The 53,158-nt window shown below is 42.4% G+C and overlaps 1 protein-coding gene and 1 non-coding gene across 3 annotated transcripts; both read right to left on the bottom strand.

Annotated features, from left to right (window-relative positions):
* Nucleotides 1-4,852: 4,852 nt before the first annotated feature.
* LOC120034674 (sodium channel protein type 4 subunit alpha B-like) lies at nucleotides 4,853-47,872 on the bottom strand. 2 transcript variants are annotated; one of them, XM_038981277.1, is made up of 26 exons: nucleotides 47,727-47,872; nucleotides 36,371-36,557; nucleotides 36,017-36,154; nucleotides 35,569-35,687; nucleotides 28,529-28,618; nucleotides 28,260-28,388; nucleotides 26,413-26,504; nucleotides 25,745-26,029; nucleotides 24,311-24,374; nucleotides 23,986-24,127; nucleotides 23,588-23,773; nucleotides 22,218-22,311; nucleotides 21,554-21,792; nucleotides 21,175-21,348; nucleotides 18,111-18,467; nucleotides 16,846-17,307; nucleotides 11,872-11,989; nucleotides 11,477-11,631; nucleotides 11,207-11,380; nucleotides 10,910-11,032; nucleotides 10,357-10,638; nucleotides 8,077-8,130; nucleotides 7,840-7,977; nucleotides 7,587-7,691; nucleotides 6,942-7,212; nucleotides 4,853-6,809 (listed from the first exon to the last, which is right to left on the bottom strand). In XM_038981277.1, the coding sequence occupies exons 1-26, from the start codon at nucleotides 47,822-47,824 to the stop codon at nucleotides 5,536-5,538; spliced, it is 5,550 nt and encodes a 1,849-aa protein (XP_038837205.1). In that variant the 5' UTR covers nucleotides 47,825-47,872; the 3' UTR covers nucleotides 4,853-5,535. The 2 variants fall into 2 exon arrangements, with proteins under 2 accessions (XP_038837205.1, XP_038837212.1); XM_038981284.1 differs by lacking the exon at nucleotides 10,910-11,032.
* Nucleotides 15,868-15,922, bottom strand: LOC120045220. The gene has a single exon (XR_005476652.1). It is a non-coding gene; the product is annotated as a U7 small nuclear RNA (small nuclear RNA).
* Nucleotides 47,873-53,158: the final 5,286 nt, after the last annotated feature.

The raw sequence follows: 53,158 nt of genomic DNA, 5'->3' as shown, positions 1-53,158 counted from the left end.
CATGAGATCTGATACCAACAGGCTCAGAGACAGTTTTATCTTCAAGCCATCAGACTGCTGAACACTTGAACTGGACTGACCACCTGTACTCACTCTCCACACCTTAGCCCACATGCAATCCCTCACACACTCACACACACATCACAATGGCTGCTACCACCCTCTTCTATTGCACAGATTCTGATTTAATACTGCCCAATTTAAACATTTGCCCCCAATCCCTTCTTTCTCTCATACATGTGTAAATATTGTACTTTAAATGGTGCATTCCTGTATTAAACTCATGCTAAAACATGTATTATATACTACTGAGCCATTTACTTTATGTTCGTATTCTTGTATTTTTGTAATTTCTTATTCATGTCACATGCCCTTTTTACTCTGTACACACCACTAATACATCTTGAAACTAAACCTTGTCCTAAGTGAGCTTAAGGAAAAGCCTCACAGCTCAGTGACTATGAAGGTAAAACATACAGGCTACACAAACAAAACAGTTACACTGAAATAGCTTTCTCTAACCCTTTATAGAGCAGTTATACATGACATATATTGTAATAGAGATGCCGTACATTAAATTATAACATGATAATGGCAACCTTTTTTTGTATTTTGGAACACATTTATGACACTATCAGATAGTAAGTTATATTAGCTGCCAATTGTCATGTGATACCATTTGAGTGAGCCTCTATTTAGCTTATTATGGTCACCACACCCAAGCCCCTTCCCTCTGTTCATCACAAGCATGTAGCTAACATCTGTAGCTAATCTCCTTGACTTCCTGGTTGGTCATAGAGGGCCAAGCTTGGCATGTGTAACAGGGATCGGTCAGTCAGTGTGAGAAGTGAATGGGTGTAACATTATAGTCGTGGTCCCACTCCTGGTCCTGCAAACTAAAGAGAGACATGTAGAACACACAGATCCTCGCTGTCTTAAGGTCGTTACACACCAATGACCCCTGACTTGTGCCGTATGCTTGGAACTTGGAGAGGAATAGTCCGGCAGACACTTCCAGCCAGAGGCCCTATTCTCCCCCCCCCCCCGCCCGCCCAAAAGGGACCAAAAGAGAGAGTGTGTGTTTGTGTGTGTGTGTGTGTGCACTCGTGCGTGTGTCTGGGGAAGAGTGGAGGGATTATGCTTGGTTATTGGAGGGCAACTGCTCCAAACCCAACGGGTTCTGATTACAGTACTGCTGCTGCGGCAGTCATATGTCTGCTGGGTGAGATGTCCTGAAGGCACGGCTTAATGTTTTTCGTGTGAAGTGAACACAAAAAAAGTTCAGCACCTGTAACACAGCACTCTGTTTTGTTTTGGAAATGTAATGCTGCATTGATAGCGTTGGCAGGAAACAAACAAAATGTTTTACCACTGTTTAATTACAAATCCTGTTTTCTCTTGAGTGTAATTATACATTCATCATTGAACAAAGACGTTGTTTAGCTATTTACCATACTGTATTCAGGTCTTACCGACAGTAGCATGAGGGAATTTTACAACATTTAGTGCATGATATCCTGTATACTGTAAGTATTTTACATCACAGATAAAGCTACGGTATGGCTGTGAGAACTATCTAATCGATATCTTTGAGGCACGATAATAAGGTGAGAGAGTATTTATGGACTGGGAATTATTAAGTCCTAACCAATATAGAAGGTTTAAATAGATATCTGACTGCTGGTTAAGCACCGCCCACAAGAAATAGAAAGATGAACAAAATCTAAATCTCAGAATTCAGAAATGCTCAAGATATTGCATATACTCTTGTACTCCAGGGGAAAAATGTCACATCTGGAAATTGTTATTGATCATAACTGGGAACAAAGGTGTCGTGACTGGTAAAAGTGAGATACTTTGAAAGCTACTCATGTTTGGCCGGAAAGTTGTGGCTTGTATAGTTGTCCAGCAGATGGCATATACAGCATGCTTGTGAACAAATACATCATAAAGATCAAATATTTTTTTGTGATACAATACAACTGGCAGAGCACCCAAACACATCTTTCTTTTTTTATTAGAAATGTATTAGAATTGTTAGAAAGTAAAATTGTACAGCATAATATGTACTGCGGTGTATTTGCATGTATAGTCTATCATTACATGAATGAAACGCTCTTCATATCCATAATACAAAGTAATACAATCTCCAAAATCCTCCACAGTTGAGCAGTGAACATACAATGTTTACAGGCCACGCTGACATCACGCATTCAGCCTCAGTAAAAAATGCAATATAACCGGCCTTCTCCATCACTTTCACACAGTATTCGTTTTTGTACACAATGGTGCATGACATCTATGTTATTGACATGTCACAATTCCAAGGTCCTCTGCTTGAATGTTCACACAGTGCGTAGAACAGGATTTACAGGCAAACCAGTCTCCCTTTGGATGGAACAGCTGTTGTAGGTACCACTTACAAATAGGCACACTTGGTTTAACAAACATGGAAGCTCTTGTACAAAAATATGCAGTTGCTAGCTTAGTATTTGTCCTTAATTCAAATGAAGTAAAAACTGGTTAGAATGATTGAATCCCTGAAATAAATAGAACATGTACTTATGTTATCTAAGTTGTCCTCCACGCATTGTTTCAAGGTGGTTCCATGCATGTGTAATTAATCCACGCGTTTCTCATACAAGTTTCCAAAGAAATCGCAGTGTGCTTGATTGTGCTTATCGGAGTGTATTAGTACCAATTGTAAAATGTGCCTCTCCAGACAGAGATTGTGTAAGATACTGTACACACATTTAGGTGAGATTGATATTTAAGTATAATTAAAAAGTCGTTAACATCACACTTCTTTTTATGAATAAACTGCGTTCCTGACAAGGCTTCATTCTCCAGTACAAACAACGTTTCAACGTGCTTTCCTACTGTATTCCCACGATGAAGACATTTCTGTGTTAAGACTTGTAAGGTCATTTTAGCTGAAGCTTTTATCCAAAGTGACTCAGTTAACACATATAGTGAGTGCCCCTTGTGAAAATCAAAAACAACTCTGGTGTTACAAGCCCCACGTTCCAATAAACGGACCAGTACATTTTCAGCATGCGCACCTATTGTGGAAATATGTCGTTATTAATTTCTATTTTATCATACTGCTTAATAGCACAAATAATTGCAGATTAAAAACCGAACACTGTTAGTAGTACTTGTGTTACTACAGTAGGTTACTTGTGTTACTACAATGAGAAAAACTAAAAAGGAAAGTTATTTTCCTTAAAAATAAAATCAAAGGAAACAGAAAATTAAGAAATTTTACAATAAAAGAGAACTGACCTTATAAAAATTGTACAAATTAATTGTTATTCAGCAGAATTAGTCAACTTCTACGGGATAGGTGTGTGTCGTCCCCCCCCCCCCCCCCCGTGGGACAGTTGATTGAGCTAATATAGGCTAATGTGATTAGCATGAGGTTGTAAGTAACAAAAACATTTCCAAAATCTAAATTGCGCCTGGGCTAGAAAAATACATCATGGCCTTTCTCTTGCATTTCAAAGATGATGGTACAAAAAAAAAATATATAATAATCTTTGTATTGTCTTTTCCCAGATCTAATGTGTAATATTCTCCTACACTACATTCACATTCCCACAAACTTCAAAGTGTTTCCTTTCAAATGGTATCAAGAATATGCATATCCTTGCTTCAGGTCCTACGCTACAGGCAGTTAGATTTGGGTATGTCATTTTAGGCGAAAATTGAGAAAAAGGGTCCGATCCTTATTGCAAATGCAAATCACTTCTCAATCTGTTTTCTAAACCTGTTTTTTCATTAAAGTGTTTTCTCATTTTCAGATGTTAAAGGCACAAGTCATATTTATTATTAAATATATTTCGGGTAAAAAAATGATAAAATACTTTGTATATACTCTAAATCCCAGTGTTAGTATTTGCTTTAATACCTTAAAATGAACACACAAAAGTGTTGGCCAAACACGTCAAACCAAACTCCAGACAAATAATAACTTCAAAATACAATTGTATTCAATAAAAAATATATTTTACATTTTTATTTGACGTTCTTGTACTGGTATTTGGAAAATTATAGGGAAGTCATAAAAGTTTATTCATAAAAGTTTTAGTAAGGACTAAGTCAGTGACAGATATAACGTTAGCTAGCTACAATCATTAGCTAGCTAATTTAACTATTAACTGTAGCTAGCTAGTTACTTCGTAAAATGACGTAACTTTGACAGAATCTACCTGAGAATGTGTATTTTCGTTAGCTTGGTTAAGTTATGCGTGCTAGCTATATTTGCTAGCTAAAAATAATTGTTATTCATGTCTTCGACAACTACTGTGATGATTATTATTTGACCATGCTGGTCATTTATGAACATTTGAACATCTTGGCCATGTTCTGTTATAATCTCCACCCGGCACAGCCAGAAGAGGACTGGCCACCCCTCATAGCCTGGTTCCTCTCTAGGTTTCTTCCTAAGTTTTGGCCTTTCTAGGGAGTTTTTCCTAGCCACCGTGCTTCTACACCTGCATTGCTTGCTGTTTGGGGTTTTAGGCTGGGTTTCTGTACAGCACTTTGAGATATCAGCTGATGTAAGAAGGGCTATATAAATACATTTGATTTGATTTGATTAAAATGGGACATGTACCAAAAGTCAGATTCCATATGAAAAAACTATAATACTTCTTGAGAATCCTGTTTTTGGAGTCATATTTAAACTTTGAAGATACAGATGAGAATATTGCTTGCCTTTTTTTCCCAAATTAATACTGCAAGTGCAGTAGAATATTTGTATTTATTTAACTAGGCAAGTCAGTTAAGAACAAATTCTTACTTACAATGACAGCCTACTGGGGAACAGTGGTTTAACTGTCTTGTTCAGGGGCAGAACGACATATTTGTACCTTGTCAGCTCGGGGATTCAATCTAGCAATCTTTCAGTTACTGGCTCAATGCTCTAACCACTAGGCTACCTGCCAACCCAACGAACAGCTGAATAAAAATGGTATAAAAAATACGAAAATGAACATATTTATTAAATTACTTTCAGGGTACTGAAAGGTATGTTTTTGTGTTAAGAGTAAAACCATAGGAGTCAGGTTCCTACTCACTTGTGAGATGGAGTTTAATTCGCTTATTATTATCTTATACATTGCTACCTATCTCTTAGGTTATTTAATTCTCAGTTGATCTCAACTATATATTACAAGGGGGTATGCTACCACAACTGGGCTTGCATCCATAAAAGGGCCCAAACTTTCAACTCAGGCTTTGGTGATTGTCTTGCCAACAATAGCTATGATTTCTCAGTCAATACATTCCAGGTTATCATCAACATCAATTAACATTGACTGCTATATTCGTTATATCATCATCTCTATGCAATCTCTTGGATTCAGTGGGGTGGGCTCGACGTGTCCCTCAAAGACTTAGTTAGCAAGAAACTCAGACTCTGACCCAAGCCAAACATACCAAAGTTGGACTTTGGAGATGAAGAAGCGGTCTCATCGTCAAAGGCAGGAGACCATGATGATGCAGTGTTTATCCATTGGCTGCACTAGCTATTCAAACATGGAACTCTTTCAGCTGTGAGTTATGGGTTGAGGCCGGGATGACAAAGGGGGCAGAGTGCGAGATGATCTCGTTCTGAAGCTCCACAGGCGGCGGCGTTTCAGTCGTCTCCACAGGCGGTTGTGTCGCTGTCAGTTCTTTTCTCTCCCGATTTACATAAGAATCCATATCTACAACGGTTTCATCCACTCCGAGTGATTGTTGGCTTCCGTACAGTTTGCTCATCCTGATGGCAATCTTTCCCTCCTGCTCTGGCGGCGCTTCGTCCTCCTTGGTTAACTCTTTCTTCTCGTGGTACTTGTAGGAAGCGAGTTTCATCGAACTTCTCAGCAGATGCTTACGACAGGCTCTCTGAATAACAACAGCTGCTACCTCCTGCTGCTTTCGCCTCAGGGTGGTGGTGATTGGCTTGTATGACACTTTAAAGGGGTTGTTGGCCATGAACTTCTCCTCCATGCTCTCCTTCATGGCATCCATCTCCCCTGATTCTCCCAGCACCTCTGTGGTCAGCGCCAGCAGGATGTCCAGACAGTGGATCTTATCCCCAGGGACAATGGGAAGGTCCATGGTGATCAGCTTGATTGCGTTGGGTTTGGGGATCCTGAGCGGGTCTTTAAGCGTGTCACAGAACTCCGACAAAATGTCGTAGGCGATGAATTGTGACGCGTCAGGGTCGAACTTCTCCCAGGTCTCATAGAACATCTCAAAGTCTTCCTCACACAGCGGGTTGCCGCTCTCCTCTATGGCAACATTGAAGTTCTCGAGGATAATGGCAATGTACATGTTGACCACAAGAAAGAAACACACGATGATGTAGCTGCAGATAAAACAAATTCCCCAAACAAGGCTGCTGCAGTTGCCTCTTACATCTGTGCCTGGATTTTCCATGTCTGGGTCACAGTCCGGGGGTGCACTATTCAGGATGCGTGAGAGGATACTATCCCAACCGGCTGAGGTTGTGAGCACGAACAGACAAACGATACTGTTGCCAAAAGTTTCAAAATTGATCATATCGTCTATTCCGGCCTCCTTCTTGACATACGCCAAGTTGGACATTCCAAAAATGGAGAAGATAAACATGACGAGGAAGAGCAGGAGCCCAATGTTGAAGATAGCTGGAAGTGACATCCTCAGGGCAAACAACAGTGTCCGGATGCCTTTAGCTCCTCGGATAAGTCTCAGAACTCGACCAATCCTGGCCAGTCTTACGACACGGAAAAGGTTAGGTGAGACAAAATACTTCTCTATGAGGTCTGCCAGCAGTAAACCTGGAATGGAAAAAAAATAACATTTTAGTTTTCATTCTTATTACTATGTTCTTCAATCATGTTACATTTCAGCAAAAATAAAGAATTCTGTAGCTGCATGACTAATGAATACAGTCATTTCTTCATATTCACCAAAGATGGAGAGAATGACGACGACAAAATCTAAAATATTCCATCCGACGGTAAAATAATATTGCCGCAGTCCGATCAACTTGAGGATACACTCTGCGATGAAGATGAAGATAAACACCAGGTTGATGAAGAAGAGGATTTTATCCTTCTCCTCGCTCTGGTCATCTGTGTCCACCATCATCGTTACCATGCTGAGGCAGATCAGCACAAAAATGAAGATCTCGAAGAATTGTTGGGTGATCAGGTCATAAATAATGCCTGCGAATTTGTTCTTCAGCCGCCAATCAATAGAGACCAAGAGAAGGATAGGACGAAACAGAGTGAATTAGAGGTATGTTAGATTAATGACATGCACATGAAAATAACAGTATGTCTCTATACTTTGGAGGGAAAGTTATCTTCATAAGGGAGGAACAGAAGCAGACAAGAGCAGATCGTGATAAAGCCTGGCCAATACCTTCTCATTGAGTGGTACCGTATTTAACTTAAAATGTTCTTCTTAAACATTGGTGATGATACACTTGTATTTGAACTAAGAACTGATGTGTAAGGGCTGGTATAGCATCTACAGTAGATGGTATGGAATACACACTCTTTTGTTCTACATCTTTAGGCAATTTGCCAGTAACTCAAGCAGGTGCTTACCTTGGGTCTCGGAATGGGTTTCTGTAGCTTCTCGGAACCAAGCTTTTTCATGGCATTGTAGTACTTATTCTGTTCCTCTGTCATGAAAATATTTCTCCCTCCAAAGTATAGAGACATACAGTTATTTTCATGTGCATGTCATCTGAAATACTTGTCATTTATATGTGTATAGTATTGTTGTGATAATGTTTTAGAAAGGCTTGCATGCTGTGTTTGCTATTTCGTGATATTATGCTGTAGGAAGGCTACTTATCTTCTTTTTTTGTTGGTTGAAGTTGTCGATAATGACACCAATGAAGAGATTCAGGGTGAAGAAGGACCCAAAGATGACGAACATGACAAAGTAGATGTACATGTAAACATTATCCTCATACATGGGTTGCTCTCCCACCTTGTTGACAGAGGATAAAATCGGAAGAAATTAGGTTGTTTTCATACTCATTTCAAAGTGTATAATTATTATTACAGTATTAAGAAGGAATTGTCTTACCACACGTGAATCCACAGCACTATACATTATATCCAGCCATCCTTTAAATGTTGCCTGAGAGAGATAAAAAGAGAAACAAATATATTCTGTAAGAAACAGTAGGCTACATGTAACACAGGCCAACACCTGTATTACCACTTTAAACAACTTCAACTATACAACAGTGCTTCTACACCTGCATTGCTTGCTGTTTTCGGTCTTGTTGTTCACAACTTCAGCAGAGAACTCTTGACCCTGATCTCTCTTTTGACGAACATATCAAGACTGTTTCAAGGACAGCTTTTTTCCATCTACGTAACATTGCAAAAATCAGAAATTTTCTGTCCAAAAATGATGCAGAAAAATTAATCCATGCATTTGTTACTTCTAGGTTAGACTACTGCAATGCTCTACTTTCCGGCTACCCGGATAAAGCACTAAATAAACTTCAGTTAGTGCTAAATACGGCTGCTAGAATCCTGACTAGAACCAAGAAATTTGATCATATTACTCCAGTGCTAGCTTCCCTACACTGGCTTCCTGTTAAGGCAAGGGCTGATTTCAAGGTTTTACTGTTAACCTATAAAGCATTACATGGGCTTGCTCCTACCTATCTTTCCGAGTTGGTCCTGCCGTACATACCAATACGTACGCTACGGTCACAAGACGCAGGCCTCCTAATTGTCCCTAGAATTTCTAAGCAAACAGCGGGAGGCAGGGCTTTCTCCTATAGATCTCCATTTTTATGGAACAGTCTGCCTACCCATGTGAGAGACGCAGACTCGGTCTCAACCTTTAAGTCTTTACTGAAGACTTATCTCTTCAGTAGGTCATATGATTGAGTGTAGTCTGGCCCAGGAGTGTGAAGGTGAACGGAAAGGCTCTGGAGCAACGAACCGCCCTTGCTGTCTCTGCCTGGCCGGTTCCCCTCTCTCCACTGGGATTCTCTGCCTCTAACCCTGTTACAGGGGCTGAGTCACTGGCTTACTGGTGCTCTTTCATGCCGTCCCTGGGAGGGGTGCGTCACTTGAGTGGGTTGAGTTACTGACGTGATCTTCCTGTCTGGGTTGGCGCCCCCCTTTGGTTTGTGCTGTGGTGGAGATCTTTGTTGGCTATACTCGGCCTTGTCTCAGGATTATAAGTTGGTGGTTGAAGATATCCCTCCAGTGGTGCGGGGGCTGTGCTTTGGCAAAGTGGGTGGGGTTATATCCTTCCTATTTGGCCCTGTCCGGGGGTATTTTCGGATGGGGCCACAGTGTCTCCTGACCGCTCCTGTCTCAGCCTCCAGTATTTATGCTGCAGTAGTTTGTGTCGGGGGGCTAGGGTCAGTTGGTTATACCTGGAGTACTTCTCCTGTCTTATCCAGTGTCCTGTGTGAATTTAAGTATGCTTTCTCTAATTCTCTCGTTCTCTCTTTCTTTCTCTCTCTGAGAACCTGAGCCCTAGGACCATACGTCAGGACTACCGGGCATGACGACTCCCTGCTGCCCCTAGTCCGCCTGGCCTTGCTGCTATTCCAGTTTCAACGGTACTGCCTGCGGTTACGGAACCCCTACCTGTCCCAGACCTGCTGTTTTCAACTCTTAATGATCGGCTATGAAAAGCCAACAGATTTATTCCTGATTATTATTTGACCATGCTTGTCATTTATGAACATTTTGAAAATCTTGGCTCTCTCTAATTTTCTCCTTCTCTCTTTCTTTCTCTCGGAGGACCTGAGCCCTGGGACCATACGTCGGGACTGCCGGGCGTGGTGGCTCCTTGCTGTCCCCAGTCCGCCTGGCCTTGCTGCTGTTCTGCCTGCGGTTATGGAACCGCCACCTGTCCCAGACCTGTTGTTTTTCAACTCTTAATGATCGGCTATGAAAAGCCAACTGAATATTATTCATGATTATTATTTGACCATGCTTGTCACTTATGAACATTTTTGAACATCTTGGCATAGTTCTGTTATAATCTCCACCCGGCACAGCCAGAAGAGGACTGGCCACCCCTCATAGCCTGGTTCCTCTCTAGGTTTCTTCCTAGGTTTTGGCCTTTCTAGGGAGTTTTTCCTAGCCACCGTGCTTCTACACCTGCATTCTAGCTGTTTGGGGTTTTAGGCTGGGTCTCTGTACAGCACTTCGAGACATTAGCTGATGTACGAAGGGCTATATAAAATAAAATAAACTTGATTTGGGGTTTTAGGCTAGATTTCTGTACAGCACTTTGTGACATCAGCTGATGTAAGAAGGGCTTTATAAATACATTCGATTGAGTAGTAGGCTATATGATTAGTAAGCAACCTGTTTTGAAACTCACTACTTGCAGGAGGGAAAGGTAGCCCACGGCCACGTTGTCAAAGTTGATCTTTGAGTTCATCCAGCGCACGTCGCTATTATCCTCTATTAGTTGGACGCATTCGGTCTTGTTGTTCACAACTTCAGCAGAGAACAGCTCCTCAGACGTGGTGTTGAAGCAGTAGTGGTACTTCCCAGCAAACAGGTTGACTCCAATGATGCTGAAGATGAGCCAGAAGATGAGGCACACTAGAAGCACGTTGCCGATGGAAGGAATGGCCCCCACCAGAGCGTTCACCACCACCTGTGGAAAGGAAATCATGTGCCCAAATTTGAGAGAACCTGCCAATCAAATCCCTAGTAAAAGCAGAGTTTGTACAGTATGTTAAAAGGCATTCATGTTGAACTGCTGAGACTCATTGGAGTGAAATACTCTTTGCGTTGTTGATCAATTCTCGAAAATGTATCAACAAATGCATTTAATTTCTAAGGCCACAGATTTACATGTTTGAGACTAATCAAATACACCACCTCTCTTATTTCAGTTCTCGACTTGTAAAATACTACTCCCTCACCCTCATTCCCTCAAATCTGGACAGGGCGCGGAGGGGCCGCAAAGCCCGTAACTTTCGAAGAGATTTGATTGGTCCAAGTTCAGCGTAGCCCAGAAAGTTAGCCGTTAAACTAATCATAGACACCTAGGAGATTTGGGATGTGATGACAACATGTGAAGATTAGCTTTCTCAAAGGAACTGAAATATTGATCATTTATATTGATTAAATATTACTTATAAATGTTGAAAATATAAAATATAGCTTATTATGACGACGATGCACTACCCAGATGGGCTTGAGTTATTACTTTGACTTACATCCACAATGAGGAAGTCCAGCCAGCACCATGCGTTTGTGAAGTAGGCCTGGAATCCGTAAGCCACCCACTTCAAGAGCATCTCAATAATGAACACGTAGGTGAAGAATTGATCAGCATATTCCAGGATGACTTTTATGGTCCTGCGCTGTTCAATGTGTATGTCTTCAAAAGCCTGTGAAGAATTGAGCAAAATATTATGGACAGTTGCTTCAAAACACCGTATGTTGGTATTCGCATTGCACTGGAAGAAGGCATCACTCTATCTCACCAAAGCTCCACTACTCATCAGGATCATGAAGATGATAAAGGACTGAAAGTAGTTGTGCTCCACAATGAGGAAGCATGTCTTCCTGAAGTTCCACCAAGTTTTTCCTTTGCCCGTGGTGATGTCAAAATCAAGGCAAGGGCATCGTCCAATGCATTCTATCAGAGATTTGAGGAAGGAGAACATATTAGTAAGATTAGGCAAAACAGTATACTGAACAAAAATAGAAATGCAACATGCAACAATTTCAAAGATTTTACGGAGTTATATTTCTGGGATCTTTTATTTCAGCTCATGGAACATGGGGACCAACACTTGACATGTTGCATTTATTTTTTTGTTTAGTGTATATTGACTCCCATGGTAGCATCAAGCCTGTAAGAGGGAGATCCTCTTACTCTCAGTCCAGCAGTTCTCAGGGCTGGTGGGGTTTGCCTCTTCTTTCTCCACTTCAGGGGGATTGTCCGCTGTCCTGCAGATCAAAGAGGCATTGTCCTGTGCAATAGGTTTCCTTAGCTGTAGTGAGAGAGACATCTATATTAGATCATCTGGGATATCCCATTTGTAGCTAATTGTATAGCTAAAAAACACACACACAAAAAAACAAAATGTGAACTATCCCTTTAATTAAATTGTATCTTGAACTCAGAGTTTAATCTGGGTTGGATTGAGAGACATGAAATGTCATAACATCAATTTACTATGACCTTTATTCAGTCACTGTTTTGAGCAAATATTCCTGGGACACAGCACAAAATGATATAGGTTAGTAAGAGGAGGAATGATTTAAGTTACCTATGTGCCTATAACTCTTTGCCCAGTCAGATTCATATGGTATCTCTTTCACATACAGTGCCGCTTGTCACATTATATTAATGAGTAAACACACTGTGGGAAAGAAGTAGGACATAGCAACTGTCGCCCTACAGTCTCTTTAAAGTTTGTAAACATGTCAGCTCCAAAGAATTATTCAACCCCTGCACAGAAGAACGTAAATATAAATTGTAATTCAATAATGTTATATGTTAACTGCGAGTTATTAGGAAAAAAAGACTGGCTTTGTTTATTTATACTGTCAATATGCACTGTCTGATAATTTGACAAGATGTTCTGTCTTATTCATATTTCGAAATAAGAGTCGCCTCTTCACTGTTGACGTTGAGACTGGTGTTTTGCAAGGTACTATTTAATGAAGCTGCCAGTTGAGGACTTGTGGGGCGTCTATTTCTCAAACTAGACACTCTAGTGTACTTGTCTTCTTGCTCAGTTGTGCACCGGGGCCTCCCGCTCCTCTTTCTATTCTGGTTAGAGCCAGTTTGCTCTGTTTTGTGAAGGGAGTAGTACACAGAGTTGTACGAGATCTTCAGTTTCTTGGCCATTTCTTGCATGGAATAGCCTACATTTCTCAGAACAAGAATAGATTGACGAGTTTCAGAAGAAAGGTCTTTGTTTCTATCCATTTTGAGTCTGTAATCGAACCCACAAATTCCAATGCTCCAGAAACTCACCTAGCCTAAAGAAGGCCAGTTCTATTGCTTCTGTAATCAGCACAACAGTTTTCAGCTGCGCTAACATAATTGCTAAATGGTTTTCTAATGATCGATTATCCTTTTAAAATTATAATCTTGGACTAGCTAACATAACGTGCCATTGGAACACAGGGATGACGGTTGCTGATAATGGGCCTCTGCACGCTTATGTAGATATTGCATTAAAAATCAGCCGTTTCCAGCTACAATAGTCATTAACAACATTAACAATGTCTACACTGTATTTCTGATCAATTTGATGTCATTTTAACAGACAACAAATGTGCTTTTCTTTAAAAAACAAGGACATTTCTAAGTGACCCCAAACTTTTGAACGGTAGTATATATGCCAGTCAAAAGTTGACACACCTGCTCATTCAAGGGGTTTTCTTTATTTATTTTTACTATTTTCTACAGTGTAGAATAATAGGGAAGACATCAAAACTATGAAATAACACATATGGAATCATGTAGTAACCAAAAAAGTGTTAAACCAATCCAAATATATTTGATATTTTAGATTCTTCAAAGTAGCCACCGTTTGCCTTGATGACAGCTTTGCACACACTTGGCATTCTCTCAACCAGCTTCATGAGGAATGATTTTTCAACAGTCTTGAAGGAGTTTCCACATATGCTGAGCACTTGTTGGCTACTTTTCCTTCACTCTGTGGTCCAACTCATCTCAAACCATCTCAATTGGGTTGAGGTCTGTTGATTGTGGAGGCCAGGTCATCTGATGCAGCACTTCATCACGCTCCTTGGTCAAATAGCCCTTACACAGCCTGGAGGTGTGTTTTGGGTCATTGTCCTGTTGAAAACAAATGATAGTCCCACTAAGCACAAACCAGATGGGATGGCGTATCGCTGTAGAATGCTGTGGTAGCCATGTTGGTTAAGTGTGCCTTGAATTCTAAATAAATCACAGACAGTGTCACAAGCAAAGCACCCCCACACCATCACACCTCCTCCTCCATGTGTCACGGTGGGATCCACACATGCGGAGATCATCCGTTCACTTACTCTGCGTCTCACAAAGACACGGCGGTTGGAACCTAAAAATTCAAATTTGACTCATCAGACCAAAGGACAGATTTCCACCAGTCTAATGTCCATTGCTCATGTTTCTTGGCCCAAGCAAGTCTCTTCTTCTTATTGGTGTCCTTCAGGTTTCTTTGCAGCAATTCGACATAAAGGCCTGATTCACACAGTCTCTTCTGAACAGTTCATGTTGAGATGTGTCTGTTACTTGAACTCTGTGAAGCATTTATTTGGGCTTTAAAAACTTTAAAAGTTCTTGAATTTTTCCAGATTGACTGACCTTCATGTCTTAAAGTAATGATGAACTGTTGTTTCTCTTGCTTATTTGAGCTGTTCTTGCCATAATATGGACTTGGTATTTTACCAAATAGGGCTATCTTCTGAATACCAACTCTACCTTCTCACAACACAACTGATTGGTTTAAATGCATTAAGGAAAGATATTCCACAAATTAACTTTTAACAAAGCACACCTGCTAATCGATATGCATTCCAGGTGACTACCTCATGTCACGGATCCCTCCGGGAACTTTCATTACGCACACCTGGCCCATATTCCCAGTGATTAGTAATTGATTAAGTGTGCCCTTGGTTTACCAGTGTCCAGTCGATTATTGTTACAATGTCCGTTAGTTCATGTGAGTACCTGTGCTGTGTGTTTCGGCATTCGTTCCATTGTGGATTCCGCAGATGATTACGGGTCTCGTCCCGTGTGTTAATCATTGTGCGCTTGTGTTATTTATTCGAGGTACTCCTCGCTCTTTTGTTTGGGTTTCAACTCTGTGTTTTGTTTAGCGTTTGTTTGGTCTTCGTCCCCGTGCCTTTACACGGCACGCCGTAATTTGGGTATAAAAAAATATTACGCATACCTGCGCCTGTCTCCCGAATCATTCATACCAACGTGACACCTCATGAAGCTGGTTGAGAGAATGCCAAGAGTGTGCAAAGCTGTCATCAAGGGTGGCTACTTTGAAGAATCTTTTCACACTTTTTTGGTCACTACATGATTCCATGTGTGTTATTTCATAATTTTGATGTTTTCCCTATTATTCTGCAATGTAGAAAATAGTAAAAATAAAGTTGAATAAGTAGGTGTGTTCAAACTTTTGACTGGTACTGTATATACAGTATATGTATTTAGCTTTCAAAGATTGTGATGGGTACCCCGACACAGTAGGAGTACGAGTGGCCTGAAGTGTTTCCTTTAGGAGTGTGTGTGTGTGAGTATACAGGTAGCTGTGTGTCGCAGGTTTGCAGCATCAATGTAACCGTATAGCTTCCGTCCCTCTCTTCGCCCTGAACCAGGGACCCTTCACACACATCGACAACAGCCACCCTCGAAGCATCGTTACCCATCGCTCCACAAAAGCCGCAGCCCTTGCAGAGCAAGGGGAACAACTACTTCAAGGTCTCAGAGCGAATGACGTCACCGATTGAAACGCAACCTGCTAACTAGTTAGCCATTTCACATCGGTTACACCTACACCGACCAAAGCCTGAGGTCAATTGTGCACTGCCCTATGGGACTCCCAATCACAGCCAGATGTGATACAGCCTGGATTTGAACCAGGGACTCTAGTGACACCTCTTGCCCTGAGATGCAGTGCCTTAGACTGCTGCGCCACTCGGGAGCCCCAACTAAAGTCTGCAAAAACAATACAGTGAATACTATAGTGTTTACTGTAGTATATACAGTTATCTGTAGTATAATTAATATAGTTAAAGAAAACTGTAGTGTATAGTAACTAATGTAGTGTTTTGCAGATTGTAGTATACTGTAGTATTTACTGTAGTGTTTTAGTTGTACTATCTTTGACATGGAATTGAAGGCTTTCTCCTTGAGGAAACCTACTGGAGAAATACTAAAAGTGCAAATTTTCCATAACCTGTAGGTAGGTCGGTAGGACTGGGGTCTGAACGGATAGTTCAGAGCTTCTCCTCTTTTCTAGAGGAGGGAACACAATATATGATCTATACTTGGCATGTAGGTTTCTCACTTGGCACAAATTGGGATATGGGGGAGGGGAATGGGCAGGGTTATTGTAAATGAAACACTGTAGTATTTATATTAAGTAGTCTAAAAAATATGTTGTTTTTTTGCTAACTATAGTGTTTTTGCAGACATTACTGTAGTATTTACTATAGTGCTTTTTGGTGGATAATATTGTAGTATTTACTATAGTATTCTACAGTAGGGTAAAACATTCTATAGTAAGTACTACACATGATCAAGGGATACTACAGTGTGTATAGTATTCCACAGTATAATACATATTACTACAGAATTCTATACTAAGTACTGTAGTATTGTGTAGTAAATTGTAGGATTTTTTATGTGGGTAGTCTACCCTGCATGTCAGCAGCAGACAGAATTATTTTGATTGCCACAGCGGAATTAAAATACTGTAGTTTGCTTAAGTTATTTGGCCATGACTATAAGAAACCCCATAAAATGTACCAAAATAAAATGTTCTTTATCTTATCAGTATTACAATAACACTAATACTGAATAGAATAATACTAGTACTAATAATATTGCAAATTATAACAATATCTGAAGTGTATGCGCTTGTATATCGGTCATTTCTCTTGTCAGTATGAAGCCTTAGTCTTGATTACTCTATATTGTTTGTAATGAATGCTCAAAATATAACCCGCTGGGCACGGACGTCAATTCAGAATCTATTCCACGTTGGTTCAACGTAATTTCATTGAACAGACATGGATACTATGACGATTCAACCAGTGTGTGCCTAGTGGGAACAGATGTCTGTGTCATGTTCTACCTCTGCAAAGGTCTTACCTCAGTATTCCCTTTAGCATCCTCATTTGCGCCTTCTCCTTTCTCTTCAGAGCTGTCATCCTCATCATCATCAGACTCCATTTTGGCAAAAGGTACATCCAGGGTCAAATTCGCATTTGTAAGAAATCCACTTGGGTTAACATCGTCCAGCATTTTGAGCTCCAAATCAGCCTTTGGGTTGTCACTGGAATAAACATTTTTCAAAGCCAAGCTGTCCTTTGGGAGGCCGTCCAAATCCCCATTACTACCCCTATTACCGTCAGCCCGTTCTCCATCCTCCTTAGGCTGGTTGCCTATGATAATGCAAAACTGTTTGATGACGTATGCCTTGGCCCAGTCGATGCCCCTGGTGATCCTGCTGGTGGCGATCTGCAGGTTGGTTATCTCCCCGTCCTCCTCTGGAGCCGCCAGGTTGTAATGGCTGAACGAGCTCAGCAGAAAGGTCAAGAAGACGTTCAACACCTGGATGGATAGTTAGAACAACTGGATTTTTAGCACATAGTATTTGTTATTATTGTCCCCGATGTTCTTGAACCAGGGAAGTGAAATTATTATTTTGTCAATTTCTTCTGGTTAATATTGTCAAAAGTTTTCTAACAGTTAGACAGTAAGCGTGTAACTTTACCTCTCAATAGTATCTAACAGTGGTATTGGATTTGTGTGACCTCAAACGCCTGCTACATCATCAGTAGACTTAAGGCTGCCCCCTCCATGATCCCTGTAAGCCCTCTGCTATTTTCTCTATGCCACCTGCCCTAGTGGATCCCCAAACACCCCAAGGTCAGAACTGCTGGCCCATATCATGGAACTAATAATAGCCTCTCCATTGAGTGAATGGTGTGTGTCCTATTCGATGCCACTACTAGTCAATGAGATTCTCCCGGGAGTTCAGACAGAAAGCCATACTTGTCTTTGGCACATTGTTTGTTGTCAGGTTTTTGGTAAACTGGCATAGCTATTTCCTCTCTTCATCCCATGAATAACCAAAGAGGAAACACAACCAGTTTAGTTTACAGTGAAGGACCGCCTGGTATCCATCAAAAGAATGTGGAGCTGGCATAATCTACTCATTATCTAACAGCAACATAAGAGCTGCATCGGTGGTATGTGCACTGTATGCATGGAGCGCTCCACCGAACACGCTCCCTGATCTTCCATGTTATGTGTATTACACCTTTGGAGTAATCCATTAACTAACTAAACACCAAAATACTTCAATGACCACCATCCAGTGCCCACATCCCATGGTTCAATGCATCACTCACCACTAGTTTACAGATGACCATGACCATCATGAAGAAGACGAGGCTAACGCCCTGTCCGGCCACCTCCATGCAATCCCACATGGTCTCGATCCACTCTCCGCACAGCACCCGGAAGATGATGAGAAAAGAGTGGAAGAAGTCATCCATGTGCCAGCGGGGCAGCATGCAGTCCAAGGAGATCTTGCAGACACACTCTTTGTAGCTCTTGCCGAAGAGCTGCATGCCCCCCACGGCAAACATGAAGACGATGATGGCCAGGACCAGAGTGATGTTAACCAGGGTCCCCACTGAATTACCGATGATCTTGATTGTCATGTTGAGTGTGGGCCAGGATTTGGTCAGCTTGAAAACACGCATCTGCCCCCAAAACAACCAGAGACATTATTAGGTTACATAGGGCTGGTTTCCCAGCTTTAAAAAATGTAAACAAAACTTGATTTTCCATTGAGCTGTGTCCTGGACACTGGTCCAATAAATAGGTTTGCAGAGTTAGTATCACTTTACTTGTGCCTAATGTGATGTTAATCTTGCACAGGGTTGCAAAGGGAGGGTATATTACTCGTAACTTTGAAAGTTTACAAGTAAACTACCAATATTTATGTAACTTTCTAGTGAATTTTTAAAATATCTAATGAGATCTATTTTATCTAAAATCTAATCATCTTTTGGGGTACTTGAGATTATCACAGGTGTCCGGAATTGTATATGGCCCTCTGTGTGGCTTTATAACATGTCAAAAACGATTTAATGAACAAAAATATAAACGCATCATGTAGTGCTGATCCCATGTTTCATGAGGTTAAATAAGATTCCAGAAATGTTCCATACGCACAAAAAGCTTATTTCGCTCAGATTTTGTGCCCAAACCTGTTTACATCCCTTTTAGAAAGCATTACTCCTTTGCCAAGATAATCCATCCACCTGGCAGGTGTGGCATATCAAGAAGCTGATTAAACAGCATGATAATTACACAGGTGCACCTTGTGCTGGGGAAAATAAAAGGCCACTCTAAAATGTGCAGTTTTGTCACACAACGCCACAGATGTCTCAAGTTTTCACAGAGCATGCAATTGGCATACTGACTGCAGGAATGTCCACCAGAGCTGTTGCCAGAGAATTTAATGTTCATTTCTCTACCATAAACCACCTCCGATGTCATTTTAGAGAATTTGGCAGTATGTCCAACCAGCCTCACAACCGCAGACCATGTGTAATTGCCTTTCAATTGTTTAACTTGGGTCAAACGTTTCAGGTAGCCTTCCACAAGCTTCCCACAATAAGTTGGGTGAATTTTGGCCCATTGCTCCTGACAGAGCTGGTGTAACTGAGTCAGGTTTGTAGGCCTCCTTGCTCGCACACGCTTTTTCAGTTCTGACCACAAATTTTCTATAGGATTGAGGTCAGGGCTTTGTGATGGCCACTCCAATACTTTGACTTTGTTGTCCTTAAGCCATTTTGCCACAACTTTGGAAGTATGCTTGGGGTCATTGTCCATTTGGAAGACCCATTTGCGACCAAGCTTTAACTTCCTGACTGATGTCTTGAGATGTTGCTTCAATATATCCACATCATTTTCCTGCCTCATGATGCCATCTATTTTGTGACGTGCACCAGTCCCTCCTGCAGCAAAGCACCACCACAACATGATGCTGCCACCCCCATGCTTCACAGTTGGGATGGTGTTCTTCGGCTTGCATGCCTCCCCCTTTTCCCTCCAAACATAATGATGGTCCTTATGGCCAAACAGTTCTATTTTTGTTTCATCAGACCAGAGGACATTTCTCCAAAACGTACGATCTTTGTCCCCATGTGCAGTTGCAAACCATAGTCTGGCTTTTTTATGGAGGTTTTGGAGCAGGGGCTTCTTCCTTGCTGAGCGGCTTTTCAGGTTATGTCGATTATAGGACTCGTTTTACTGTGGATATAGATACTTTTGTACCTGTTTCCTCGAGCATCTTCAAAGGGTCCTTTGCTGTTGTTCTGGGATTGATTTGCACTTTTCGCACCGAAGTACGTTCATCTCTAGGAGCCAGAACGCGTCTCCTTCCTGAGCGGTATGATGGCTGTGTGGTCCCATGGTGTTTATACTTGAGTACTATTGTTTGTACAGATGAACGTGGTACCTTCAGGCATTTGGAGTTCTTGGCTGATTTCTTTTGATTTTCCCATGATGTCAAGCAAAGAGGCACTGAGTTTGAAGGTAGGCCTTGATAAAACATCCAAAGGTACACCTCCAATTGACTCAAATTATGTCAATTAGCCTATCAGAAGCTTCTAAAGCCATGACATCATTTTCTGGAATTTTTCAAGCTGTTTAAAGGCACAGTCAACATAGTGTATGTAAACTTCTGACCAACTGGAATTGTGATACAGTGAATTTTAAGTGAAATAATCTGTCTGTAAACAATTGTTGGACAAATTACTTGTGTCATGCACAAAGTAGATGTCCTAACCGACTTGCCAAAACTATAGTTTGCTAACAAGACATTTGTGGAGTGGTTGAAAAACAAGTTTTAATGACTCCAACCTAATTGTAAATACATTTCGGACTTCAACTGTTTGTTTAAAAAATATTTTCACACCTATTTATTTGACCATATCAATACATAGTGTTTTTTAATGTCTTTATCGTAAATGTTGTAGAGTTAAACTGATGGCAGTTGTGAAAAAAAGTAAATAGTTGGAAGAGTTGCAGAGTTGATAAAAAATAATGCCATTGTTGATTAGATGCTTCTTTCATTAGGCTATTTTCTATTAAACCATATAGTCTATCCACTAAAAACTCAAGGACAATATGGACACAGATATACAAAATCAATAATATGAATACATAATATACAAGTTATTCAAGTATAAATGACCGAAGTTACCACAGATTGCCATAGATGACCTGCTAATTACCCAAATTACAGAAGATTCCGGTAACTTTGGTAAATTACCCAGTAGTTTTCAACCCTACTCTTGTAACTAGTTTATGAAAATGTATTGACCGATCATGATTGATTCTCACTGCACAGTTACACTGAGAGAGTATGATCTAAATTGTTGGTGGAGGGACCCTCACCAGACGGAAGGAGCAAAGCACGTAAAGACCCTCGACGTCGGCCAGCCACAGCTCCATCAGGCTGATTGTCACAATGATGCTGTCGAAGATGTTCCCCCCGACCTGGAAGTAGTAGTACGGATCCATGGCGATGAGCTTCAGCACCATCTCTGCTGTGAAGATTCCCGTGAAGACCTGTAAAAGAGATGAGAGGGGGTTGGCCTAGTGAATTCTTTTGAAAACTGTGCCATCTGTAGATATGTCGATTCTCATGGTTTCTGCTTGCACTGTAAACCTGTGTTTTTAACATGATCATTTTGAGAGAGAGATTTCTAAGGTACCCCTATCATGGCAAGAGAAGAGGTAAAGTGGAAGAGCATCATTAAGGAAGGTAACTCACCAAGTTCCCCACACTCAGCACTTCTTCAAACTGTGGTGTCATGGGGTAGTGCTCCATGGCCAAGAACATGATGTTGAGTACAGTGCAGATGGTGATGAACAAGTCCATGAATGGGTCCATCACTATGAAGTACATCCACTTCTTGAAAGTCACCCAGGGCACACAGCAGTTCCATTTCAGGAAGACGTCTGAACACTTGTACCAGCAAGGCGGACAAGGCCTCAGTTCCTCCTCCAAATCTGTTGGAATGAGGGTAAAGGAGGAGGGTGTTAACATCAGAGTACATTTTGTGAGTTTTTGTTATTTTGTACATTTTGTTCATGATAAGGATTTTTTATGGGTTCATGATTTGTTTTCAACCTTTATTTATTGTTTGCAGCACCTAAAGTTTAAACGTGTAAGGCTGTGGGTTGTAGGTCTTATAGCTGAAGCGGCTGAAACAATGGGTCATCAGTGCATTAGATGGGAAACGTTGATGATGAAACTGCATAACTCATAAAAGGATATAAAAGAAGCCCTTGCTCTAACACAGTAGCCAATTAGAACACAGGTATGGGTGGATATCGCGATAACAGTCCTATACATCACATTCCAGTCCCATACATGGATTCCTTAGGACATTTCATTTCTCGTATACAGATCCATTGCGATTTGTGACAGTTACCGTCCATGGCATCTTGGCTGTAGACACTGGGTGTCTTCTTCTGAAGGCCTGCTCCTTCCAGCTGGTCCTTACTCCCCTTGGGTACACTGGCCCTCTTCAACACAACAGCAGACAGAAGAACAAAGAGAAACAAGACAAACATCACCAGGCGCATAGCAACACACTTTAAAAAAAATTGTTTGTTTAACCCCCTTATTTTCTCCACAATTTCAATCTTGTCTCATCGCTGCAAACTCCCCAACGGGCTCGGGAGGCAAAGGTCAGGTCATGCGTCCTCTGAAACATGACCCGCCAAACCGCGCTTCTTAACACTCGACCGCTTAACCTGGAAGCCAGCCACACCAATATGTCAGAGGAAAGACTGTTTACCTGATGACTGAGATCAGCCTGCAGTCGCCCAGCTTGCCACAAGGAGTCACTAGAGCGCAATGAGCCAAGTAAAGCCCCCCTGGCCAAACCCTCCCCTAACCCAGACGACACTGGGCCGCCCTATAGGACACGGCCAGTTGTGATACAGCCCGGTATCGAACACGGGTCTGTAGTGATGCTTCTAGCACTGCGATGCAGTGCCTTAGACCGCTGCGCCACTCAGGAGGCCAGCAACCCACTTTTTCAGAGCCAAACCGAGCCTAACCAATCCAAGCTGTACTGAGTAGGTTATGTATTCATTGGTTATGCATTCATCATAGTTGCTGAAACTATCCTGAAAAGGAATAAACAATATGAATAAACAATATCCGAGCCAGCACAGTTTGTTTCAGGTCGGCACATTAGTGTGAAAAAGGTCATAAGATCAAGAGCACAGCAACCCATCTGAGCCATGCGGCTCACCTCCTGGTCTGCCAGGACCTTATCTGCATTGGCTCTGACCATGATGCCTCCATTGGAGTCCTTTACAGCCTCGCCGTCCTTATCAAGGCTGGAGGAAGTACACACCTCATCATCAGCAACCTCTTGATCTGCCTTTTCATCTTTCTCTTTCTTAGATGTTCTACTGGACGGTGACGTCTGACTGCCAGCAATTTCAGTGTGCTCATGGTGTTCATGATGCCTGTCAGTCAAATAATCAGTCAATCATTGACCAGAATCAAGCAAACTAAGGACGAGAACGACCAATATGAGAAGTAATCTGCAAATGAACACTTAGAATGATTACTAGGTATTTTTTGTATTTATCCAGTTCGTCAGACATTTTAATCTAGAGTTGAATCGACTAACTAAATCTTACTCTTTCAGCCATCATCTGATCAAAGAGAGCAATTCATTGTTTGATTGGATTTATATATAGGGCCTTTCTTCCTGGATGCTCAAAGCGCTTCACATACATAGTAAGTTGATCACACCTCTTTGACCTCCGCTTCTCTCCGTACCTTCAGCTGCACCATGATCATGGCGTACTCCTCCTCCTTCTCCTTGGCCTCGGCCATGGTGGCCTCGTTCTGCTCAGCATGCGCTATGGCCACCACAGCTAGGATCAGGTTGATCAGGTAGAACGAGCACAGGAAGATCACCACCACAAAGAAAATCATGTAGGTTTTCCCGGCTGAGCGAAGAGTCTATGGGTAAGAGGGGAAAAACGGCCAGTTAACTCACCAGTAAACCGAGTGAGTACTCATTCTGTATCAATATCCCTGATGACACATAAGATTGCAATCTCTCAAATTCAAACCTGGTCTACCGGCTGATGTTACAGATGTAGATTTCAGGAAATATCAGGAGCAAATACATCTCTATGTCGTTGTCATCGAAGCACATGATGTAAACGCACCAACTGGAGTAGATTTTCCCAGAAGTCCAGTGTCATGAGCTGAATTAGGGCAAGGTAGGCCCATCCAAAACTGTCGTAGCTTGTGTATCCATAGTTGGGATTCCCTCCGGCCTTCATACACGTGTATCCTTCAGGACATATTCTGTCAAAATGCCAATGAAGTGGCACAACAAATTGAATAGGACTTATGGTCTTCAGCATTCAAAGACATGTTGTATTTGAACTATGTTGAAATTCTTTGCACCATATATTGCATTATCAACAGAGAAAAGGTACGATTATAAAGCTACCCATATGCTCAACTCTGATATCCCAAAAAACCTACCCAGCATCAGAAGCGTTTCCACAAAGAAGAGCGTCTAACATTCCAGGAAGGAAGTAATGGTTCGCTGGAGGAAAACAGAGAAGGGACCTCCATTAGAGAGTGCATCAATTTGATATACAGTGCATTCGAAAATATTCAGCCTCTTTCACTTTTTCCACATTTTATTACTTTACAGCCTTATTCTAAAATGCATTAAATAGTGTTTTTCCCTCATCAATCTACACACACTACCCCATAATGACAAAGCAAAACAGGTTTTTAGATTTTTCTTTGGCTAATTATAATTTAAAAAAAACATAAATATGACATTTACATAAGTAGTCAGACACTTTACTTTATTGAAGCCCCTTTAGCAGCAATTACAGCCTTGAGTCTATGACGCCACAAGCTTGGTACACCTGTATTTGGGGAGTTTCTCCCATTCTTCTCTACAGATCTGCATCACATCCGGCCGTGATTGGGAGTACCATAGGGCGGCGCTCAAATGGCCCAGCATCGTCCGGGTTTGGCCGTCATTGTAAATAAGAATTTGTTCTTAAACTGGCTTGCCTAGTTAAATAAAGGTTAAATAAATTAATTAATTTAAAAAAGAAAGATCCTCTCAAGCTCTGTCAGGTTGGATGGGGAGCTGCACATCTATTTTCAGATCTCTCCAGAGATGTTCGATCATGTTCAAGTCCGGGCTCTGGCTGGGCCACTCAAGGACATTCAGAGACTTGTCCCAAACCCACTCCTGCATTGTCTTAGCTGTGTGCTTAGGGTCATTGTCCTGTTGGAAGGTGAACCTTCGCCACAGTCTGGGGTTCTGAGTGCTCTGGAGCAGGTTTTCATCAAGGATCTCTCTGTACTTTGCTCCGTTCATCTTTGCCTCAATCCTGACTAGTCTCCCAGTCCCTGCCACTGATAAACACCCCCACAACATGATGCTGCCACCACCATGCTTCATCTTAGGGACGGTGCCAGGTGTGACGCTTGGCATTCAGGCCAAAGAGTTTAATCTTGGTTTCATCAGACCAGAAAATCTTGTTTCTCATGGTCTGAGAGTCTTTAGGTGCCCTTTGGCAAACTACAAGCGGGCTGTCATGTGCCTTCTACTGAGGAGTGGTTTCTGTCTGGCCACTCTACCATAATAGCCTGATTGGTGGAGTGCTGCAGAGATGGTTGTCTATCAGTGCTCTTATCCAACGTGCTGTTGCCACCTTATGTGTTATTATAGCCAATAGCTTTACTGAAGCATGCATTTTTTATATTTCTTATTCAAATGTGTATACTTCTTATAGAAATGTATATACTTATACAGATGTATATACTTATTTAAAACTATCATACTGTAAGTGCCATGATAAATTCCCAATTAATATAATAGAATGGTTCATTAGGCCATTATCAACTCCCCTTCCACAAATCAATGTGCCATCAAAAGCCTGTCAATACCTATATCGTTGATGTATGCCTTGAAGTCCCAGGTGCTGTTGCCGGTGCTTGCGCCATTGTAGGCCATAACATCATTAAAACCATTAGCCATAGCGATGTTTCCCATGTAGGTGGAGTTGAAATGCCATTCACCAGGGGGCCAGTGAACACACTTCTGCTTCAGGGTTCCCATGAACATTTGCAGGCCGATCATAGCGAACACAGCCAGGCAGAACACTGTTAGGATCATCACATCAGCCAGCTTCTTCACTGACATGATCAGAGAGCCCACAATGGTCTTCAGACCTTAAAATAAATACAAATAAACATTAAAATAATCTGTGACCTGTAAACTATTTGTTGAAGAATGAATAACACGACGTTGAGAATATTTGAGTGTGCTTGATATCCTTGTTCTCTGTATGTCGTAACTAACAACCCTTTTTTTTATTGTGTACCTTGCAGGGCATTGTGCTTATAATATAATAACAGATGCCATTTACCAGAGGCTTTTATCCAAGGTAACTTACAGTAGAGTGCTGTAATACAAACCAAAACAACCCTAGGGTTGCTTGCACCGTACACTTACCATCTGAGCTACACTGGACCCAAAGCAGGTGTTCAAAAGCAAGTGGTGCAGTAAACAAACACACCCCAGTGGGATTTGGACTTTCTTATGTGACACGTACCGGGAATTACAGTGATTAATTTAAGGGCTCGGAGTACACGGAACATCCTGAAGACAGTCACGTTGCCCAGGTCAACAAACTCTGTGAGGTACCTGCCGAGCACAAAACATAACACCACAACCACACATTAGAATGGAGGAGTTGACAGTTGATGCGTCAGTTGAACAAAAATCTGTTCAGTTTCATGGACTTTTAATCATCTACACTTAATTCAATACCATTGGCTCAGTTGTTATTCTAACATGGAGGATCAGAGGGTTGCTATGGTAAAATATATGGTTTAGCGGAGGATATATTTAGCTCAGGGCAACTATCGACTTCTAGAGCCAAATGGCAGTGTTATTTGTAAGCCGACTGCAGAAGGCAAGAGTGTGACTGGACCAGTAAGACACCATATGTGGAGATTTAGTTATGAAGTGGCATACGTCATGATGTGGATGTGACTCACACGCAAAAGTTTCACTATTTGAAGAAGGATGACACTTACAAAAATACATTTGAAAGAAACAATCTGTTTCATATTTTGATAGTAGGATCCTTAACCCACTTATATGGACAGCCTACCAGAAACAGTGGGTTAACTGCCTTGTTCAGGGTCAGAACAACCTGATTTTTACCTTTTCAACATGGGGATTGGATCCAGCAGCCTTTCGGTTACTGGCCCAACACTCTAACCGCTAGGCTACCTGCCGTACATGGCTGAAACTAGCCGGATGAACTTTATGGTGTTACTTTTCATCGGGGCTCCAAGGCCATATACAGTACAGTATCTGCCCCTCATATACAGTACTGTGTCTGCCACTCATATACAGTACTCTGTCTGCCACTCATAAGTCAGAGTGCAGCAATTTGGAGCACCACAGACCTTTAGTCACTTGGTACTGGGACAAAGAAAGACGGGGAAGGAGGTGAACACCTAGAAATAGACCCGGAGTGTGGTGTGTGACCTTCCTTTGCAAGTGGACAAATATTTTAATTCAATGAGGCTCCATGATAAAGCGAGGCAGGTAGTGTAGAAGGGAATTATGGAGAGAGGAAGAGTGAGAGAGAGGGATGGAGAGATATATGTTATATTTTAGTCATTTAGCAGATGCTCTTACCCAGAGCGATTTACCATTAGTACTCCTTAGCCAAACAAAATAAAACATAGCTGCTTAAAAGAAAAGGAAATACATGCAAGCTTTGCTATGTTTACTAAAGACTAGTCAATCTGAGTCACAGAGTTCACACTTTTAGCAAACTTCTGACCTTGGACAAGACACAGGGCAGGGAACATGCCCACAATAATGACAGGGAAGTGTCATGGTTGCAGAGTTCCATTTCAATCCAGTCAATTCGGGAAATGGATTGACATTCCATTCATGAATTAAACTTTTCCCAATATTTCGACATTGGTGAATACTGAATTTCACCTCATTTCCTGAATTGACTGAGTTGAAATAGGACTCAACCTAAGGTGAGTGTACAGGTGTGAGGATCGGAGGCAGAGGGGACAAGTTCTTTCTAGGTGTTTTTCACCGGGTAAAGTTGTATTCTAGGTGGATTTGTCCAGGTCGTGGACGTGGATGAGGAAGTAATCATCGTATTTGATGTAGTAGACAGAGGGTTTAGAGCGAGAGTACATGGGGTGCTGGGGCCTGGGGGAAGGAGAGGTAAGGAGCAGACATGGCCAGGGTCAAACTCATTAAGCGATGTCCTTTGACCTTCCTGACCTTTGACCTTACTTCTTCACTCATGCACACAGACACACAAAGAAACACACGAATAGACACACACTCTAAATACCTGTCCCTGTGTCTAATGTTACTGGGCTGACAACTGACAGCAATCACTCTCCCAATACTCACGTCATGCTGATCAAAATGAAATCCAGCCAGTTCCATGGATCTCGAAAGTATGTGAAATCTCCAACACAGAAGCCACTGGACAACACTTTAATTGTTGCCTCAACGGTATAGATACCAGTGAAAACATATCTGGAATACAAAAAGAGGGGGCGAGAGAGAAGCTTTATAAAATAGCTTTAGGTGAAATTTTGTAGTGGTCAAAATCACTCTCAATAATGTTATAGTTTTCACAAAGCATTAATAATCTCCTATGTAGGTTTGAAACTTACTCAACAGTTTTACTCCATGCCGGAGGGTCACTCATCGTCATAAACGCACAGTTGGACATGACTGTCAACATGATGAGCATGCTAAACAAAGTACCCACATTAAGGAAATAACATGGAGTTACAATGGTATTCAAATCTAATTATATGAAACAATTTAATTAGTCCATTTTTTAAAGAACATTTTATTTTATTTATATCTTCTGATTCATACGAATATAGTAATCAGTAGTGGCTAATGGGCGACATACTTGATAATAAAAATCTTTAATAATAATAAAATCACATTAAAATAATCATTACCATTTCCCATATGGATCGAACGACGGCTTCTGATAAGAGTAGGGGGAGAGGTATGTTTCCTCATCAACAATTCATGGTGTACCGAAATTGAAAACATCTCGAGCTCCTGTTCACCCGACCTAGAGTTTCTGATACTAAAACCCATTTTAATTAGATCAATTAAGTATGTTGTAACTGTTGCCAAATAATGACATTAGCAAATATGGCTAAGGATGTGTGAGTAGGGTGACTCGCCAGAAGATAGCCCTATTTGGTAAAAGACCATGTCCTTATTATGGCAAGAACAGCTCAAATAAGCAAAGAGAAATGACAGTCCATCATTACTTTAATGTTTTGGCTGCAGGGGCAGTATTGAGTAGCCAGATAAAAGGTGCCCATTTCAAATGGCCTCGTACTCAATTCTTGCTCTTACAATATGCATATTATTATTACTATTGGATAGAAAACACTCTCTAGTTTCTAAAACCGTTTGAATTATATCTGTGAGTAAAACAGAACTCATTTTGCAGCAAATTTCCTGACAGGAAGTGGAAAGTCTGAAATTGAGGCTCTGTTCTAGGGGCTGCCTATTAAAGTCCTAGTTATTTATTAGTTTAGATGCACTTCATACGTCTTCCACTAGATGTCGACAAGGAGTGAGAGAAGAAATGGAGTGTGTAACTTGATCTGGACTCGAATTACAGCTCCTGGAATGACGTGTCCCCCATTTCCTGTTTTCAGGAAGGCGCGAAGAGGGACCTGGATTTGCCTTTTGAAAAGCTGTCGTTATAGGCGACTACTATCTCCGGCTGTGATTTTATTTGATACATGTGACCATATCATCGTAAAGTATGTTTTTTCAATATAGTTTAATCAGATTATTGAAATTTTTTCGGGAGTTTTGCCGTGTTCCGTTCTCTTCCGTTTGTTGACATGGAGAGATTCGTGCCACTTGGCTAGTGTGCTTGCTAAATCGAGAGGGAAAGAGTCCGTTCTAAATCCAAACAACGATTGTTCTTGACAAAGGACACCTTGTACAACATTCTGATGGAAGATCAGCAAAAGTAGGAAACATTTTATGATGCTATTTCATATATCTGTCGTACATGTGAACTAGTCGTCGGCGCCCAGCTTTTGGGTACTCTAGCCATAACGTAAACTGCATATCGTAATGAAGTTATTTTTAGAATTCTAACACGGCGATTGCATTAAGAACTAGTGGATCTATCATTTCCAATACAACATGTATTTTTTAGTTATGTTTATGAATAGCTATTTGGTCAGAATATGTGTGTCAGAAAAAGTGTCAGAAAAAAATCCGGACGTTGTGGGAAAAAGTAGCTAAGTTAGCACAATGTATAACCATTGATTTCAGCTCTAAATATGCACATTTTCGAACAAAACATAAGTGTATGTGTAACCTGATGTTATAGGACTGTCATCTGATGAAGAATATCAAGGTTAGTCAAAAATGATATATCTTTTACTGGTTTGTTACGATCGCTAACTTTTACTGCTGGGAAATGGCTTGTGTTTTTGGCTATTGTGGTAAGCTAATATAACGCTATATTGTGTTTTCGCTGTAAAACACTTAATAAATCGGAAATATTGTCTGGAATCACAAGATGCCTGTCTTTCATTTGCTGTACACTATGTATTTTTCAGAAATGTTTTATGATGAGTATTTAGGTATTTGGCGTTGGTGTCTGTAATTATTCTGTCTGCTTTCGGTGCAATTTCTGATTGTAGCTGCAATGTAAACTATGATTTATACCTGAAATATGCACATTTTTCGAACAAAACATCGATTTATTGAATAACATGTTATAAGACTGTCATCTGATGAAATTGTTTGTTGGTTAGTTTGGTTGGTTCTTGGTTAGTTAGGTTGGCTTTGTGCATGCTACCTGTGCTGTGAAAAATGTCTGTCCTTTTTTGTATTTGGTGGTGAGCTAACATAAATATACGTGGTGTTTTCGCTGTAAAACATTTTAAAAATCGGACATGTTGGCTGGATTCACAAGATGTGTACCTTTCATATGCTGTATTGGACTTGTTAATGTGTGAAAGTTAAATATTTAAAAAATATATATTTTGAATTTCGCGCCCTGCACTTGAAGTGGCTGTTGTCATAAGTGTACCGACGTCGGGCTTGCAGCCAGAAGAAGTTTTAAGACATGAAGGTCAGTCAATCTGGAACATGCAAAGTGCAATCGCAAAAACCATCAAGTGCTATGATGAAACTGGCTCTCATCAGGACCGCCACAGGAATGGAAGACCCAGAGTTACCTCTGCTGCAGAGGATAAGTTCATTAGAGTTACCAGCCTCAGAAATTGCAGCCCAAATAAATGCTTCACAGAGTTCAAGTAACAGACACATCTCAACATCAACTGTTCAGAGGAGACTGTGTGAATCAGGCCTTCGTGGTCTTATTGCTGCAAAGAAACCATTACTAAAGGACACCAATGGAGTCCAAATGTGAGGTTTTTTTTTGTCCAAATTTGAGATTTTTGAATCCAACCGCCGTAATTTTGTGAGACACGGTGTGGGTGAACGGATAATCTCTGCATGTGTATTTCCCACCGTAAAGCAATTCAAGGCTACCACAGCCTCCTGCGGCGATACGTCATCCCATCAGGTTTGGAATTAGTGGGACTATCAGCCTGGAGGTGTTATGGTGTGGGGGTGCTTTGCTGGTGACACTGTCTGTGATTTATTTAGAATTCAAGGCTACCACAGCCTCCTGCAGCGATACACCATCCCATCTGGTTTGGAATTAGTGGACTTTTGTTTTTCAACAAGACAATGACCCAACACACCTCCAGGCTGTGTAAGGGCTATTTTACCAAGAAGGAGAGTGGTGGAGGGCTGCATCAGATGACGTGGCATCCACAATCCCCCGACCTCAACCTAATTGAGATAGTTTTTTTTTTTTTTTAACTAGGCAAGTCAGTTCACAATGACAGCCTACTGGGGAACAGTGGTTAAACTGCCTTATTCAGGAGCAGAACAACAGATTTGTACCTTGTCAGCTCAGGGATTCAATCCAGCAACCTTTCAGTTATTGGCCCAACACTCTAACCACTAGGCTACCTGACACCCCAAGTCAAGGAGTGAAGGAAAAGCAGCCAACAAGTGCTCAGCATATGTGGGAACTCCTTCAAGACTGTTGGAAAAGCATTCCAGGTGAAGCTGGTTGAAAGAATGCCAGGCGTGTGCAAAGCTGTCACCGAGGCAAAGGGTGGCTTTTTGAAGAATCTGAAATATAAGATATATTTTGATTTGTTTAACACATTTTTGGTTACTACATGATTCCATACGTGTTATTACATAGTTTTTATGTCTTCACTATTATTCTAAATATAGAAAAAAAGTAAAAATTAAGAAAAACCCTTGAATGAGTAGGCGTTCTAAAACTTTTGACCGGTAGTTTAAATCAAATCAATGATGAGAGAATAGTCAAATGAACTGATAACTGACACAGACATGGTGGCGTAGCAGGAAGATCTGGATGCTGTGAACCATTGGTTGGTTGTGAGTGAGTTGGTTGTGAGTTCAAATCCCAGGTCAGGTGACATGTTGAATAATAATTACTGTATACACTGAGTGTACAAAACATTAAGGACACTTGCTCTTTCCATGACCTAGACTATCCAGGTGAAAGCTATGATCACTTATAGATGTCACTAGTTATATCCACTTCAATCAGTGTAGATTAAGGGGAGGAGACAGGTTAAAGAAGGATTTTTAGGCCTTGTGGATTGTGTATGTGTGCCATTCAGAGAGTGAATTGGCAAGACAAAATATTTAAGTGACTTTGACAGGGTGCCAGGCACACCAGTTTGTGTTAAGAACTGCAACGCTGCTGGGTTTTTCACGCTCAACAGTTTCCTGTGTGTATCAAGGATGGTCCACTACCCAATGGACATCTAGCCAACTTGACACTGGGAAAACTGTGGGAAGCATTGGAGTTAACATGGGCCAGCATCCATGTTGAACGCTTTGGACACCTTGTAGAGTTCATGACCCAATGAATTGAGGCTATTCTGAGGGCAAAAGGTGGGGTGCATTCACATGAAACGTGTCTAGAACATTAATATTGTTTATACCATGGCATTGTTCAATTCTCCTTTCTGATTGGCTTGAATGACATTATAGAGCATACATTATTTCCCTATAAAGCACTGTATATTTGCACGGTAGAATTCAATGGCTATATGTCATTCTTACATGTTCTATGTTTGAGCTGCTTTTGAAAGCAAAAGTCGAATTGAAAACAATATTGGTATTGTTGAATTCGATTTTCATAATAGCAAGCTAGGATTGATTGTTTGGTTAGCTAAACTAGCAAGTCTGTTTGTTTGGTTACCAAGCAACAACTGTAGCTATCTGGAAACTTGCTAGCTACCTCAGTGAATGTTGAACACATTTCTACCAGCAAATGAACACATGTCTCGTGGCAAATGTGTTCAATTATAGCCATGGTATAAAATGGATAATCAACTCGGGGCTCTATGCGTTCTCTGGTAAATAATGCAACTCCGTGGAAGGTATTTCCACGTCGTTCTTTATTTTCCATAGAACGCATAGCCCCTCGTTGATTATCCCTTACATATTCTAAGAACATGGCAACCATGTTCTGAGTATGTTTTGTGGGACATTGATGGAAAATTATCCTAACCCTCGGAAAACTGGACATGAATGTTCTTGCAACATCCCATAGAACACATCTAAAACATTAACGTTAAATATTCTGTAACCACGTTTTTGATACGTTCTGTTTGACATTAAGTGAATGTTCTCCTAACTTCACCACCAAAACATGGTAAAAGGGTTCTCAGAAGGTTTCTGCTAACATAAATTAAATGTTCCCTTGACCAACGGAAAACTGGACACTCAAACATCAGGGGAACATTACGGGTAATATTACAAAAACGTTGTCTCTCCATAGAATTGTTAGCTGGGATGTATATAAAAACATCTGTGATGCGTATAAAGCCATACCACTTCCCCACTTCGGCCAATCAGATCACGTCTCTCTGTTCCTACTCCTTGACCTACAAGCAGCAACTCAAAAGGGAGACACCAACACAGAGAGTAGTGAGGCGCTGGACAGAGGAGGCAGATTGAATGCTGCAGGACTGTTTTGAGAATACTGATTGGAAAATGTTCAAAGATTTATCCACTCAGGACTCATCCATTGACATTGACGAATATACAACGTCAGTCACAGGCTCCATTAGGAAATGTGTTGATGATGTTGTACCCACAATAACAATCTGGAAATACCCAAACCAAAACCCTGGATGAACGGAGATATCCGTACCATGCTGAGTGCCCGTACTGCAGCATTCAATGTTAGCAGAACAAACCCAGATGACTCGGTGGCTTGCGACACGTACAAGGCAAGAAGGTATGAGCACCGCAAATCCATTAGGGAAGCAAATAGACAATACAAAATGTAATTGATGTTCGGCAACTCAGACTCGTCAAGCAGGTGTCAAGAACTAGACTATCACGGACTACAAAGGCAAATCCAGCTGTGTGGTGCCCACCGAAGCCTCCATCCCAGTTGAGCTTAACACATTCTATGCTCGCTTCGAGGCAGACAATACCGATCCATCCAGGAAGAGTCTAGCTGCTCCGGACAACCAGGTGCATTCGCTCTCCGAGGCTGACGTGAGGAAAACTTTCAAAAGAGTGAATACTCTGGCCCAGATGGCATCACTGGCCGCATCCTCAGAGTGTGTACTGACCAGCTGGCGGGTGTCTTTTCTGACATCTTCGACATGTCTCTGTCCCAGGCTGTAGTCCCCACCTGCTTCAAGGAGACTACCATACGTCCCAGTGCCCAAGAAAAACAAGATGACATGCTCAAATGACTATCGCCCCATCACACTCAAGTGCTTCGAAAGGCTGGTCAGGCTGGTCACTCCAGCAGATCCACAGAAGATGCCATTTCCATTGCTATTCACACGGGCCGTAACACATCTGAACAACAGGAACACCTATGTGAGGATGCTGTTCAACACCTATTGTTCCCTCCAAGCTTGACATGACACCAAGCTCAGAGCTCTGGGTCTGGACACCACTCTCTGCAACTGGATGCTGGACTTCCCACAGACCACAGGCTGTGAGGATTGGAAACAACCCCTCCTCCACATTGACTCTTAACACAGGGGCCCCACAGGGGTGTGTCCTCAGCCCTCTACAGTACTCCCTGTTCACACACGACTGTGTGGCTTTGCACAACACCAATTCGCAATGCCAATGTCCTCTTCAAATACTACTGCTGCACCATCGAGAGCATCCTGACCGGTTGCATCACAGCCTGATACAGGATTCTCTCCATCCATGAGTGCAAGGCCTGACATCGAATAGTGAAGATGGCCTAGTGCTCCCACCCATCCAGGACACCTACTTGAAACGGTAATGAGGAACTCCAGCAGCGTCATCAAGGACCCCGCACACCCCAGCCACGAGCTGTTCACTCCCTTACTGTCGGGCACATGGTATCAGAGCATGAGGTCTGATACCAACAGGCTCAGATACAGTTTCTATCTACAGGCCATCAGACTGCAGAACACTTGAACTGGACTGACCACCTGCTCTGATTCTCCTCACCTTAGCACACATTCACACATGCACACGCACACACACACTATACTAGCACACTTCTTTGACTCTGAACATGCAGCAGGATGCTAAGTTATATTTATTTATCATGTTGATCCGTGAGGTACTTGTATTGAAAAGATATGAATGCATGAGAATTTTGATGGATCCTCTCCTGAGAATACTGAAGGGAGTCAGAATGTAGCAGGCAGGCTCAGCATTGAATCTGAAGATTGTGTTCCCTTTGGTGATGACAATAAAGGTCTGAAAAACAAGAAGTAAAGATTAGTGAAGAAGTATTTGAAGTCCAATATTATCTTTACTTTAATTGAATGTATTCATGTTTGTCTCAAGGATATTAGCAAAATAGAGTTTGCATGAGTCATGTATTTCGATACATCAGTTATTGTTGTAATCAGAGAGCATTTACCCTCTGAATAATAACAATATAATAATATTATTTGGAATGTGTAAGTCTGTCAAAATACACATCTAATTTGAGCTTATTGTACAGGAAATAACTTTGTGATAATGTCTGGTTCTGTGGACACTCAGTCCTCAGGCTACTAAGGGACAGGGGCTGCAGTGCTCACTTTGTGTGATTTGTAGAAAGGATCCAGTTCCTCCAGGGGCGTGTTGAACAGCTCAGGTGGCGGGTCTCCGTAGATGAACGGCAGGATCTTGCCGGCCTCCAGGTTGACGGCTGGCTTTGGCAGGTCCTGCTCTGCCACCTCCGAAGAAGGTTAAAAAAATATGATTACTAACACGTTACCATTTCTTACTAGCAATGATTTTGCGGATAGCAGCTATTTTAAAAGAACGTTTTACTTGCAATGGCTTGACTGTGATATGTGGTCATTTGAACTACCTTATTTGAATCCACTGATTGTAAAGTCACTCTGGAATCTGGATAAGTGTCTGCTAAATGACTAAAATGTTAAATGTACCTCAATGTTCAGGGTCTTTTGTTTCTTCTGCTCCTTTGCTTCCTCGGCCATCCGCCTATCAATCTCCGCCAGCGACTCAAGGGTGAAGTGGCGGAACACTTCGGTGCCTGTGGGAGGGAGCAGGGCGACCATCTTGGCATTCTGCTGGGTGAGAGATGCAACCACACTGGGGTCTCTCAGCAGTGGGCTGTGAGTTGGAGGGATGGATCAGGAAGATGAAAAGATTTAGACACGAAAATGGAAGTTTAAAAAAATACATCTTTAAAATGCATTATTTAAAACAACATGTTTTGGCATATTGTTTCATAAGGGAATTTTATGGAGAGGGACAATTACACAGAGAAATGATTGGGTGAGGACACTGTGCAGCAGCTTCAGCTGAAATATGAATTCAGACATGTTGGTCCTTTTCTGTGTTTTGAGCAGCCATGCCTTCATCTGCACTTTGGACAACAATCCGTAGCCATGAAACCACTTTACAGAATCCTCTTCCCCTTTTGTCAATGGAAACTCCTTTCCAATGACAATATGACTTTTAAATAATACTATTTTGAGAAAAACCAAGGCACTGTGGCTGGGGATACTACGTCACCGCCAAAGTCTAAGGGTAGACCTAAAAAGTTCAAGCCCCTTGGGTGCTGCCATATAGTTACATTAGAAGTGCCCATCCAAGAATGCTCAAGCTCATTGGCCACGGATAAAATTACATCAAATAGCATTATATGTACAGTAGCTAGAGTTGCAAAGGGTCGGAAACTTTCCGGTAAATTTCCATGGGATGTTAAGCCCGGGAATTTGGGGAATTTTGCTTAAATTCATCAAAAAAGTTTGTATTGTGGAAGGACCACCAGAGGGCAGGCTGGGCTCACGGATGGTAGCCCAACAAGGCATGGGAGACAGGTGAACCAGAGGCAATTAAGCACAGCTGACACTACTAATGAGATATTCTCCTTCCCCTATAAGAGAGAGTATGGAACCAGCAAGGAGAAAAACTATCTCTGGAAGATGGCCACCGAGACAGAGGAGCTATCTAGGAAGAACCATTAAGACGGTGACAATGTCGTGACTTTTTGTTGTAATTTAAAGACAATCGTATTGTGTTCCTGTTTTGCTCTGGAGAAGAAGATATATGTTTTGTTCCTTTGGAGAGTTTCATTGATTCTGTTGGAGTGTTTGTGTTGTCCAAATGCCCTCAATATAGAACTTTGTTCAATCAAGAAAACCTACTCCTGACTCGTTTGTTCCACCTTCCCGCTTTAGAGTGACGCCCAATTACTTGGTCCGCTCACATTGGTGGAGAATGTGGGCATTAGGTGGACGAGTGACACAAGGATAAGTGAGTAATTCAAGATTCTTCCAGTAGACCAGGAGGAACCATTCAAGTACGATGGATAACGCCCTACTACAACAATTGATCACGGCACAGCATACAACCATAGAACTCCTGCAACAACAGCTGAGCCGGCGAGAAGAACCTAGAGTTAAGCCAAGAGCGGCTGCTCACACCATCTTACCTCGTCTCTCCAAGGAGGATGATATTGAGGCCTTCCTCATGACCTTCGAAAGGACGGCCACCTTGGAAGAGTGGCCGCCCACAGAATGGGCGAGCGCATTAGCCCCTCTTTTGACCGGGGTGGCTCAGGAAGCCTATTTTGACCTGGATGCCCGCGAAGCTGCAGACTATGGGCGACTAAAAACCGAGATCCTATCCCGGTACCAGCTGACTGCCAGAGATAGGGCCGTAAAGTTCCATCAATGGACCTACACAGCTGACAAACCCGTCCGTTCCCAGATTTTTGCATTAATACGACTGACGAAACAGTGGCTAGAACCTGAAAAGGGAGTAGGACAGGTGATAGAGACTCTTGTAGTGGACAAGATATTGAGGGAATTACCCAGTGACTTAAAAAGGGTTGTGGGGCAAGCCAACCCGTTGTCAGCCGACGACATAGCACAGGCGGTGGAAACATATCGGTCTACAGGGGAGTTGTTAAAAAATGAAAAGGAGGAACGGAAGGATTCTTCCAATCCCGTACCCCGACTCACCCCGGCGTGTCCGCCACCGAAACGTCCAAACCCCCTCCGGAGGTGGGAGAAGTCATCCCCCACACAGCAGGGTCGGTGTTATAAATGTCAGTCTCCCAACCATTATGCCCCTCAATGTCCTAACAAGGATGAGCCCATGGTCACAGAGTCATCACTGCCCACCCCCACACATCTCGATTTGAGGGGGCAGGATCAACACTGTTGGTTAGCAGAAATAGCTCCAGCCCCAGAGATTCCAGTTCGAGTCGAAGGACAAGATGTGGTAGCCATTCTCGACTCGGGAAGTATGGTTACGTTAGTAGAGGAGCGGCTGGTGACCTCCGCAACACTGCTACCAGACAAAGTAGCCGTATCCTGTATCCATGGAGACACCCACTATTACCCCACTGTGAATCTGCCGATTCTCACTCCAAAAGGAAGGTGTACAGTCAGGGCAGGGAAAGTGCCCCAGCTGAAGGTACCATTATTGATCGGGAGAGACTGTCCCCTATATAAGGAGCTTCGGCAGATGACGTTATGCGTGGAAAGAAGGGGAACAGGAAAGAAGAGAAAATCCAAGCCCGAGGTAGTAGTACTACAAGGAGACGTAGCTACGTCCTCGTCCTCTGCAGCAGAGGAAGAAATAGCAACCCAACGTTTACGACAGATATTCCAGGAAACCACCGATGAAGACACCTGTGAAGGGTTATACACTACACAGGAAGGAAGGAGCAACCAGACGCTAAGGGATATATTTGAAGCTCCATCCGAGGAGGGAACCTGGAAGGGGTTCTCATCGGTCACCCCTGAGGGGGATGGGGAACATCCTCCACATCCCTCTACCGAGGTTGATCTGCCCCAGGAATTAAAGGGACAGTTCGGCACCTCGCAGCATAGAGACCCAGACCTAAGGGAGGCCATGAGGAAGGTGAAGGTGATCGACGGGAGGAACGTCGATGGATCAGGTGAGCCCCCTCTTCCTTACTATGCAATCAGGCGGGGTCTCTTATACTGGGTCGTACGACGAAGGGGGGAAAACCAGGAATTACTAATGGTGCCTAGACCATACAGGGATACAGTTCTACAGTTAGCCCATTCCCACGTCCTAGGAGGACACCTGGCACGAGACAAGACTATTGACAGAATCATGCAGAGATTCTATTGGCCCCGGGTCACCCGGGATGTGGCCAGGTATTGTAGGACGTGTGATCAATGTCAACGTACAGCTCCACGGCCACACCTGCGTAACCCTTTGATTCCTCTCCCCATCATAGAGACTCCCTTTGAACGCATAGCTATGGACCTCGTAGGACCCCTCCCAAAATCCGCCAGAGGACACGAGTACATCCTAGTGGTCATAGATTACGCTACCAAGTTCCCGGAGGCCATACCCCTGCGTAACATGTCGTCAAAGGGAATTGCCAAGGAATTATTCATGATGTTCTCTCGGGTGGGCCTCCCCAAGACGATCTTAACTGATCAGGGAACCCCATTCATGTCGCGGTTGATGAAGGACTTGTGTCGGTTGTATCAGGTTCAACAGATACGTACAAGCATATTCCACCCTCAAACAGACGGGTTGTGTGAACGCTTGAACAAAACGATTAAAAGCATGTTGAGAAGAGTGGTGTCCCGAGACGGGAAAAACTGGGACATGCTTCTCCCACACTTAATGTTTGCCCTGCGAGAAGTACCCCAAGCATCCACTGGATTCTCTCCGTTTGAATTGCTCTATGGCAGACCCTGTCGAGGGATCCTCGACTTAGCCAAGGAGACCTGGGAGACCCAACCATGCCCCTTTCGATCCACAATAGAACATATTACCCTGATGAGAGACCGCCTGTCAGCAGTGTGGCCCATAGTCAAGGAGCATATGGAGAAGGCACAAAGGACCCAAGGCCGGGCCTATGATAAGTCTGCGACCCCCCGTGAGTTCACCGTGGGAGAGAAAGTGATGGTGCTCGTGCCCACGGCCAAACATCGCTTGCTGGCACAGTGGAGGGGACCCTACGAGGTAATGAAAAGGGTCTCACCGGTCAATTACCTCATCAAGCAACCTGATAGAAGGAAGAAGGTCCAACTCTATCACATAAATCTGTTAAAGTCGTACCATGGAAGAGAGGAGGAGGTGGCTTTGATGGCCCTGGAGGGAAAAGGAAAAGAGGAGGCTCTACCACCGGTGCGCCGTGGTCAAACTCTCCTGCCGGAGCAGTCAAGACAGCTAGACAAGCTGATTATGAACTTCGGTCGAATATTCTCTCCATTCCCAGGACAAACAGATGTCCTGTTCCACCATATCCACACTGAACCCGGCAAGAAGGTGCATATCCGCCCTTACAGGATTCCTGAGGCTCGCCGAGTCATCGCTAAGAACGAGGTAAGGGAGATGTTGAGGATGGGTGTGATCGAGCCATCGACGAGTGAGTGGTCCAGTCCCATAGTCCTGGTCCCCAAAACCGATGGTAGTATGAGACTCTGCAACGATTTTAGGGCCGTGAATGCCATCTCTACATTCGATGCGTATCCCATGCCCCGCGTGGATGAACTCTTGGAGCGCTTAGGAAAGGCCAAGTTCATCACCACCCTGGATTTGACGAAGGGATATTGGCAAGTGCCGGTGGCTCCGGAGGATCGCCCAAAGACTGCCTTCGCCACACCAGAGGGGCTTTTCCAGTATGTGAGGATGCCCTTCGGACTGCATGGTGCCGCTGCAACTTTCCAACGCCTCATGGATGCCATTCTACGGCCCCATCAAGAGTATGCAGCGGCGTACATAGACGATGTGGTTATCCACAGCGAGGACTGGGATAGTCACCTCCTGCGATTACGGGCGGTGCTCGTGAGTTTGGAAGCCACAGGGTTGACGGCCAATCCAAATAAATGCTGCCTGGGTCTGTCCGAAGCGGAATACCTGGGGTACACCGTGGGGAATGGGAAAATACGCCCACAGGCAGAGAAGACCAGGGCAATTCGGGACTGGCCGCGACCCCGGACCAAGCGGGACGTTCGGGCCTTCTTAGGGATAACGGGATATTATCGCCGTTTTATCCCGGGATATGCAACCATTGCCAATCCCCTCACAAACCTCATCAAGAAAAACTTGCCAAACCAGGTAGAGTGGAAAGACGAGACGGAAGAGGCCTTTCAATCGCTAAAAGATGGCCTGTGTTCTGATCCCGTCCTACAGGCTCCGGACTTCTCACAAGAGTTCATTGTGCAGGTCGACGCCTCGGATACAGGGCTCGGGGCCGTACTAGCTCAGGGTAAAGGCGAAGCAGAGAAGCCGATTCTCTTCATAAGTAGGAAGCTCAGCGATCGGGAACAGAGGTATGCTACCGTAGAGAAAGAGGCCTTAGCCATTAAGTGGGCCCTCGATTATCTCCGGTACTACCTACTGGGTCGGAGGTTTGCTTTAGTTACGGACCATGCGCCCCTCACGTGGATGGCTGGTAAGAGAAACAATAACAACAGAATAGCCAGATGGTTTTTGTCTTTACAACCGTTCTCTTTCCATGTCATCCACAGGGCCGGATCGAGGAACGGGAATGCAGACGCGCTGTCCCGACGCGACCAAGACGGTGCGTCTGGCGCCCGACCCTCCGGTTCGGTCCTGAGGGGGAAGGTATGTGGAAGGACCACCAGAGGGCAGGCTGGGCTCACGGATGGTAGCCCAGCAAGGCATGGGAGACAGGTGAACCAGAGGCAATTAAGCACAGCTGACACTACTAATGAGATATTCTCCTTCCCCTATAAGAGAGAGTATGGAACCAGCAAGGAGAAAAACTATCTCTGGAAGATGGCCACCGAGACAGAGGAGCTATCTAGGAAGAACCATTAAGACGGTGACAATGTCGTGACTTTTTGTTGTAATTTAAAGACAATCGTATTGTGTTCCTGTTTTGCTCTGGAGAAGAAGATATATGTTTTGTTCCTTTGGAGAGTTTCATTGATTCTGTTGGAGTGTTTGTGTTGTCCAAATGCCCTCAATATAGAACTTTGTTCAATCAAGAAAACCTACTCCTGACTCGTTTGTTCCACCTTCCCGCTTTAGAGTGACGCCCAATTACTTGGTCCGCTCACAGTATATAACAGTGAACCTTTTTTTGTGGGATACACATAAGGCAATTCTAGGTATTGTTGCTATCCCCAATTCAATGGAATTGCAACCCTCTGCATGCACAGTGCATTGATCCATCACATGTGCAGTGCACTCTTCCATCACATGTACAGCTGATTCTCAAGATCTTGCACACTAAGGAGATGCTATTTAGCCCACGCTAGTACACTGTCTGAGCCAAGGACAACATGCTTTCTGGTAAGTTTTGATTACAATACTGGGTGGGGTGAATATATTTGATATGACATACATGATTTTGTGTTAACTAGTAAATAGTAGCTTACAACAAAGTGTGTTTAAATCATTTCCAACTTGTTAACAATTTCATCTAGTTAGTTTTTGCAACCAAGTGGGTTTTATCTCGCTTGAGCCTGCTAACTGAGGAGTGTTAATTCAACTGTTTCCATACATGTTTAATTTTAAAACATATCTTACAAAGGAGTTGTTTAATCTAGCTGCATAACTACTTATCTGCACATGGAATTGTATTTATTTATTTTTTACTAATTATTTTCTAATCTTTATGGGAAAGTGCCATATCTGATGTGTGAAGACATTTCACTGCAGCTACTGTAGACAGGAAAAGCTGTGTACATTTGTGTAATGAACACGAGGGGAGACAGAGTGCTGGTTTCAAGGGCACAGCAGGTGTTTATTGCAAAGGACCACAGGAGGAGGCAGGTAGCTGGGTCCAGTGACAGGCAGAAGGTCATGCACAGGGGGTCCAAAAGGGCAACAGTACAGGCAGGGAGAAGGCTAGTAACGTAGTCCGGGAGATCAGGCAATAGGTAGATAACAGGAAATCCGGCTACAGTACAGACAGGGAATAGGCAAAAGGCGTCATTAGTGAGGCAGGCAAAAACTATCATACACGAGAGGAGTAAATCATGGGAAAAACAGAGCTCTGAAAGACGTGTCACAAAACAAACAATACCTCACAGTGATGGGGTGCAAAGAACTGAACAAAATAGTGTGTGGTCATGACATACAGGTGTGTGAACAGGTGATTGGGATCTGGGGAGTGAGTTGCATTCAGGGGATCTAGGTGTTTGAGAGGGTGAGCTGGAAAGTGGGCTGGAAAGTGAGCTGCTTTCAGGGGATCTACGTGTTTGAGGGTGTGAGTTAGAAGCAGACGTTACAATTTTCACATACAGTGCCAAATCACATGTGAAGAATGCAACAAAGATGCAGAATCATCTGGCCAAGTGCATAAAGTTCCCTCAGCGCTCACAACAAGCAACCTCGGACAAAAGTCCCTCTACTTATTTTCGAGGTGAAAATGATGAATCAGACACCTTATCGATAGCAACAGCTGATGGTCCTCCTGGAATCAGAAGTTTTTTTGACTCAATGGAGGAACGTAGTCAGAGAAATGCTGATGAATGTCTTGCTCGAGCTGTATATGCAACTGGTTCACCTCTGATGCTCACAGGCAATGTGTATTAGAAGAGATTTCTTAATGTTCTTCGCCCAGCATATGCCCCTCCAACCAGACATGCTTTATCTACTAATTTGCTGGATGCAGAGTTCAACAGAGTTCAAGTGAAGGTCAAGCAAATCATAGAGAAAGCAGACTGTATTGCAATCATCTCTGATGGGTGGTCGAATGTTCATGGGCAAGGAATAATTAACTACATCATCTCCACCCCTCAACCAGTATTCTACAAGAGCACAGACACAAGGGACAACAGACACACTGGTCTCTACATTACGGATGAGCTGAAGGCAGCCATCAATGACCTTGGACCACAGAAGGTATTTGCACTGGTGACTGACAATGCTGCGAACATGAAGGCTGCTTGGTCTAAAGTGGAGGAGTCCTACCCTCACATCACACCCATTGGCTGTGCTGCTCATGCATTGAATCTGCTCCTCAAGCACATGGCACTACAAAAATGGATACACTCTACAAGAGAGCCAAGGAAATAGTTAGGTGTGTGAAGGATCGTCAAGTAATAGCAGCAATCTACCTCACCAAGCAAAGTGAGAAGAATAAGAGCAACACATTGAAGCTGCCCAGCAACACCCATTGGGGTGGTCTTGTCATCATGTTTGACAGTCTCCTGGTGGGGAAGGAGTCTCTCCAAGAAATGGCCATATCACAGTCTGCCGATATGGACAGCCCCATCAAGAGGATCCTCCTGGATGATGTATTTTGGGAGAGAGTGGTAAGCAGCCTGCAACTCCTGAAACCTACAGCAGTAGCCATTGCACTGATTGAGGGAGACAATGCCATCCATTCTGATGTTCAGACTCTGCTTGCAGATGTAAGAGAAGAAATCCATACTGCCCTGCCCACTTCACTGTGGCTCCAAGCAGAGGAAACTGCAGTTCTGAAATACATCAAAAAGCGTGAAGACTTCTGCCTGAAGCCCATACACGCCTCAGCGTACATGTTGGTCCCTAAGTATGTTGGCAAGAACATCCTGTCTGATGCAGAGATCAACAAGGCCTATGGTCTCATCACTACCGTGTCTCGCCACCTTGGGCTGGATGAGGGCAAGGTTCTTGACAGTCTGGCGAAGTACACTTCCAAGCAAGTGCTTTGGGATGGAGATGCAATTTGACAGTCGTGCCAACATATATCATCAGCCATCTGGTGGAAGGGACTTTGTGGATCTGAGGCTCTTTCCCCTGTTGCCTCCACCATCCTCCAAATCCCACCAACATCAGCCGCCTCAGAGTGCAACTGGTCCTTGTTTGGGAACACACACCCCAAAGCACCCAACAGGATGACCAATACAAGGGTTGAAAAATTGGTGGCCATCCGGGCAAATTTTAGTATTTTTGAGGTTGACAACAAGCCATCCTCCACAGGGTTGGAAAGTGACAGTGAAGATGAGGCCTCAGAGTTTGATGTTCAAGAGGTGGACATCGAGGAGGTCCAGGGAGAAGACATGGAAGCCTGAGAGGAAGACATAATTTTACAGATGTATGTTGAAAATGTTTTTGGGAGATGCAATGGATCATTGGGGATCATTCCATTTTCCCTTTCTTTTGTCGTTCACTGAAATCATCCCATGTGAAGAGTCAACTCATTTAATTAAAGTTAAATTCGTAACTAAATTGATTTCTAAAATTTCTATTGGGAGGATTTAATAATTTGCCATTATGTCTACTTATGATAAGGTAAAAAGTGTATGTGTCTGTCTCCACATGATATGGTAAATATATCCAATGCAAAAAAAGATGTACATTTAAATGGTATTAATATGAATTTGCATATATTTTTGTTAATTCCCATATATTCCCGTTAATTCCAACGTAAAGTTTCCACCTCTGAATATTCCCCAAAATGTGCAACCCTAACAGTAGCTTTGACTGGACTGATCATGTCAACATCATACTTTCAAAATCTTAGCTAGAAGTCATCATCATGAATCAAGTCGACAATCTACTGGCAAATCCTTTTTAATCCTTGTCATATGAAGATAAATAATAAAGAGAAATTATAGATAAAATGTATCGGTGCTCATCGGCCATTGGACATAAACATTACACAACAAGTTGGAAATCGCAAATTCAACAGTGAGTGGTTTGGAAGGGGTCAGTGACAGTAGCTAACTCTGCAAGTATTGCAAAACAATCACTAGCCTGCCATTCAGTGGAGTGGCTGTGTGGTCCTAAATCTGGGATTAAGGGGCTCTTTTCCAAGTTTAAAATTATAAACATTTAACATTGGTCGTGCTGTCAATGAAGCATGATTTGTGCGCTCAAAACAACTGTTAACTGTGAAAACTTGACTTCAGTGAGTTCAAGACAAATGAAAAGTCGAGAATAAACAAGCTCCGACTGGGAAAATACGTTTTGAACGGTCATCCAACTCAGAATTGTAAATCAGGCATCTTTCTAGATTCAAGTGAGCACAGCACAAGAAGGTGAGTCCAATAATGTATTGTATGCTGCTGCATAAATTATGTACTGTAATATGCCAGAGAGATGCAGCTGCATAAACTATGTAATATGCCAGGGAGATATGTATACTGTAGCTAAGAAAGTAATACTAAGTGTCTGTTTTGTAGTAAGATGTTAGTAGCCCATGTGCCTCACCCTAATAGTTTGGTCTATTTACCATTCTTAATTTCTCCTAGTTCTGCCTTGGTGGTGCACATGTAGCCTATAACCTGTTTTAGAGAAATGTAATCATCAAATATTGTAAGAGCTTTCATTGTCTGCTTATATGCCCCCTTTATTTATCCTACAGTTCTGACTTGGTGTACAGGGAGAACACTGTAAGAACAGCCCATGTTCTGAATTCTGTCACTGTACATTTCAAAAGTGCTAAACAAATAGTTATATTGACTATGTCCGTCCTAGCACGCTCATTAATGTCTTAATCGAAATGACGGATTGCCTCTTATCCGCTTGTCATCCCCTTATGCCATAGTTTGTACATCTCAATTGTCATTAGAAGCTACATTTGGTTATTAAACAAGTCAGCCATATAAGCTTTGTTTTTTTAATGGCAGTAAATAAGGCTGAATGAACTGTTTTGCTGCCAGACAAGGCTCCGCTGATCGCCAAGTGTAGCAGTGGTAAGATGTTGGGAATGCTGTTAGGACAGCTTTATGTAGACCCTAACAGTTTGTGGGCACAGTTTGTCACTGTTATAGTGATGTGTTGTTTAGTGTTGTGTTGTGTAGTGGCTTTGCTGGCATGCATCACAGTTCAATTAATTATTTTGCCCCACCAAGATTGTACATGCTAAAATTGGCACTGATGCACGCACACACACAGTAACCCTGGGTTACTGAACAACAAATTTAAAAAACAATAAGCTATGTTCCAGTTGATAATACCAGGAAATACAAATTTGTATCATATAATTTCTCAAAACTTCCAGTTGCAATAGTTGCAAAATAACGTGTTAAAGATAAGTATTGACAAAATCCTGGATAAAATAATCACAATAGTATCTATGTAGATAAAATGTTACTTAGCACAACAAAACCTGGCCACTCTGGCTGAAACAATCAAACCCATTCCCTCTTGCATACAACCACCAATGTGGTCCATTCAATTTAGGATATTATGAGCAATTGAATTATGTTCCATTTTAATAAAGTTATTTTCTGAGCGTACCAACCATGTTGATAATTGAGCACTGACTACCATCACATCATTAAGGACAAACGGAGAACTTCTAACTCGCAACTTAACAGTGAGACTGTGAACCCCGATCACCACCCTCCTGAAATGTGTATATCCACTTACAGTAGACGAGGACATATTTTCAGGTCTTTAACTTTCTTCCTCCGAAAGGTCCTGTGCCTCTCCCAGGCTTCCAGCAGTGTTATCTTTCGGGTCGGCATGACTACAGAGTCCTCCGCTATCCTTTCACACTACGGTTGTGTCTTTCTTTAACACACAGAGCAGTTCTGAAGGAACCGCTTTGCTGGCAGTCCCTTTTAAACTGCTGGATTAAGAGGAAAGTTCCACCTCCAGCCTCATGCGGGTCGAACAAAGTTCCCATTTTTCTTGTTTCACGTCCGCCCCCATAGTCCAAGTTCTCTAGCCGTTTTAACCCATGGATGGGTCATAGCAGGGGCACAAGGACATTGTTCTACTGAATGGAGCCACTTCATGATGGATTGTTCTTAGAGAAATGAAGGCCAATGGATCACTGGGATACATTCAAGTCACTGAGCATACACAATCTAGAATGTAAATAGTGAATTGTTGCAGAAAGCTTCTTATGTTATGGCTAGTTAAGTTGTCTTTAATGTTTATTACTACAATTACTATTACTGTTAATTGCAGCTGCAAGACTTATTTGACATGGCAACAAAATGTGTATGAAATCTCAGTCTTATCTAGTTCAAGGATAACTACATGTTCACGACCGCAGCACTTCGAGATGACCGTATGAAACCTAATTACAGAGCTGTCAGACTGTCCCATATTGTCCACAACTCGAGGACAGTGATTTTGTTCTTAGATGGACTGTCCCTAATACTCCCTATCGACCTCACAAGGATGTGATTTTATCCACACAAGGGCTGTGCTCAGTGTAAAAGCCTGCCCTGCGCCAGGCTCAGCTTTGGATCACAGGAGGATTAGAGATCAGAATTGCAACACTATTGGACATGAGGGATTGCCTCGATGAGTTAAGCCAGACAGCTAATTATTTTATGCAGTTTGCATAGCTATAATGGCGGAAGATGTACTTGTTCTACAACATTTTTCTAATATTTGTTTTATGTATAATCTTTAGACTACAGACTGATCATTTGATTATCTCCCCAAATATATTTACCAGTAAGCATGTTAGGAAGATAGCAATTGTGTGAGGTTAAATCCAAAGCCCCGAGTCTTTGCAGAAAACCTCAATAAAAAAATTCTGTCCCTCTGCAACAGAACATCAATAGTGTCCTTTCTTTAGCGGCCTCTTTGTTGTGGCTTTCTGGGATAGATCCAAGCATTCCTTAATCCCCCAAAGCCACTGGTCAAGTTCCTGACTCATTATGGATGCATGGACAGAGGGGAAAAAATCCAGAAATATTGAGAGGCCTGAGACTTCCCAGAATTGACTGGACATTGCCTAATCAGTACATTCAGTACATTCAGAACATTCCTCAGCATGCTACTGGAAAGGGGAAGGCTTGTTATCGAACACATTGTTATTGTTAGTTAAGAAGTTAAGAATTAAAATGGGTTTCCTTTACAGGAATAGGGCATGCCTTTAAATAGCAGAAAACAAATAATTCAGTCAACATTCATTCCGGCTTCAGACTGTGGTGACATCGTTTATATGAAACCATTAGACGCAGTTTATCATGGCGCACTAAGCTTTATTATGGGTTCAGTACACATCACCTCATTCTGTATCCGAAAGTCTGGCCCTCTCTTAAGTCTCGTAGATAAATGGACGGTTCTATTTTTGTTTATAAAGCCCTCTTGTGCAAACTTCTGCCATACCCGACTTCATTGTTAAATTACAGACTTACGAGTCACCAGACCCGATCACAGGGATGGTTAACTCTGGAGATTCCTTCGGTCTTCACTGAGTTAGGTACAGTAGATCTGTGTTTAGTTTTTGTTGCATCTTACTTGTGTAATGATCTCCAGAAGTCTCTAAAGTTTGATGTTTTGGTGCCTTTATTGTCACGCCCTGATCTGTTTCACCTGTCCTTGTGATTGTCTCCACCCCATCCGCTTATTATCCCTGGTGTATTTATCCCTGTGTTCCCTGTTTGTCTGTTGCCAGTTCGTCTTGTCAAGTCAACCAGCGTGTTTTTCCCGTGCGCCTGCTTTTTCTATTCTCTCTTTTGCCAGTCCTCCCGGTTTTGACCCTTGCCTCCCTGACTCTGAACCTGCCTGCCTGATCATACTGCCTGCCCTGACCTCGAGCCTGCCTGCCACTCTGTACCTCCTGGACTCTGACCGCTTGATCTTTTTGCCTGTCCACGACCATTCTCTTGCCTGCCCCTTGGATACTAATAAATATCAGAGACTCAAACCATCAGCCTCCCATGTCTGCATCTGGGTCTCGCCCGGTGCCCTTACACTTTAGGTCAGTTCAGATGGCTGGTTGATAGCTTTTTTACTGAGGAAATGTCTTTTGTTTTTCATGATCATGTTTTTGTCACACCCTGATCTGTTTCACCTGTCTTTGTGATTGTCTCCACCCCGCGCTGTGTCGTCATAGTTTTGTTAGTTACTTTTCTTAAATTGCTTGTAAATATTGTATGTTTTTATCGCATTGCAATTGTAAATATTGCGAATTTGTATGATTGTGTGCAGGGCTCCCCAGTAAAAGAGGCTTTTATCTCAATGGGATTTCCCTGTTTAAATACATTTCAATAAAATATAATTCCATCCATTGGACAATGTACAATAAGAACCATTATTACAAAATACAATTGTTATTGCTATCTACAGCCCAATTCATGTTTTTGCTTTCTCTCTCTCTTTCTCTCTCTGGTGCCTTTTTTCCCCACTCATCATGGCGAACATTTCATCTTAGAAGCTGTTTAATCAGATGTAGGCCATGGAACCTGTATCTTGGAGATATTCTGGCACGACAGTAGTAGTATCTCCAAGACACAAATTACATGGCCTACATCTGATTAAACAGCTTCTAAGATGAAATGTTTGCCATTTAATGTCCTGACGCTATAGATCTGGCAGCATATTGCAGGTGGTATTTATCTGAGATGAGTCATCTTCAGAGATGAGGGGGCTGGAGGCTGTGTGGATGGAAGACGTTGGCACTGCATCAGACAATGGTTCACACATGTTCACTGACCAAATGTTGTGAAACTCAAAGGAGGCCAGCATCACATCATGGACAGGATGGGTGTAATACAAATATGGGCAGGATAGATCTCTTAAGGACAAATCGTAACACAAGATCTGTGAATGTAACTCGAATTTTGGAGAAAGTCTATTTGACATCATTGCATGATTTACGCAGAAGTCTGAGTTACACACGGACTTTGTGCTAATTGAACTGTTATTATACAATGAATTTACAAAACCTTAAGAACACCTGCTCTTTCCATGACATATACTGAATCCAGGTGAAAGCTATGATCCCTTATTAATGTCACAAATCCATTTCAATCAGTGTAGATGAAGGGGAGGAGACAGGTTAAAGAAGGATTTTTAAATCTCAAGACATGGGTTGTGTATATGTGCCATTCAGTGAGTGAATCGGCAAGACAAAATATTTAAGTGCCTTTGAATGGGGTATGGTAGTAGGTGCCAGGTGCACCGGTTTGTGTCAAGAACTGCAATGCTGCTGGGTTTTCACAGTCAGAAGTGTCCCGTGTGCATCAAGAATAGTCCACCACCCAAAGGACATCCAGCCAACTTGACTGTGGGAAGCATTGGAGTCAGCATGGGCCAGCATCCCTGTGGAACGCTTTCAACACCTTGTGGAGTCCATGCCCCGACGAATTGAGGCTGTTCTGAGGGCAAAAGCGGAGGGGAGGGTGTGCAACTCAATATTATGAAGGTTATTCTTTTCTTTTTTATTTCACCTTTATTTAACCAGGTAGGCAAGTTGAGAACAAGTTCTCATTTACATGATGAGATGTAAATGAAATACAAGTTGCCATGTTTTAGCAATTGTAGTTCTATGATTGCACACGCATCTAGTAGGGGAGGAGTCTGATAGGTGTGAGGGTATTTAGGTGTGGTTTGGGATCAGTGGAGGCTCCCCAGAGGAGGAAGGGGAGGACCATCCTGTCTAATACTGAATGCATAAGATACAGCTAGCTAGCACTGCAGTGCATAAAAGGTGGTGAGTAGTTGACTCAAAGAGAGATAAAGACAATAGTTGAACAGTTTTTCCCTGCTGCAGTGTGTGCAAACCTGGTCAAGAACTACAGGAAACGTATGATCTCTGTAATTGCAAACAAAGGTTTATCAAATACTTGCAGTATATCAAATACTTGTTCTCCCCACTGTATATACACTACCGGTCAAAAGTTTTAGAACACCTACTCATTCAAGGGTTTTTCATTATCTTTTACTATGTTCTACATTGCGTAATAAAATTGAAGACATCAAATCTATGAAATAACACATATGGAATCATATAGTAACCAAAAAAGTTGTTAAAAGGATCCTACCCTTTTTTCAATTTTCACCTAAAATGACACCCAAATCTAACTGCCTGTATCTCAGGACCTGAAGCAAGGATATGCATATTATTGATACCATTTGAAAGGAAACACTTTGAAGTTTGTGGAAATGTGAAATTAATGTAGGAGAATATAACACATTAGATCTGGTAAAAGACAATAAAAACAAAAAAGATGCGTAATGTTTTTCCCCCCCATCATCTTTGAAATGCAAGAGAAGTACTTTCAGTACTTTCAGATAGGAGTCTAGTTGTAATTTAGATGTTTGCCACAAGATGGCAGCAGTGTTTCTGCAAAGTTTCAGACTGATCCAGTGAAGAATTATTACATTACTGCACAATATTTTGTATCAAGTCTGCCAGGAGTTTGCCCAAATGTGCAGAATTCGTCAAATGATACATTTTCAAGTACATAACTATAGAGAACATGCTATGGTAATGCTATGCTATGGTAATAAAACATGTAAGTTTACACACCCCCAGGAATATCATACAAGATGGATCATTAGCTTATACACTAACTTTCACACATCTAGATGGCCGGGCGGGGTGTGTGTGGAGCCATAGACAGCAGTGGGGTAAAACTATAGACCCCAGTTTCTACATTTGAACATAAAAATGGATTTTATCAAACAAAACTATGCTACATTTTATCTCTGGGACCTCCAGAATGACAAATCAGAGCAAGATTACTGAATGTAAGTACATTATTTACCTTCAGAGGTGAATGTATCAAACCAGTTGCCGTGATAAAAGTTTTTTGTTGTTGTGCACTCTCCTCAAACAGTAGCATGGAATTATTCTCTATAATAGCTACTGTTAATTGGACACTGCAGTTGGATTAACAAGAATTTAAGCTTTCTGCCCATATAAGACATGCCTATGTCCTGGAAAGTTGGCTGTTGTATACAACGCCATTCTAGTCACATTAGCGCATGTTAGCAACAACCGTCCCGTAGAGGTTAAACAAATCTAAATATATTTATATTTGAGATTCTTCAAATAGCCACCCTTTGCCTTGATGACAGCTTTGCACACTCTTGGCATTCTCTCAACC

This window comes from Salvelinus namaycush, chromosome 3 (genome assembly GCF_016432855.1).
Source record: "Salvelinus namaycush isolate Seneca chromosome 3, SaNama_1.0, whole genome shotgun sequence".
NCBI classification, from domain to species: Eukaryota; Metazoa; Chordata; class Actinopteri; order Salmoniformes; family Salmonidae; genus Salvelinus; species Salvelinus namaycush.
The sequence above is the reverse complement of the archived record's forward strand: the minus strand, read 5'-3'. Positions and strand labels throughout refer to the sequence as shown.

Coding starts and splice junctions, on each gene's coding strand:
- LOC120034674 (XM_038981277.1), bottom strand. CDS start 47,824: ATGCCGACCCGAAAGATAACACTGCTGGAAGCCTGGGAGAGGCACAGG. Junction 17,308..18,110: donor TGGTCATCTGTAAACTAGTG/GTGAGTGATGCA, acceptor CTATCCATCCAG/GTGTTGAACGTCTTCTTGAC. Junction 7,978..8,076: donor GTGCTGTGGATTCACGTGTG/GTAAGACAATTC, acceptor TCTGTCAACAAG/GTGGGAGAGCAACCCATGTA.